Raw genomic sequence first — 68,168 nt, forward strand, 5'->3', positions numbered from 1 at the left:
CATTCCAGAAAAAGCGTCCCAAAATTGCTTTGAAGGGTGAACTAAGTCGGTACTAGAATCAGTGCAAAGCTACCCAAGGGAAGTACTTTGAAGGTGACCGTACTGATATTCAGCAGTGTAGCACTTTTCCTAGGATGAGTTCATGTACTTACTTGTCTGACCTCATATATGTGCAACATTGGGAAAGTTAAATATATTAAGCAAAAAATAACAGATCTGAAGGGAGAAATATTCAGCAATGCAATGATAATAGTGGATTTCATTACCCTACTTTAAGCAATGGAGAGATTATCCAGACAGATCATTAACAAGGAAATGTATTTGAACTATATATTAGACCAAATGGACCTAAAAGACATCTGTAGAACATTCTACCCAACAGCAGCAGAATACACATTCTTCTCAAGGCACACACAACATTCTCCAGGATAAATCATATTATGGGCCACAAAACAAGTCTTAGCAAATTTAATAATATTGAAATCATTCCAAGTATCTTTTCTGACCACAATAATATGAAATTAGAAATCAACAACAAAAAGAAATCTGGAAAAACTACAAATATGTGGAGACACGCTCTGAAATGCCTGAAAAAGAAAGAAAGAAAACGATCTTTTACAATAGCATCAAAAAAAAATAAAATACTTAAAAATAAATTTAACCAAGAAACTGAAAGATCTGTACAATGAACACTATGAAACTTTGATGAAAGAAATAGAAGACACAAACAGAATGATATTCCATGTTAACAGACTGGAAGAATTAATACTGTTAAAGTTTCATACTACCCAAGCCATCTATAGATTTAATACAATTCCTATAAAAATTCCAATGGCATTTTTCAGAAATAGAAAAAAACAATTCTAAAACTTGTATGGAACCATAAAAGACCCTGAATAGCCAAATCAATCATCACAAAAAAAGAACAAAGCTAGAGGCATCACACGTTCTGACTTTAAACTATACTACAAAGCTATAGTAATTAAAACAGTATGGCCCTACCACAAAAGACCCCAAATAGCCAAAGCAATCCTAAGAAAAAAGAACAATGCTGGAGGTATCACACTCCCCGACTTTAGCTTGTACTACAGGGCTACACTAATCAAAACAGCATGGTATTGGCGGAAAAACAGATCCATAGACCAATGGAATAGAATTAAGAACCCAGAAATAAAACCACACAAATATGGACAGAAAATTTTTGACAAAGAAGCCAAAAACATACAATGGAGAAAAGACAGCCTCTTCAATAAATAGTGCTGGGAGAATTGGGTAGCCATGTGCAAAAGAATGAAACTGGACTGCTATCTGTCACCATGTACCAAAATTAATTCAAAATGGATCAAAGACTTAAGCATAAGACCTGACACAAGAAACTGCATAGAAGAAAACATAGGTACTAAACTTATGGACCTTGGGTTCAAAGAGCATTTTATGAATTTGACTCCAAAGGCAAGGGAAGTAAAAGCTAAAATAAACGAATGGGACTATATGAAACTTAAAAGCTTCTGCACAGCAAAAGAAACCATCGACAAAACAAACAGGCAACCAACTGAATGGGAGAAGATTTTTGCAAACAGTGCCTCCGATAAGGGGCTAATATCCAAATATACCAGGAACTCATGCAACTCAACAACAAAAAAACAAACAACCCAATTGAAAAATGGGCAGACGACCTGAAGAGACATTTCTCCAAAGAGGACATACAAACGGCAAATAGACATATGAAAAAATGCTCAACATCACTAATCATCAGAGAAATGCAAATAAAAACCACAATGAGATATCACCTCACCCCAATCAGAATGGCTATCATCAACAAGACAAATAGTAACAAGTGTTGGAGAGCTTGTGGAGAAAAAGAAACCCTCATACACTGTTGGTGGGAATGTAGACTGGTGCAGCCGCTATGGAAGGCAGTGTGGAGGTTCCTCAAAAAATTACGAATAGAATTACCATATGACCCAGCAATCGCTATCCTGGGTATCTACCCAAAAAATCTGAAAGCATTTATACATAAAGACATGAGTGCTCCAATGTTCATTGCAGCTTTGTTTACGGTAGCCAAGACATGGAAACAACCAAAATGTCCTTCGATAGATGAATGGATAAAGAAGTTGTGGTATATATACACAATGGAATACTATTCGGCGGTAAGAAAAGATGATATAGGAACATTTGTGACAATGTGAATGGATCATGAGAGTATGATGCTAAGCAAAATAAGTCAGACAGAAAAAGCAGAGAACCATATGATTTCACTGATATGTGGTATATAAACCAAAAACAACAAAAGAACAAGACAAACAAATGGGAAAAATTCATAGACACAGACAATAGTTTAGTGGTTACCAGAGGGTAAAGGGGGTGGGGGGTGGAAGATGAGGGTAAGGGGGATCAAATGTATGGTGAAGGAAGGAGAACTGACTCTGGGTGGTGAACACACAGTGGGATTTATAAATGATGTAATACAGAATTGTACACCTGAAATCTATGTAATTTTACTAACAATTGTCACCCCAATAAATTTAAAAAAAAATCCATATTACAAAATAATTGGTGTCTCATGAGGTGATTTCATTCCAGTCATTTATTGAAGAAACCCAGACGCCCCAGAGATATTGTTTGCAGCTAGAAAACATTTGAAAAACTAACATTTTAATTAGTTAGTGATTATGGGAATTGACTAAAGATGAGCACTTGCCCAAAATCCTAAATTTACAGCTTTCCTGGAAACACTTAAGTTTTGAATTCAATTTGACATGGGTCAAATTTCAGCTCTGACACTTCAGAAGTGTCATCACTGGGAAGGTAGGAAATGTGCGAAATGAAAAAGTACACGAGGGCACCCTGGAAGGTGGTGAAATGACTACTTCTTTGACATGATCCTCAAAAGAAGTAATACAGGAAGGCAGTCTTACCGGGAAACTCAGGAGGATGGATTGCGAATTTTTTGTGCTTTTTTTTTTTTTAGCTTTGAAGAATATTATACCTAATAGCCAAGTTGTATTTATTCTTCATGTGATATTTAATTCTTGCTAAATATTAACACCTGATAATAACTGTTTTTTGGAGGACTAAGCACAGAGTCGGAGTCTATCCTTGGGCCAGAGTTTGCTAAAAAGCAAAAAGGGGTCCTGAAGGGGAAGCAATGATTGACGACATTCCCAAGGTTGAAGTGAGTCTTCAGAGAAAGGAATCATGGCAAAGAACTCAGCGCTTTCCCCAAGCGGTATTCTCCTTTCCCTGCCCATCTTGGAGAATAAAGATTTCATGTTTTTAAGGGAGCTGGGAAGTAGCCTCAGAAGGCATTTGGGGAGCTGACAGGTCTATGCATAAACTACAGAACCCCAAGAAGGATCATGGAAGACTAAGGTCAGGATAGTGTTCTCTGGGGAGACCACCAGAACCATCAGCCTATTTGTCAGTATTCTGGGAACACTTGAAATGGCTGGGTAGATGTTGAAACCGGAATTCAGGAAAGAAAACAAAACAAAGGCTATTTAAACTGATACATGGGACGGACACAGACTCGAGTATTTCAGCATATTATCATAAAAGGGGAGCAACGAAGAAATTTTGGAGGAGTTTGTGACTCAGAAAATTTCATGGTAACTCTGTGATGCTGTTCCCACGTTACCCAAACAGTAACGGCTTCTCTAGGATGTTGGGGAAATTGAGGAATTATTTGAAGGGAACAAGTGTTGTAAAGCATGAAAAATAATACAACTAAGCTACTGGTGGTATTACCCCAGAGCACCTCAACAATCTTGAGAAATAAGAACAAAGTGGGAGGTATAATGATACCTGACATCAAATTATACTACAAGGCTACAGTAATCAAAGCAGCATGGTACTGGCATAAAAACAGACATGTAGATCAATGGAACAGAATAGAGAGCCCAGAAATAAATCCATGCCTATATGGTCATTTAATCTATGACAATTGAAGCAAGAATTTACAATGGGGTAAAGACAATCTATTCAATAAATGGTGCTGGGAAACCTGGACAGACACATGCAAAAAAATGAAGCTGGACCACCTCCTTACATCTTATCCAAGAATAAATTCAAAATGGATTAAAGACTTAAATGTAAGCTCTGAAACCATAAAATTCCTAGAAGAAAACATAGGAAGAAACTTCACAGACATTACCTGGAGTAAGATTTTTACTGATATATCCCCTCGGGCAAGGGAAGTAAGAGAAAAAATAAACATGTGGGACTACATCAAACTAAAAATTTTTTCACAGCAAAGGAAACCATCAATAAAACAAAAAGGGATCCTACTGAATGTGAGAAGATATTTGCCAATAATATATCCGATAAGGGGTTAATAACCAAAATTTATTTAAAAACTCACTCAACTCCAAAAAAACAAACAACCCAAATTAAAAATGGGCAGAGGACATGAAGAGACATTTTTCTAAAAAGGACATACAGAAGGCAGACGTATGAAAAAATGCTCAACCTCACTAACCATCAGAGAAATGCAAATAAAAACCACAATGAGAGCTGCCCAGTTGCTCAGGTAGTTGGAGCTCCATACTCCTGACTCCGAAGGCTGCCAGTTCGATTCCCACATGGGCCAGTGGGCTCTCAACCACAAGGTTGCCAGTTCAACTCCTTGAGTCCCGCAAGGGATGGTGGGCTGTGCTTCCTGCAACTAGCAATGGCAACTGGACCTGGAGCTGAGCTGTGCCCTCCACAACTAAGATTGAAAGGACAGCAACTTGAAGTTGAATGGCACCCTCCACTACTAAGATGGAAGGGACAACAACTTCACTTGGAAAAATGTCCTGGAAGTACACACTGTTTCCCAATAAAGTCCTGATCCCTCTCCCCAATAAAATCTTAAAAAAAAAAAAAAAACCCACAGTGAGATACAACCTCACCCCAGTCAAAATGGCTATCATCAATTAATCAACAAACAACAAGTGCTGGCGAGGATGTGGAGAAAAGGGAACACTCGTGCACTGTTGGTGGGATTGCAGATTGGTGCAGCCACTATGAAAAACAGTATGGAGGTACCTCAAAAATCTGAAAATGGAACTACCTTATGATCCAGCAATTCCACTCCTAGGTATCTATCTGGAGAAATCCAAAACTCTAATTCAAAAACATTAATGTCCCCCTATGTTTATTGCAGCACTATACACAATAGCCAAGACATGGAAACCACCAAAATACCCATTGGTAGATGACTGGATTAAAAAACTGTGGTACATTTATACAATGGAGTATTACACAGCCATAAAGAAGAATGAAATCTTAACAATTTGCAACAATATGGATGGACCTAGAGAACATTATGTTAAGTAAAATAGGTCAGATAGAGAGAGACAAATACCATATGATCTCACTTATATGTGGAATCTAAAGAAAAGAATAAATGAATGAACTAATCAGAAACAATCTCAGAGACAGTGGAAATGTATTGGCTGTGTGCAATGTCAGAGGGATAGTGGATGGGGGGGGGGTTGACACAGTGTGAAGGAATAAATGATAAACGTCTAACTATTACATTGTTTTGTGCACCTAAAACTAATAAAATAAAAAAAAGAAGAAAGAAAAAGAAACAGTCTCAGAGACATAGAGGAAAAACTGAGGGTTGTTAATGGGAGGGGGAGGGGATAAAGGGGAAGGTGAAGGGATTAGAAAGCACAGTCGGTAACCACAAGATTGGCATGGGGATACGAAAGTCAATTTGGGGAATGTAATCAATAATGTTGTAAAGATTTTGGAGGGTATCCGATGGACACTTGTCTCATTAGGGAGAACACCTCAGGGAAGATGCAGATGCCTGATCACTGCACTGTACACCTGAAGCTGAAGCTGAACAATAACGAAAGTCAACTACAATTTTGTATATGTATATATATACAAGAAGCAGAGTACAGCATTAGGAATAGAGACAATGGAAATGTAATGGCTGTGTGCCATTACAGAGGGATAGTGGATGGGGGAAGGGGTTGTAACTGTGTGAGGGATATAAATGATAAATGTCTAACTATTACATTGTTTTGTGCACCTGAAACTAATAAAAAAAAGTTAAAAAAAAGAAAGAAAAAAGAAAACATAACATCTAAAAAAATAAAGAAATAAAAAGAAAGAAAAATAAAAAACCTTAAAACAAACATTTCCTCTCAAATATATACGCATATATATGCATATATATGTATCTGTATATACAAATATACATATACATATATAAGTATATATATATTTCTATATACATGTACATTTATAAATATACATATATATTTCTCTACATATATAGAAATATATATATACGTATATATGTATATATATATACACACACACATGCACATATCACCAATAAGCCTAATTCATTTTATTACCACAGTCTTTAAGTTTTCAGAGGTGAATAATATGAAACATAAGAGAATAGATTACATGATTTGTTGTCACGGAATATAAGTGAAAGAACTGAAACTAATTCCTATAGTGTAATAAGCTGTTGCAATAAAACCTAATTTATTCTCCATTCTGTCAAATAACACTTTTTAATTCACTAATATTTCTACATATTTGCAGAACAATGATAATAAAAATCATAATATTGAAAAACAAAAACTATAGTCACCATGTTATACATTATATCCTCAGATCTTATTCATCTTATAGCTAAAAGTTTGTACTCTTTTACCAACTTCTCCCTAATTTCCCTACTCCTAGTCCCTGGCAACCACTTTTCTACTCTCTGTTTCTGAGTTTTACTTTTTTTTTTTTTAGATTCCACATGTAAGTGATATCATGCAAAGTTTGTATTTCTCTGTCTGACTTATCTCACTTAACATAATGCCCCCAAGTTCCATCCATGTTGTCACAAATGGCAAGATTTCCTTCTTTCTTGTGGCTGAATAACATTCCACTGTGTGTGTGTGTGTGTGTATATATATATTTATATATATATATATATATGACACATCTTCTTTATCCATTCATATGTTGATGGCCACTTAAGTTGTTTCCATATCTTGGTTACTGTAAATAATTCTACAATGAACATAGAAATGCAGATATCTCTTTGATATCCTGTACTCATTTCCTTTGGATATATACCCCAAAGTGGTATTTTTAATTCTTTAGGAACCTCCATACTGTTTCTTCTTTTTTCAATTAAATTTATTGGGTGACAATGGTTAGTAAAATTACATAGATTTCAAGTGTACAATTCTGTAATACATCATCTATAGATCTCATTGTGTGTTCACCACCCAGAGTCAGTTCTCCTTCCATCATCATATATTTGACCAACCCTTTACCCTCTTTCACCACCCCTCCTCTCCTTTATCTTCTGGTATCCATTAAACTGTTGCCTATGTCTACGAGTTTTTGTTTCTTTGTTTGTCTTGTTCCTTTGTTGTTTTCAGTTTTATATCCTATATATAGTGAAATCATATGGTTCTCGACTTTTTCAGTGTGACTTATTTCACTCAGCATAAGAATCTCAAGATCCATCCATGTGGTCACAATCGGCAGTATATCACCTTTCCTTAGGGCAAAGTAGTATGCCTCCATACTGTTTTCCATAGAGGCTGCATCAATTTACATTCCCACCAATAATACACAAGATTAACTTTTCTCCACATACTCATCAAAACTCGTTATTCCTTTTTTTTTATGATAGCCATTTTAACAGGTATGTCTCATTATGCTTTTGATTTGTATTTTCCTGATGATTAGTGATGTTGAGCACCTTTTCATATGCCTGCTGGTTGTATGTCATCTTTAGGAAAATGTCTATTCAGCTTGTCTGCCCATTTTTTAATTACATTTATTTGGTTATTTTGCTATTGAATTGTACAAGTTCTTTATATATTTTGGATATTAACTCATTGTCAGATATGATTAGCAAATATCTTCTCCCATTCAATAGACTGTTTTTTCATTTTGTTGATGGTGTTTTTTTTATACACAGAGCATTTTAGTTTGATGTAGTCTCACTTGTTAATTTTTGCTTTGCTGCCTTTGTTTTTGGTGTCCAATATTTAAAAAGTCACTGCCAAAACCAATATTAAAGAATTTATCCTCTATGGATTCTTGTAAGAATTTTAAAGTGTCAGGACTTACATTCAAGTCTTTAACCCATTTTAAGTTGATTTTTGTGCATTGTGTAAAATAGAGATCCACTTGCATTCTTTTGCATATGACAATCCGATTTTCCCGACACCATTCATTGAAGAGACTGTACTTTCTCTGTTGTATATTCTTGGTGCTTTCGACATAAATTAATTGACCATAGTAGCATGAAAAATTCAAAAGGACATGGATTTATAGTGAATTAAATTTAAAGTCTGTTGGAGCATCAAGATATTGAACATGAATATGGTGGTACATGTTTAGAAGTTTAAGAACGTTGATGTATATAGAGAGTTATACAAATTATGTTGTTGCTTCTTTTTAAATAACACCTATAAATATATTAATAAACCTGAAAAAAAAAGTCTGGAAGTTTGATACTATAACTAAGCAGTATGGGTTATATGATTTTACATATTTTTCCTTTTTCTTGTCTAATTTCCCAAGTATAATAAATTATTCATAAAACAAACATAAATGAGAAATGTGACTTCTTTATGATCCTCCCATATGGTATGTCTCAGTTTATAATATATGACAGTAAAAAAGGAGCTAAAGTTGTGTTTTATAACCAGATTCTTTGTAGTCCTACTGGCCTTTGTCTGCTGCTGCATCCTATCTCCAAGGACCCTGTCTCCAAAGAAGCCATAGTTAGCATGTCTTTTCTACCTCAATGTTCTCACTCAGAAGATTCATTAGTGGCTTTGTTCTAGAGTCACCAGGGACTCTTTGTTTATTCACTTAGTTGCATTTTTATCAAATAAAGCAAACTGTCAAGCTAGATATAAGTAAATATGCTCACAACCCTGAGTGATCATAGTGGCAACTTCCTTAAAACTGGAGAGCATTCCTGACGTCCCACAACCCTCATACTATATTATTGTTATTTGATATTTTTCTTTTTTGGGGGGAGTTATAATAATATAACAAGGAATTCCTTGTAATTGTTTGAAGATGGATACTTCCAAGAGGTCTATGCATCTTAAAGTTGTTGTGAATATGAAAGTGGATTCATAAGCAAAGGTGACCAGAAGTCCACATGAAAGTTTTCACCCCAACTACCATTTTCAATTTAGGACTTTTAAGCTTTCATGCTTTCAACAACCAACAGAAACTATGATTGACAGTCATAATAGTAAGTGAGATAAAATTTGTCATTTTAATTTTATTTACTTTTGTGTGATTTGAGTTTTATTAAGTTCTGGAAAACATATTTTATCTACTTTTTTAATTGAAAATCTAAATGATAATTTCTATATTTGCTAAAGCATACATATTACTTACTTTTTTAGAATGAAATCTTGTTGGATATATAAATGTCATTTTCTGGGAGATTTTTATGCACAAAAATATATTGTCATTTAAAAGGATTAAAACTGGGTAGCTATCCCGAAATATATTACCTATATCTACAACCTCACATCAAAAAATAAGACATATATTCATATTATTGTGTAAGCATACTTCTTAATCTCCCAAAAGAATGACACATTGACTGAAGTTGCATCATTTCATTAGAGATCCCTGTCTTCATTTCAAACATATCTTTGATAGAATCAACAAAAGCAGTTAGTCACATTTCACTACGAGTTACTTTTTAAATCTTGTTTTATTTTACCTTGTGATACCTTAGAGGGAAAAAGGAAAAGAGAAACATGTTTTTAGAACATGAAATAATTGCCCATGGTGACAGAGCTGAGTAAGTTTACTCAGTGATATGACGCATGCAGTACCTGAGAGATTATTTAGGGTTGGACAAAGGTAGGAAATGGGCAGCAGAAATCTTTTTCCTACATACACCTCAATTTGATCTAATATAGTCATTGAATGTATCTCCAATTCCCTTAGCATGTTCCGCAGGGCAAACCATGAGCCTAGTTTACTCATCTTCCTTATGTTGGATACTGTAACCTGAAGCCTTATCTGCAGTATCTACTTAGATAATCAGAGCTGACCAAGTAAAACAACCCATTAGTTTACACAATAAAATGAGTCCACATACAAATAAATTCGGATCTCCTGAGAAAACTTTTCACAATTCACAGTTGTAGGGAAATTTCAAACCTAGAGACACTAATCTTAAAATGTATGGTGATGGAAGGAGAACTGACTCTGGATGATGAACACACAATAAAATATATAGATGATGTATTATAGAATTGTACACTTGAAATCTATATAATTTTACTAACCACTGTCACCCCAATAAATTTAATAAAAATGAATAAATAATTAAGAAATAAAAATATTTGAGTCCCTACTAATGTAATCAATTGTCAATGCCTGTGGAAGAACTATTAACACAAACTCGGAGTTAAAAAAGTCCATGTCTTCTGAATTAAATGCCTTCGGATAGAAGCTCTCAATGGCAAAAACTGCATCAACAGAATTACTGGAAAATAGAGCAAAGAGAGGGCAGTTTCTCTTTTTTACCTCCTATGAAGGTAATAAACAAAAGCAGAAAAGTTGATCCTCTTTGAAAGCAAAAGAAAAAAATTCAACCACAGATTCTAACAAAGAAAATTTAATTCAACAAAGTTCATATCAAAGTGCTTTGAATTATAAGTCCAAATAAAAAAAATAGATTCATAGGTGTCTGCAAAACATACATAGATAAATTCATTTAGAAACATTTATTGGACAGTTGACAACATATCTGAAGCTATGTTAGTTATATGGTGAAAAAGACACATATCATGCTCCCCACATATTGGTATTGTCTTAAGTGTTAAAATAGGAAAACATTGTTTTCCTTGGGAACACAGTGACAAGGATTAGATATTGCATATTCATCAGACAGGCAGGAAATTTTCCAGCAAGCTTAAAGATGAAATTAAAAACCAAAGGAAGAATAGAAGCTATTCAGGTGAGTTGAAGACAAAGAACAGATGTTTCGTGAGAAATGTGTATTAAAATATCTGTCACATGGAATGCGCTCAATAGATGTAGTCCATTATCTTTATTGATAAAAACATATTGAGAGGAGGAAGAGAAAGAGTGATAGAGAAAATCATGAGTTTTATTTGTGACCCATGTGATTTGAGGTCCATGTGAAATGTTTAAATAGATATGCTGGGTTGCATCTGAGAATCAAAAAGGACTATTACAAAAAGATACAGATTTAGTAATAATCACCTTAAAGATGATATTTCAAAATAGGAATTGATGAAAATACAAAGGAAATACTAGTATGGTGAGAGTGAAGTGATAAGAAGAAAACACTAACAGGCAGATAAAAGGGTCAGAGAGACATATCATCTGTAATATCTTTGAAGTTTTTTATCAGAGCATTTCATAAAAGTATAAATGTATACTGTGCATAAGCATATTGTGCTTTAAGACAGTCTATGTTCTGCTCACAATGAATTACAAGTGATTACTTAGGGACAAAGAAACTTTAGAAGAAGGCAGTGTCAGGAGAGGAGCTGAAACAGCTGTGTGTGTGCATTCACGCATGTGCACACACACGTACTCATGATAGAATTTAGACGTGTGATCAGGGGAAAAAAACCCATGTATGCAATAAACAAAAAATGGAAAACAAAATTCTTTAAATATAGAGCTGGAACAGAAACTTCCAGTGACTACAGAGGGTGCATAAAGAACCCAAGTTGTCTGACATATATTAACACTTTAAAAAAAAACAGTGTCAAGCAAATACATCAAACAGAATTCTTGAAAGTCAAGACATTTTGCTCCTGTGAAATGACAGACCCATGGGACTCAAAAGTAGTCTTTTACATAGTATGCATTTAAATTGTAAATATTTTTAAATAATAAATGATTAAAACTTGAATATGATAGATTTCATACTTTTAAAAACAATCTACAATAAAACGTCTCAATGTCACATGCAGATTTAACAGAAGTCAGAAGCCAACAATGAGAAACAGTACAGTAACAACATTCATTCTGCTGGGACTGACAGATGACCCTCAGCTGCAGGTTCTGATTTTTATCTTTCTCTTTCTCACCTATATGCTGAGCATAACTGGGAACCTGACTATCATCTCCCTCATCTTATTGGATTCTCACCTTAAAACAGCCATGTACTATTTCCTACAACATTTCTCTTTCTTGGAGATCTCATTCACATCCGCCTGTATTCCCAGATACTTGTATAACATAGCAACAGGTGACAAAGTCATTACCTACAATGCCTGTGTCAGCCAAGTAGTTGTTACTGACCTCTTTGGTGTAACTGAATTTTTTCTCCTGGCCACCATGTCCTATGACCGCTATGTGGCCATCTGCAAACCATTGCATTATGTGACTATCATGAGTAGCACAGTCTGCAGGAGACTTGTCTTCTGTTGTTGGGTAGCTGGTTTATTTATTATAATCCCTCCACTTAGCCTAGGCTTAAATCTGGAATTTTGTGATTCTAATACCATTGATCATTTTATCTGTGATGCATCTCCCCTCCTGAAAATCTCTTGTTCAAATACTTGGTTCATGGAACAGACTGTTATAATCTGTGCTGTGGTGACCCTCCTTATGACACTTATGTGTGTGGTACTGTCCTACATTTATATTATCAAGACAATTTTAGGATTCCCTTCTGCCCAGCAAAAGAAAAAAGCCTTTTCTACCTGTTCTTCCCACATGATTGTGGTTTCCATCACTTATGGCAGCTGCATCTTCATCTACATCAAACCTTCAGCAAAGGAATCAGTGGTTATTAACAAGGGTGTGACAGTGCTCACTACTTCCATTGCTCCAGTGCTGAACCCTTTCATTTACACACTGAGGAACAAGCAAGTCAAACAAGCCTTCCATAACTCAATCAAAAGAATTGAGGTATTTTCCAATAAGAGAATGTGAAGCTAAATAAACACATACTGTGTTTCCCCAAAAATAAGACCTAGCCAGACCATTAGCTCTTTGCGTCTTTTGGAGCAAAACTTAATATAAGAACCGGTATTATATTATATTATACTATGCTATACTATATTATATTATATTAAAGAGATAGTCTTATATTATATGAAAATAAGACCGGGTCTTATATTAATTTTTTCTCCGAAGACTCATTAGAGCTGATTGTACAGCTAGGTCTTATTTTCAGGGAAACACTGTATAAGGAACTTACCACATTCCCTACTCATGTTAAGCTATTCAAAACATTCTCATTCATCCTGATCTAGTGTCATCTATCTCACAAACCTCTTCTAAGATCCTTCCATAAGTATGCATGTTAATAGCTTTTTTAATTTAAATACTGGCTTCAGCTCCAAATTAAGAATAACAAAAAATGGCTATCATCAACAAGACAAATAGTAACCAGTGTTGGATGGGCTGTGGAGAAAAAGGAACCCTCATACACTGTTGGTGGGAATGCAGACTGGTTCAGCCGTTATGGAAGGCAGTGTGGAGGTTCCTCAAAAAATTACGAATAGAATTACCATATGACCCAGCAATCCCTCTCTTGGGTATCTACCCAAAAAATCTGAAAACATTTACACATAAAGACACGTGTGCTCCAATGTTCATTGCAGCTTTGTTTACGGTGGCCAAGACGTGGAAACAACCAAAATGTCCTTCGATAGATGAATGGATAAAGAAGTTGTGGTATATATACACAATGGAATATTATACGGCGGTAAGAAAAGATGACATAGGAACATTTGTGTCAACATGGATGGATCTTGAGAGTATAATGCTAAGCGAAACAAGTCAGACAGAAAAAGCAGAGAACCATATGATTTCACTGATATGTGGTATATAAACCAAAAAGAACAAAAGAACAAGACAAACAAATGAGAAACAAGAATTCATAGACACAGACAATAGTTTAGTGGTTACCAGAGGGTGGGGGGTGGGAGATGAGGGTAAGGGGGATCAAATATATGGTGATGGAAGGAGAACTGACTCTGGGTGGTGAATGCACAATGGGATTTATAGATGATGTAATGCAGAATTGTACACCTGAAATCTATGTAATTTTACTAACAATTGTCACCCCAATAAATTTAAAAAAAAATAACAAAAAATAAAAATACAATAGCAGTATATCTCCAAATTAGAAATATCAAAAGAGAAATGCAAATGTTTACATTTTCCAGCAAAAAATAAGTAATGGTTGCCAGTGTTTCATCCAATCCAAAGCTTTCAAAGGATTTATTCTTTGATTCACTTAACAAATATGTATTAGGCAGTTTCTTTGGGGCAGGTATGGTTTTAAGCAATGAAATAGAGGAGGGAACAAACTAGCAAAACTTACTCCCATGTACCCTCAGTGGTAAACAGAATAAATTCCATGTTAAAGAAAGCAAAATTGTAAACTCGCACTCAAATAAATATTTTTTTCATTAAAGGGAATATAAACCTCATAATTATGGAGAAACATCTAAAATATTAAAACTTGAAAATGATAATATTTGTATCAGAGCAAATTGGTAAAACTTTTAAAAGTCATAAGCTTTTCTCCAAAAAATACATGAAGCTAAAAGGAAGATGGTGAAAACAGATAATAATTATTTAGAGAAATTTAAATATTTTGGTATTGCAAAAACATCTGCCAGATGTAGACACATATACTGACAGATGTAGACACATATACTGACACATATATAGACACATATACCATCATAGAATGTCACTAAAATAAGCAAACACGTGTGAAAAACTGAAGCTGAAGAAATCCAAGAAATAAATGCAACTAGATATACAACATCTTGGAAATAGAAAAGTTTTCCAAAAGAATATGAAAAGATGTAATAAAGGTATTGCATCGCTTATAATATAAAAACTTATATATTTCAAGAACACGAACTGTTTACCACAGTTCATCATCTGTAACTATTTCCCTAATCCCACTACACTTCAGGTTCCAGAAATTTGAACCTGTTTTTCCCCTGTGCTTTCATGTGTAGTTTTCTCCATATGCTGTTTCTCTGTCAAAAATATTTTCCTCATTCTTTGTTGACTCACACATTTTCCCTTAACTTTTTAATTTAAATACTTTGGTATTGCAAAAATTAAACATAAAACTACCATATGATCCAGCAATCCTACTTCTGGGTATTTATCCAAAAAGAATTAAAATCAGGATGCCGATAGAGATGTTGGTACACTATGTTCATTGCAGCACTATTCACAATAACTAAGATGAAGAAATAACCCAAATGTCTATCAACTGACGAATGGATAAAGAAAATGTAGTACAGCTATACAGTGGAATACCATTCATTCTGTAAAAAGAAGGAAATTCTGGGTAGCCGCAGTGGCTCAGGTAGGTGGAGCACTGCGCTCCTAAGACTGAGGTTGGACAGTTAGATTCCCACATGGGCCAGTGAGCTGCGCCCTCCACAACTAGACTGAGAACAACGGCTTGACTCAGAGTTGAGGGGTGAGGGATGGGGAGGGAAAGAAGGACATTCTGCAATATGCAACAGGCATGGACCTTAAAGACATGCTAAGTGAAATAAGCCAGACACTGAAGGACAAGTATTTTAAGATTCCACTTACATGAGGTATCAAAAGTAGTCAAATTCATAAAATCAAAGGCTAGAATGGCCGAATTTAAAAAGTGATCCCCCCTGACTAGTCTAGTACCCACTTATCATTATATATAGTTATTACCATATTATTGACTATATTCCCTATGCTTTACTTTACATCGTCATGACTATTTTGTAACTACCAATTTGTACTTCTTAATCCCTTCACCTTTTCCACCCTGCCCCACAACCACCCTCCCATCTATCACCCCAAGAAATCTAGTACCAATATAACACAACACATAGTTGTTACAATATTATTGACAATCCTTTCTGCTATACTATACATCTCCATGACTGCTGCGTAACAACCAATTTATACTTCTTAATCCCATCCCCTTTTCCATGAATCCCCAACCTCACTCCTGTCTGGGAACCATCAAAATGTTTTCTGTATCTATGAGTTTGTTTCTGTTTTGTTTGTTTATTTTGTTCTTTAGATTGCATATATAAGCTAAATCACATTGCATGTGTCTTTCTCAGTCTGACACTCCACTCAGCACAATAGTCTCCAGGTCCATCCATGCCACTGAAGAAGGCAAGAACCTATTTTCCCTTCCATGGCTGAGCAATATTCCATTGTATATATGTACCACCTCTTCTTTATCCACTCATCCATCGATGGACACCCAGGCTGCTTTTCTCCTGTTGCTTTAAGATTCTCTTGTTGTCTTTAACCATTTACATTTAAAGTGAATGTTAATACAGTTATTGCCCTTTTATTATTCATATTTTTTATTGTTTTTGTTTTGGTCTTAAAGAAGTCCCTCTAACATTCCTTGAAATACTGCTTTGGTGGTGATGAACTTGTTTAGCTTGTTCTCATCTGGGAAGCTATTTATTTGTTCTTCAATTCTAAATGATAGCTTTGCTGGGTAGAATAATCTTGGTTGTAGATCTTGCTTTTCATCACTTTGAATGTTTCATGACAATTCCTTCTGGCCTACAAATTTTCTGTTAAGAAACAGGCTGACAGTCTTATGGGTGGGACAGGATCTCAGGGAATCACCAGGGTGGAGTGAACAAACTGTGTTAGCCAGGTTAATGGAGACTCAGATACAGCGGGTGCCTGCAGCTGCATGCCAGGAGGGTAGAGGGTTCAACAAAGAAACAATGGCTTCCGCCAGCTGTTTTGTCCAGAAGAAATGTGCCTTTCCAGCCCTCGCTCTGAAGCCAGACAATTCAATTCCTCCCCATATGTCCCTGGAGCTTTTCAAGCTGCTTCCCAACACTGGAGCTCAGAGCTAGTGAGCCTGTCAGCAAATAAGTCTGTGTGTGGGCCCTTTAAGAGAACCACATGGAAGTGCAGTAGCCTCCGTCTCACTCAGCTGCAATCACCGCTCGTTTCATAGTCAGAAGTTGTGGGAGTTTCTCTCCTCCGCACTGGAACCCTCCGCTTGGGATCTTGGTGTAGGACTGGGATCCCTCACTCCTCTTGGGGGCACTTCCACACCCAGGATATCCCTCCCGATTTTTAATGGTCACAAGTGAGCATGGGACCAGCTCATTCTGTGGCTCTGCCCCTCCTACCAGTGTGAGGTGGCTTCTTCTCTATGTCCTTAGTTGTAGGACTTCAGTTCAGCTATACATCAGGTGATCCTCAATGATGGTTGTTCTATAGTTTAGCTGTAATTTTGATGTGGTTTTGAAAGAAGACAAGCACGGCATTTACATACTCCACCATCTTATCTGGGAATTCGAATGAAAATATTTTTAATTAAAATTCTAAAATTTAGATTTTCTGAAAGAGATGTCTACCTATGCCAGTGAGTTGAATTACAATGTAAGATATTGGTTCCCTGTTTTACTTCAAAGCCTAAAGTATATTCTACCTCTTCAACAGATTTTTCCAGATTAAATAAAGCTATTTTCTCCATCTAAAATGTTCCTTGTTTGAATGTAATAATTATTTTGCAATAGAATGCTAAATTAAACTTTAATATTCTACTCCAGTTAATAGAGTCTTTGATTATGTAACTGGTAATGATTGCAATATAGGCTAAATATTCAGAAAGTCAGTGAAGTCAGTAGGATATTTTTTTCTATTTGTTAACCAAGTTGATTTTAATGGAAAGCATGGCTATACTTGGAACAAAAGATATGAGAAAAAGAAAGGGCAGAAACTAAACTTGTAGAATTAAACAGTGTAAATTTTTTGGCACTAATTGGTGCCCATTATTCATGTTAGATTGTAAGCAATTCTGGCAGCAGAATGTGGTTTCTAAATAGAATTTCCCACTGAAAGGAACCAGTGCTTTTTGAAGAAAGAACTGTTAGGGGTAGGAAGCATACAAACTGAGTCTGGAACATCATTGTTCCAGAAGGAAACAAAGCACAAACACACACACACACACACACACACACACAAAAAAAAAAAAAAAAAAAAAAACCATATGAGTACACAGAAACCAATTTGGATCCTAAATGCTGCCCTGAAATTTGAGCATAAAAATATAATAATGACCGTAATGGATTGAAAAATACCAAATAAATAAAAATCCATGAGTGTACAGCATTCTAAAAGGAAATTGACTAATCAATCTAAAAATTACTAAGTAGGTCAAACAGACATTATGAGGCTCATGATGTGATGCAATAGAAAGCATGCAGCCCCTCCTATCAACTATCTTTGCTAAAAAAATGAATCTAAATGTAACCAATAATTAAATCTAATTAACATTAAAAGGAAATTGGGTGATAGAGTAACAAGTTAAGTGATACCATAAAGATGCAATCAGTTAAATAATCAAGGATATTAAACACTGCACATGGCATCATTTTTCCATCAATTCATGCACAAAAAATGAAAAGACTGTAGAGGAATACAAAAAAATGTTGTAAGTAGCATTACAACAAAATATGAAACGTGGATTCTGTTTGGATTTTTATTCTAACACCTCAATTGTGAGAATAATATCATTATGTGAACCAGAGTAATATGAATACATACTGACTATGAGCATCTATAATGATTTATTGATAATATTGATATGTGGGATAATGGCATGATGGTAGATAAAAGAAAATTTTCTCATCAGTTAGAGATACCTATTGATAAAGTTGTGGGTGAAATGCAATGGATTTATGGGTGAAATGCTATAAGGTGAAATGCCAGCCAAAGAAAAACAAAAGATCGGGAGTGATAGAGAAAAATAATTTTATTATGTTGATAATTATGGAACATGGATGATAGGTACATGTCTGTTAATTATTGTATCTTGACTCCTTTTGTGGATGTTTTAAATTTTCCATTTGAGAATGGTTTAAAAACCTAGATTACTAGACAATTTTCTACAAAACTCATCTGCTTGTTGAGATTGGGATAAAATCACTACTCATGAATGGCTACATGTAAGGCAGGCATGCTGTCTTCCTCCCTCCATTTGCCTCTGAGTTAACTCCACTAATGATTTCAGAAACATTCAGCTTCTAATATGGCAAATAAATGAGGTCAAAATAAGGAAACTCTCTCATCTGAGCTGCATTCTTCAATCTACATTTATCATGAAGAAAGCAATTCTTGACACTTATCTGACACCTGTGTCTACTTCTCAAAAGGTTTAGAACTCATATCAAGGAAATATGTGATTAAATAATACAATTAGCAGCCATGTTATGATTTAGAAATGTAATATTGTTGATACCATTTGCATTTGTGACCAAGCTGTATATTAAAGGACATACCAGGCTTGTGTAGAAAACGATTTTCACTTTTGGTTAAAAAGTCAAAGAAGAGTGGTGTGACAGAAGTTATATAAATTGATATCACTAAGGAATTGATATTCAGAAGTTGAACTCTACACCCTTCACCTTAGTGGTGTAGGTAGGTTAAAGAACTAACATGTGGGGAGCCATGATTTCTTGTTATTTTAAAGCCTTGCAGACTGGCTCAGTTTATGATTAACTTGTTTCAGCTTCTAAGGCATTATCTCTGCCTGCACCTGGAGGGTGCTTGCAAGCTGCTGAGGAATGAGGTGGGAGTGACCGTCCCCGGACACTGAGGACTGAAGACTAGCAGGATAATTGGTGGGCTTTGTCATGAGATAATGACTTTGGGAAAGTTTCAAGGATTTTGTAGTTTGTATGTAAAAGTCATAAATTTACTCTTAATGAGATAATGCATACTCATGATTGTTAAGCTGCATGTACACAGATGGTATAAGTTGGTGAAGAATAGTAAACTCGGTGCTTCAGGATCACTGAAGACCGGCCGCATCATCATATGTGTGAGTGTCTTTTTTCATTCCCACTCCCCCATTCGGGTACTGTTCGATTTGTGGCGGCTGGCCCGTCACACTTGGCGCCCGAACAGGGACCGAATACGGGGGTAACAGTGAGGAACACCGCGTGGTTAGGGCCCGGCTCTTATTGAGGAGCTTATTTCATGGATGCGCGGTGAGTAAGGCACTGTCCCCTCGGTCGAATGAATGTGTGAGTGAATGATAGCTCCACGACTTCGTGTTACGGAGCTTGTTTGGGCCCTAATCTGAGGTTCCGGTTCTGTCATATGGCATAACAGCGATTGGGCTTCCGCCCACCAGTTCGGGGATTTATACCGAAACGCCTTTGTTAAGACAGATTTGGTCCCATAAGGGGCACGGCCAGACAGGCATCTGATTGTTTTTCTTTGTTTGAAAGAAGGGCCGAGTCAGGGAAAAGAGAAATAGGTCACGCCAGCAGCAAGGACCTGTGTGTTAGAGGACTTAAGAGAATGGGTCACGCCAGCAACAAGGACCTGTATGTTAGAGGACTTAAGAGATTACTTGCCGCCCGTGGCAGCAGGGTGAGCAAAGAGCAATTAGATAAATTTTTAGAATTTGTAAAGGAAGTTTGCCCATGGTTTCCAGATGAAGGTACCGTCAGCTTGGAGACTTGGGAAAAGGTTGGAGAACAATTACAAGGCTATTATAGTGTCCAAGGACCTCTGCGGGTCCCTGTAGAAACATTTGGATTGTGGACTTTAATCAGAGATTGCTTAGATCTTAAAAGGGAAGGCTGTAAGTTAGAAAGAGTAAAACAGGCAGGGAATGAAGAAACCCTTCCGTTTGCCGCTTCACTGGAAGAGCTGGGAGAAAGGGAGGGGGCTGATTATGCTGAGAAAACTTTTCCATCTGCCGCCTCTCCGGAGGAGAAAGAGGAGGGGGAAGGAGTCAGATATGCAGAGGGACTTGCTAAACATAATAAAGAGCCTGTTAGCCAGAACCTCCAGATAAACACTGGAAAGATTTAAATCCTCAAGATCAGGAAGATTTAGTAGTGGCTGCAGCTCAAAAAAGCAGACGGCTTGTAAATCCTATAGTTACACTTACAAAACAGATAAAGATGATTCAAGGACAATTAGTCGAACTCAAAGTTGCTGTGGGTAAAGAAAATTGTCCTCTGGGTCCCCAGATTTCTTTAAGAGATCAATGGGATCCTCGGGGTAAAGACCCCCCCGCCAGGATATGTTAAACCAGGGTCAGATTCTGTTGTGCGCTCCCCTCTTCAATTGGCTTGCAAAGAGACTCATAAGCAGGGAGAGTCTTTAAAACAATTTAGAGTATATCCTGTCTTTGACAGGCTTGACCAGACAAAAAATGTGTTTAGAAAAAGAAAACCTTCTGGCCTCAGGTCTTATTATTACACCTAAAAAAGTACAGAGAAGTGAGCCTTATTCTTACTTGGAATTTCAGTTGTTTGCTCAGTATTTCACTCCACAAAAAATAGAGCTTAAAAAAGATCATCTTAAATCTCTTAATGATTTTCAAAAGTTGTTGGGAGATATTAATTGGCTGCGCCCTTCTTTGGGATTAACTACTGGAGATCTTAAACCACTGTTTGAAATTTTAAAAGGAGATTCTGATCCGACCTCCCCCAGGTCTCTTACTGAGCCTACACGGAAGGCTCTCTCTAAGGTTGAGAAAGCCATTCAGCAAAAAATTCTCTTTATTTTGCCAGCAATTCTCTATCAATCATGTTACTGGCATTCCTTACAATCACCAAGGGCAAGGGATTGTCGAACGCACTCATGACACATTAAAAGTCAATTTACAAAAAATAAAAAAGGGGGAGTTATATCCCCTGACGCCCCATAATTACCTGTCTCATTCTCTCTTTATTCAAAATTTTTTGACCTTGGATGCCCATGGTAAGAGTGCTGCAGAGCGCTTTTGGCATCCTTCCACTGCCACTCAGGCTTTGGTCAAATGGAAAGACCCACTTACAGGCTTTTGGCAAGGCCCAGATCCAGTCCTCATATGGGGCCAAGGGCATGTTTATGTTTTTCCACAGGATGCAGAAGGCCCTCGGTGGCTGCCAGAACGATTGGTGCGACATGTGGACCCTCTACCTGCTGATGACATTGATGACCCTCAGCAATACAGAAGAAGACCAGACGTATTGGGCCTATGTACCTGATCCACCAATCCTCCACCCTGCTGTATGGGATGGTCCTGAAATTCCAGTCTATGTCAATGACACTCACGCCCTAGGATTGCCTTCTGATGGACACATAAAACAACATTTGGAAAGTTTTGTAAATCAGGCACTCCCTGCAGTCAGGTGACTGATTTACAAGATGGGACTAGAGACTGGTCTAAAAAATCTGTTAATGTATCTGCTTGTGTTCCTTCCCCATATACACTTTTGATTGGAAATATTAATGTACACTTTGTAGAAAATCAATTTAATGCTTCCTGTAATAATTGTTCTTTAACAAATTATATTTCTTGGGTGCCGTTAGGAACTAATGTTATGATACTTAAACAACCATCTTTTGTTATGCTTCCTGTTAATATCTCTGGACCTTGGTATACTAAAAGAAATTTGGCATGATGCTAATGTGTCTTTAGATATGTTTCGGCTTCATGATGAAATTCAAAATATGAGAGAAGCTGAACCCTTGAAATTTGATGCAGCTCAGGCTGCTTCTGAGTTTATGGATGCTCTTAGAAATGCTATGCCATCTATGCCTCATATTACCCATTCTGTTATGATTTTTCTTATATTGGGCATCTGTGTCTGTTTGGTTCTGTGCCTACTCCCCATCCTCATTAAATGTTTCATCAGCAGGATGTTAGACTTGCGAGCTGACATCCATCAGCTTGAGCTTAAGACAAGGCCTTAAGTCTCTCTCTCCCCCTTGTATGTATTGGGACGGGTTAGCCAATGACGGGTAAATCCTGGGAGGTCCTTCAACACCTAAGACAGGGCTTGTATTAAAAAATACAAGTTCCAAAGACGGGTTAATTGATGAGACGGTCCCGGGGTGCCTAAGACAGGCACCGTCACCTTATATCTCCTGTAATATGGGTTTTGCTTCTATAAAATAAAAAAGGGGGAGATGTGGGGAGCCATGATTTCTTGTTATTTTAAAGCCTTGCAGACTGGCTCAGTTTATGATTAACTTGTTTCAGCTTCTAAGGCATTATCTCTGCCTGCACCTGGAGGGTGCTTGCAAGCTGCTGAGGAATGAGGTGGGAGTGACCGTCCCCAGACACTGAGGACTGAAGACTAGCAGGATAATTGGTGGGCTTTGTCATGAGATAATGACTTTGGGAAAGTTTCAAGGATTTTGTAGTTTGTATGTAAAAGTCATAAATTTACTCTTAATGAGATAATGCATACTCATGATTGTTAAGCTGCATGTACACAGATGGTATAAATTGGTGAAGAATAGTAAACTCGGTGCTTCAGGATCACTGAAGACCGGCCGCATCATCATATGTGTGAGTGTCTTTTTTCATTCCCACTCCCCCATTCGGGTACTGTTCGATTTGTGGCGGCTGGCCCGTCACACTAACATATGGAGAAAAAAATACAAAGATTAAATCTTAACTAAAATATACATAACGCATAGATTTCATTTGATGAATTAGTAGCACAGGTTATGGCAAAATCAAAGAATCAGAGAAGCTAACTATTTTAGAAATTTGAAGTTATACCATAGTCCTAGGTTCAGGATACGTACCCCATTGCTTTAGTCTGGCTGAAATTTGGAAGGCCACTAAACATTTTTTGTCCTAGGACACTGAATTTGGAGACCCTTTCTCTCAAACACTAAGATTTTGAAGAATCCATGCAGGGTCCTCTAGTGTTTTAACGGAATCACATTAGGAGGCTCTGTCAGAGAACAGATGATTCAAAAAAACTCCTGGAGGCAGGTTTTCCTCAATGAGGTTGAAGATCCACATTATAAGGTCATTTTTTCTTTTTTCCTGTTCTCTTGCTTTTACTTCTTTTTCCATTTCCACTTGCTCTTTACTTCTATATATTGGTAATATGATTTTTTAATTAATCTAATAGATTTAGTGTATCTTATCCAATTACAATAATAAATATTATCTATTATTAACATAGTATTAATAAGGTATGTGTTTAAATGCATTAAAGTTTACATTTACATATGTAAATTGTTAGATATATACCTTGCTCAATTTTAGTATTAAAAGGTGTTTCTTGGGATGTTCCTTGAAATCAGCTTGATGCCTCTTGAGAAGCAGATATATTTACTTGAACAGTTTCTTCCAAAATCAATAAAACTAGTTTTGAATCCTAGTTCTACTACTTGCTAGTAATAGTTCACTTTTCTCAACGTTCATTTCTCCACATTTCTCCAGTGTAAACTATGACTATAACTTGTAGGGTTACTTTCAGGTTTATCAGTATAAATTTCAATAAATTTTGACTTTCCTTCTGACTATTTCATTCACAAAATAAACAATAAATATTTTAACAGGATAGTCATTCTTTTTTGTTCACAGGTTAATGTCCAATGTCACCTTTATATTTTTTTATTTTCATATACAAATTCTCATTTTGCATTATCTGAAGTATGAAATCACCATGTTGGACGATTACCTATTATGTAACTAATGTTTCTCTAAATGCCAAGCTTAAAGCATTCTAGAGTTTGCCGTACAAAATAGACATTCCCCAAGGCATTTACCATTTCGAATAAAAACAAGTAAACATGAAATTGTAGTTTGGTAAGAGATGAAAGCAGCAGATAAGTAATGGCACAAGTGTGGATGAGTAGGACTAATCCAGTCTTGGTGGTAGTGTTGGTGATGAAGTAGTAAGAAAAGTCAGCAAAAAACTTTTTGTGGGAATGTCTTTTAAACTGGAAGATGATGGGGGTTGAGTAGCTGAAAAGTGAGGCGATATTTTCTGCCTACAGAGGTCATGATATGAACAGTAGCCTGAAGTAAGAGAACAAAGATCAAAGGAAGTTTTAATATGTTGGACTACAAAAGTGGAAGTTGGTGAAAAATTTAACAACTAAATGCAGATCCTTCTTTGAGGGATATCATTAGGTACATATTTTGAATTCTTGAATGGAGTAAGGTTTTCATTTTTTAAAAGCAAGTCATTTCATTGATATTAGTATTCCTCTTCTATTCTCCTTCTTTTTTCTGCACACTCTTCTAGCCCTATTAGTTTCCTTGGACTTGCAGTCCTCTGTTTGCTCAGTTTAAATACTCTATAGTCAAGATTTAACATTTCTTTTTCTCACCCCTTCTTCTGCCTCCCCCCCACCCAATTCAGTTCAAGCCATTCTCAGTCTAGTTGTGTAGGACACATCTCCCTGGCCCACGCTGGTATTATGAGCCTTGAGTTCCCCCGGGCTGAGTCAGTAGATCGGCAGTTGTCAGTGGGTCTGCCACTCACAGCAGCTGGCTGCTGGCCACTCACACTGGCCACTGGTCGCTCATGGGAGCCCACGGCAGCTCACGGCAGCCCAGCTCCAGAGAGAACTGTTGTTGACAATCTTAGCTATAGAGGGCACACCTCACTGGCCCATATGGGAATCGAACCCTTGACCTCAGCATTAGGAGCATGGTGCTCCAACCACCTGAGCCACCAGGCCAGCCCAAGATTTAATATTTCAATTGGTACATGAGAATCAATCTGTTTCATGTAATTTCAATGCAGATTTCAATTCTTTACGAGGAATTATCAATGCATTTCTCTCTTCATTTTAACTTAATTCATGTAAAGATTCTTTCTTAGTAAGCCTTTTTTGAAATCCTAAACCTTTACACTCATTCCTTGTTTTAAAATATACAAGTTCTTTGCAATTTTGAAAATTATTCCTTGTTACACTTACCAATAATATTCATTCTTTTTAATATTATTTCTCTCCTTATTTCAGTAGTTTTGTTTTGAAACAGTTATGTGCACTATTGAACTGATATTTTATGATAAATTTCCAAACCCTTTCAGCATTGGTAAGGAGATGGTGAGAGTGAGGTCATGCTTAGATTTCCAGAAACAACTATTCTTATTTTTTCTTAATAAAAGTTATTCTCAAAGAGATTGGTTTATAAGGAGACACAAGGTGTAAATTGAACAGGGTCATTACGGAATGGAAGGCCAAATCTAGATCAGGAAGAGACAAAATAGGGCAGAAACAAGAAAATTGCTTAGGGATCCTGACTTCAACACTCCCCTAGTTCTTTGAAAGCAATATTATTCGTTTGACTAAGTCATTAAAGGCTTGTTTCACTTGTTTGTTCCTCAGAGTATAAATAAATGGGTTTAACATGGGGGAAATGGAAGTAGTAAGTATGGTTACTCCCTTATTAATGGCCATTTCATCTTTTGCTGAAGGTTTGATATACACAAAGATGCAACTCCCATAGGTGATAGAAACCACAATGATGTGGGATGAACAGGTGGAAAAGGCTTTTGTCCTTTGTTGGGCAGAGGGAAACCTTAGAATTGTTCTGATGATATACATGTAAGACAAAACCACACACACGAGAGTCATGATGAAGACCAACACAGAGCACACAATAAACATCTGCTCTAGGAACCATGTGTCTGAGCATGAGATCTTCAAGATAGGGTTAGCATCACAGACAAAGTGGTCAATGGCATTAGAGTCACAGAAATCCAGTTCCAGTCCCAAGCTAAGTGGTGGGAATATGATCAACAAAGTGGTTATCCAACAGCAGAAGATAAGCTTTTTGCAGACTCTATGGTTCATGATAGTCATGTAATGCAGTGGTTTGCAGATGGCGACATATCGATCGTAGGACATGGTGGCCAGGAGAAAAAATTCTGTTACTCCAAAAAGATATGTAAAAAATAATTGGCATGCACAAGCATTATAGGTAATAGTCCTGTCACATGTCGATATACTGTACAAGAATCTAGGAATGCAGGCAGAAGTGAATGAGATTTCTAAGAAGGAAAAATTTTGGAGAAAAAAGTACATTGCAGTTTTGAGGTGAGAATCCATTAATGTGAGGATGATGATGGTCAGGTTTCCAGTTACACTCAACATGTAGGTGATAAGTAGAAATATAAAAATCAGAATCTGCAGTTGTGCATATCTGTCAATCCCAAAAGGATAAAGCTGGTGAGTGACGTATGGTTTCTCATTTCTGGCTCCTAATTTCTGTCCAATTTTCATGTAAAACTAAGGGAGGTACGATCTGAGAAGAGAGTGGGGAAAACGTTTTACTTTTACAATGGGATTTTGTTTAGAAAGCTAAGCCATGTATTTTACATGGATATGTTTTACTTGATAATGAATATTTTTAAATAATTTATTCTCTCAGTTCTGTTGATAAATTATTTGACAGGTTAGAAACCTGGCATTCAAACATTTCTGAGTACAATATATGGCAAGGTATACATTTTAAATTGCAGTCCAGTGTATACATGTGTGTGCACGTGTGCACAAACACACACACACACAGACACACACACTTTCATATATCTGAAACAACAATGTTAATGAAATGCTAACACTTAGATGCCCGGCTCTGTAATTTTTTTCTATTCTAATTTATCTCATTTCAAATAAATATAATTAGTATTCACAAATCAGTTGCATTTGCATACACCAATAACAAACTATCAGAAGGAGAAGCTAAGAAAACAATCCCATTTACTATTGCTTCAAAAATAATAAAATACTTAGGAATAAATTTAACTAAGGGAGTAAAAGACCTGTACTCAGAAAAATATAAGACATTGAAAAGAAAATACAAATAAATGGAAACATACACCATGCTCATGGATAGGAAGAAGTAATATAGTTAAAATGTCCATACGAGTTAAGGCAATGAATGTATAGATTCAACACAATCCCTATCAAATTACCAATGACATTCTTTACAGAACTAGGACAAATAATCCTAAAATTTATATGGAACTGTAAAAGACCCCGAATAGCCACCGCAATCTTGAGAAATAAGAGCAAAGTAGGAGGTATCACACTACCTGACATCAAATCATACTACAAGCCCATAGTAATCAAAACAGCATGGTATTGGCATAAAAACAGACACATAGGTCAATGGAACAGAATAGAGAGCCCAGAAATAAATCCATGCCTATATGGTCATTTAATCTATGACAATAGAAACAAGATTTACATTGAGGTAAAAACAGTCTATTTAATAAATGGTGCTGGGAAAACTGGAGAGATACATGCAAAAAAAATGAAACTGTACCACCTTCTTACACCATATACAAGAATAAATTCAAAATGAATGAAAGACTTAAATGTAAGATCCAAAACCATAAAACTCCTAAAAGAAAATATAGGAAGTACATTTGCAGACATTACCTTTAGTAATATTTTTATTGATATATTCCCTCAGACAAGGGAAGCAAAAGAAAAAAATAAACATGTGGGACTACATCAAACTAAAAAGTTTTTTTCACGAAAAAGAGAAACCTCAATAAAACAAAAAGACATCCTACTGAATGGGAGAAGATATTTGCCAATGATACAACTGATAAGGGGTTAATATGTTAATAATAGGAGTAAAAGTGCAGGCTGTATGGGAAATCTCTGCACTATCTTTGTAAATAAAATTATTCTGATCAAAAAACAAAAATAAAACAACTAAAAAACATCCAAAATTTATTAAAAAATTCATACAGCTCAACACCAAGAAAACAAACAACCCAATTAAAAGATGGGCAGTTATCAGGGAAGATGTAGATGCCTGATCACTGCACTGTACACCTGAAGCTGAACAATAATGAACGCCAACTATAATATTATATATACATATATATATATATATGTATATATATATATATATATGTATGTATACATTTACAAGAGGCAGAGTAAAGCATTGGGAGTGGAGACAGTGGAAATGGGATGGCTCGGTGCGATGTCAGAGAGATAGTGGGTGGGGGGAGGGGGGTCCACAGTATGAGGGATATAAATGATAAATGTCTAAGTATTACTTTATCTTGTGCACCTAAAACTAATAAAATATATATATATATATATATATATATATATATATATATATATATACATATATGCAAAAAAAAAGATGGGCAGTTATAGATGATGTAATTTTACAGTTATAGATGATGTAATCTATGTAATTTTACTAACAATTGTCACCCCAATAAATTAAAAAAAAAATGGGCAGAGAATAAGAAGAGACATTTCTGTAAAGACGACATACAGATGGGCAACAGACACATGAAAAGATGCTCAACATCACTAATCATTAGAGAAATGCAAATGAAAACCACAATGAGATATTATCTTACTCCTGTCAGAATGGCTATCATCAATAAATCAACAAACAAGTGTTGGAGAGGATGTGGAGTACACTGTTGGTGGGATTGCAGATTGGTACAGCCACTCTGGTAAACAGTATGGAGGTTGTTCAAAATATTGAATACAGAACTACCTTATGACCCAGTAATTCCACTGTGTATCTATACAAAAAAAATCCAAAAAACTAATTCGAAAAAATGTATGCACCCCTATGTTTATTGCAGCACTATTCACAATAGCCAAAATAGGGAAACAACCAAAATGCCCATCAATAGACAATTGGATAAAGAACCTGTGGTACATTTATACAATGCAGTATATTATTTGGCCATAAAAAAGAATGAAATCTTACCATTTACAGCAACGTGGATGGACCTAGAGAATTTTATGCTATGTAAAATAAGTCAGACTAAAAAAGACAAATACCATTTTATCTCACTTATATGTGGGATCTAGAGAACAGAATAAATGAGCAAGCAAAACAGAAATGGACCCAGAGATACACAGAAAAAACTGATGGTTGCTAGATGGGAGGGGTTGGGGATGAGGGAGAAGGCGAAGGGATTAGAAAGTACAAATTGTCAATCACAATATAAGGATGGGGATATGAAATACAGTATGAGGAACATAATCAAGAATGTAAAGATTATGTAGGATGCAAGATGGGTACTAGACTTAACAGGCAGATCACTTCATACACTGTGTAGATGCCTGACCACTGCACTATACACTTGAAGGAAGTAAAATAATATTGAATGTCAACTATAATTAAATATATATATGTATATAGATATATATATATGTATGTAAATATACATATATATATATATATACACATAGTCATGGTATGTAAAATACAGTATAGGGAATATAGTCAATGGTATAGTAACAGCTATATATGATGTCAGAGGGGTAGTAGTTTGGGGGCGGTTATTACTTTGTGATGGGTGTAAATGTCTATTACATCACTTTCTATACCTGAAACTAATAAATAATAAATAAATATATATATATATATACATATCACAAAATTGATTTTATAGTCTGCTAAATGGTCATGATCTGTATTTGAAAAACAACAAATTTTTTAGTTTCTTTAAATAATATAGTCTAAGTAAAACATAATTTTCCATGATATTCTTTTAAATATATGCTTTTTAATTTAGTCTTTGAATAGATATGTTCATAGCACACTTGTTCCTCTGGAAGCAATGAAATCATGAACTTTAAGATATACTTATTTTCCTAAGAATTTTTCCCAAATCACTATCTAAAATTTTACTAAAATTTTCATTATCTACTTGAAGCTTTTTTTCCTGGACAAAATGAAAACATATATGGTGGTTATGACACAAGATATTTCTTTATTCATCTTTTAAAGCCATTTAGGACTCTGTCCCACTGCCATAACCAAACCTATAATTAATCTAAAAAGGACGTTTCCTATATAAAAAATCCTTTCCTTGCTCTTTCCCATGACTTTGTCAAATTGTTTATGCCTTTATCTGATTTTCACTGATTGTCCACTTTATGCAGAACACAGAGAGCATTTTGATACATACCAAATCACTAGTAAGTGAGAAAATGTTATGCACGCAGCTGAAGAATTTATTATCCTTAGTGTTTTATAGTTCAATCTGATATTTGGCTGAAACACACTCCTTGTTATCACTGATGTTCTAATCAGCTCTGTAAGTACTAAATACACTCTCCGATCTGACTTCTATCCTTAGCTTCTAATAATTTCCTCTAATTTCTGACTTCCAACCCACTCAGCTGCTTGTAATACAGCTTCTGAACACACCACTTCACTGAAATTACTCTTGGCAAGTTTAACTGTTATTTCTTTAAGTTTCAAAGAAGTGTAGCCATTTTATTTACACTTTTTGTTTTGGCATTTGGCTCTGTTGATCACTCCTTTCTTTTTATGATGTTCTAGACACATTGTTTGAAGGATATCCACACTCCTGGTTTTTGTTTCCCCCTTCTGGTTTCTCCTTTACAAGAATCTCTTCCCTTACTCATCTTTCTAACATTGATATTTCTCACATTTCCTCCCTAAATCCTCTTTTCTGCTTCTCTATGTTTTTTTCCTGGGAATTGATTAAATCCTGAGTTTAATTCAGCATTTAATATTTGACAATTTCAAAATGTGCAGTTTTGATACGATCTCTTTGAATGTTAGACATCTGCACCCAGCAATTTCACACTCCCTCTAAGTGAATTTGTTCAAAATGGAATGCATCATGTTCTGCATCTCTATTAATCGTCTTACTCCTTGTTCACTATACTAAAACCAAAAGCCAACAACTATTGCCCTATATTAACAACCGATATCTTAGTTTAACCCTATCTTGAAAGTCTATTGACATTGCACGTAGTTTCACTTAATTTTGCTGTTTCCCTGACTCTAGCAAGAAGTTTTTTGTTTGTTGGTTTGGCGGTAGTAAAGCTGTGGAGAGTGGCTCTAAAAACCCACCGTAGTGAGAGATAGGTATTGTGGTAGTCATTTCACATGGACTACCTTTCTGGAAAATGTTTTCATCTAATCATTTTTGTCCCCCCTCACCCTATTTATTCCATCCATTTGCTGATTCTGACCTATGCGTGGCTCTTATTGACTCATTTCTCTCTTTTTTGCTTAGACTCTTCAGAAGCGTCTTTCCAAATCCCCCAAACACATTAATACCTTTCTGTGTTTTTGTCACACATAGACAAATAAAGGCTACAAAAATATTGTTGGAAACAGGATTTTTTCTTGTGTGATGTAATAAGCACAGAGCTGAAGGATTCGGAGACATGGAGTTAATTCAAAAGAATATTTTCCCTCAGACCTAAACCAAGTTATTTTGCTTATTATGTATATTCAATTTTAAAACTACTCTGACACCGCCTACTTTTACCGTATCCCTGACTCTAACTTAGGGGATTCTTGTTGGCTTTTATTTTTGGAGGTGATGTTCTGAATGGTTCTTTATTAACACCATAACCTAACTACCCACTCAGCACATATATAATGCCAGCATTAAGGCAAAAAGTTTTAACTGACTGATCACTGTGTTTGGCCAACGGCTTTCATTTTATGGTTTCCGTTCATGCTTCCTCAATAGACCTGTCAGAAACATATAAACACCAGAGCTGAAGGACTCTTAAAGTCTGGATATGGACCGGCACCTGCTCTGTGGTTGTTCCTCAGCCAACACCAACTAACTACCCTAAACCTGCTGAAATAATTTCTCTCTCCAATGCTTATTTAAGGCCATCAATAAATTGGGGGGAAAACACATGAATCTTTTAGAAATTCCAATTAACTGGCTATGTGAAGGGTTCATTTGACGCTTTAAAAAATTCATTTTCTCCAGACATGGGAGATACACTCTACCCACCATCTGCCTGTTTCCCATAGTTAATCTCCCAGAGTTTAATATCTCCATTAAAGAGGTGGAAAACTGACCCGGGTTTATTATTTTATGACAAGTTGGGGGCACTCCCAACAATGTTAGCATCACACAAATAAAAATATATTAAATAAAAGTTCACATAGATTAAGTAATTAAAATAATTAAATACAATAATAGACCAGAATTATAGAAAAGGATCGCATATACAACCCACCTCTCTTTTCTTCAGTCTTGGGACACGTGGTTGGTGCCTTACACAACTCTGGAAATTTTAGACCATGTACTTGCTCCTAAATATCTTGAAAAATAAATTGACACTATCATTCAACTGTTATCTGTTTACTTCTTTAGTCTTTTAGAGAATTTAACATTTTAAAGACTGCAGGGATCTCAATTATACCAGCAGATAATTTCCAATTCAAGGATACTTCTAGAAGTCCTTCATTTCAGCTATTTTTAGGTATCCTGTTATTTATTCTTGCACAAACCCAGCCCCATCAAAGTCTTCAATCGATTCAAAATTATGAACTTTTGTTTCTTTTCACCACAATTTAATTAACTATTCACATCTCTCTAGTTTTGGTAAAACATATCAAACTGTTTCTCAGAGGAAATAATTTTCTAAGTCTCTGAAAGACCACTGACGTAGTGGTTTCAGTTGGTTATTTATCCCTGAGCACCATAAGGGTTAGAAGGGTGAAGAAGAATACATTTGCTTGTGTGTGTCCTTCTGTTCCCTAATACTCATGGACCCATCTTCATCCCAGCTCTAGGATGGCATTGACTTATCTGACCACTTCATTTCTATTATGTAGCCAAGACTTTCCTACAAGGCAATTGTGTTACTGTGAAAGGTAATTACCACTCCAAGGTCCGGGAGTATATAAGGAACTCTCTCTGGTTTAAATAGACATGATATTTGTACCTTCCAACACAAAATGAGAATTTTTTACAGTAACAAGATGATGCTTGTTTTATGTGCCAAACTTGAAGCCAAATGAATAAACACAAGTCCTAGGTGAATTAGGTTACAAAGTCTTTAATGAACCTTTCATGTAATCTTTTGGCAAAGATCTTGAGCATGTAGCAGTGGGGATGGTGTCCTCAGAGAACGGAAGATTCCCAAGACATTCAACCAGGACTTTTACTCAAAATAAAAATCAGATGAAAAAGAGCAAGCCTAACTTTTCTTCCTTTTATTCAATAACAATTACAGCTGCTAACATAATAGCTGTTAACAGAATACAATTACCCCTTTACTCCTTCTGTAACATATTTAACTTTAACTAATTGATATTTATTATAAACAAAAATTATTTTAAGATAAAATAGAAAAGTTAAATTTAAATATAATAACCACCCTGAATATTTCAAATTACACCCTTCCAAAAATTTCCTATGCAAATATATTTTATATTAATTGGTATATTCACAAATATAAATATTTTTTTACATCTTTTCAAATTACTTTGATAATTAAAAACATAAACATTTATCTCAACAATTATAAAATTGCATCATCATTTAAGGAACTATGCAATATCTCTTTTTTGGAGCATTCCATCATAATTTGAATTCAATCTGAACACCTGAAATTTTGTTTGTAATTTCTATAAAAAAATGTTTTCAATACTATAAAACATTGACTACCTCAAATTGATTTTATGGTTCTACAATTTTCATTATAAACTTATGTTGTTTCTTTTTAAATCAACTATCAGCTCTGATGTAAAATGAATTTTTGTACAAATTTCTTTGCCTACTTAGAGTATTTTCTAGAAGTGGCCATTACTGTTATTTCTATATACATTAACTAATGGATTGCTATGTGTGTTGCAAATATTTTCCCACTTATTTGTTGGTCTTTAATTGTGCTTATACTATTCTCTTGATATGCAACCTTGTGTTACAATTCAGGAAAAAAATTTATGTTTTTCTGAATAAGACATTTTTCATTTCTGTTCTTCATACTTTATACTTTTTAAATGAGTTATATTTGCTGATAATTTTGTGTATAATATTGTTACGTTAACTTTTATGTATTTAATCATTTCCATTTTTTTTTGTTTTGATTCTTACCCAGTGATTAAAATTTTATTGACCACCTGGAAAATTTTTCTCTATAATTTTTATCAAATTTCTACTTCCCACCTCTCTTCTTCTCTGTATAGCACACTGTATGACTATTAAAATAAATGATTCCATCTTAATGTCTCAACTTCTATTTCTTCTTTCCTCTACTCTCTTACTTTCCTTGCATTCAGAAAAGTTACTTATCCCAAATTTTCAGCCTAATGATCTTTCTTTACTTAATTATACTTGATTATATTATTCAATCACTATATCCAGCACTTTAAAATCCATTTATATTCATTCCATTAATATTTTCAATCCTTAAAATATTTAATTTTTTTACCATATGATTTCACTGATATGTGGTATATAAAACTGAAAACAAAAAAGGAATAAGACAAACAAATAAAGAAACAAAAATTCATAGACACAGGCTATAGTTTAGTGGTTACCAGAGGGTAAGGGGGAAGGGGGGGTAGGTAAGGGTAAAACAGATCAAATATATGGTGATGGAAGGAGAACTGACTTGGGTGGTGAACACACAACATGATATATAGATGATGTACTACAGAGTTGTACACTTGAAACCTCTGTAAATTTACTAACAATTGTGAACCCAATAAACTTGATTTTTTTTAATTTATTTTTTAAATTAAAATGAATAACAAATATCTTTTGCAAAAGTCAATACCATATAGAATAAGTTTTCCACTTAGGATCACTGCCCAAATGTGTTCCTCACTTCTGAGTGGATAATTAAATAATAATTTGGTATTTACCCCTTCTGATAATTCGTTGCATATGTGTCTGCCTGTAGAATGATACTTTTATTAATATCATTAATTGATATCTTAATTAACTATTAGTTATTAATTAATTAGATAGGTATTTCACATTATTATTATTCTGCTTCTCCTACAAATTTCAAAATTCTTTTGTCTATATATGTAAAAAAATATTGCTTGGATTTTTATATAAATTGTTTTAAACCCATACAAGGTCGGACAATTAAGTTCATGAACTTGTTGCAACGATGTTGCTAACCTTTTTTGATATCAGAGGGATTATTCATTATGACTTTATACCAACAGGACAAACAGTTAACCAAGTTTACTACTTGAAAGTGCTAAAAAGGTTGCGTGAAAAAGTTAGACAACCTGAACTTTTCACCAACAATTCATGGCTCTTGTATCATGACAATGTACCAGCTCACACGGCGCTATCTGTGCAGGAGTTTTTAGCCACTAAACAAATAACTTTATTGGAACACCCTCCCTACTCACTTGATCTGGCCTCCAGTGACTTTTCTCTTTACCCAAAGATAAAGGAAATATTGAAAGGAAGACATTTGGATGACAATCAGGACATCAAGGGTAATACAACGACAGCTCTGATGGCCATTCCAGAAAAACAGTTCCAAAATTGCTTTGAAGGGTGAATTAGGCACTAGCATCAGTGCATAGCTTCCCAAGGGAAGTACTTTGAAGGTGACCATAGTGATGTTCAGCAGTACAGCACTTTTTCTAGGATGAGTTCATGTACTTACTTGTCTGACCTCATATATGTGCAACATTGGAAAAGTTAAAAATATTAAGCAAAAAATAACAGATCTGAAGGGAGAAATATTCAGCAATGCATTAATAATAGTGGATTTCAATACCCTATTGTCAGCATTGGTGAGATTATCCAGACAGATAATTAACAAGGAAATGTTGGCTTGATCTATATGTTAGAGCAAATGGACCTAAAAGACATCTGTAGAACAGTCTACCCAACAGCAGAAGAATACACATTCTTCTCAAGTGCACACAGAACATTCTCCAGGATAAATCATATTATAGGCCACAAAACAAGTCTTAGCAAATTTAATAATATTGAAATCATTCCAAGTATCTTTCTGATCACAATAATATGAAATTAGAAATCAACAACAAGAAGAAATCTGGAAAAACTACAAATATGTGGAGATACACTCTGAAATGCCTGATAAAAAAAGGAAGAAAAAAAACTATCTCATTTACAATACCATCAAAAAAAAAATAAAACACTTAGAAATAAATTTAACCAAGAAACTGAAAGATCTGTACAATGAACTTTGATGAAAGGAATTGAAGAAGACACAAACAGAGTGATATTCCATGTTAACAAACTGGAAGAAATAATATTATTAAAGTTTCATACTACCCAAGTCATCTATAGATTTAATACAAATCCTATGGAAATTCCAATAGCATTTTTCAGAAATAGAAAAAAGCAATTCTAAAATTTGTATGGAACCATAAAAGATCCTGAATAGCCAAATCTATCATCAGAAAAAAGAACAAAGCTAGAGACATCACACATTCTGACTTCAAACTATACTCCAGAGCTATAGTAATTAAAACAGCATGGCCATAGTCCAAAAAAAAATAGACATATGGACCGATAATACAAAATACAGAAAATAGAAATAAACCCCTGCATATACAGTCAACTAGTATTTGACAAGGAAGCAAAGAACACTTAATGAGGAAAGAATAGTCTTCAATAATGGTGTTGGGAAAACTGGATAACCACATGCAGAAAGATGGATCATCAAAAAGACAAGAGATAACAAATGTTGGCAAGGATGTGAAGAAAAGAGAACCATAGTACAGTGGTGGTGGGAATGTAAATTGGTTCAGGCGTTATGGAAAACAGTACGGATATTCCCAAAAAAATTAAAAATAGAACTACCTTATGATTTAGCAATCCCACTTCTGGATATATTCAAAGAAAATGAAAACAGGATACTGAAAATATATCTGCATTCCACCCAACAGCAGCAGAATACACATTCCTTTCAGTGGCATACAACACTTTCCAGAATGGATCTCATGTGAGGCCACAAAACATATGTTAAATTTTAAAAGATTGAAATCATATCAAGTATCTTTTCTGAGCCACAATGTTATAAAACTAGAAATTTATAACAGAAGGAAAATTGGAGAATTCACAAGTATAAGGAAATTAAACAAAATGCTCTTGAACAACCAATATTGTGAACAATAGGGTAACCACTACAAGTTTTCTATATAGGTAAAATTAATAACCCCAAAGTGGAGATTATATGGAATCATAAGAAATAATCGATAAATTCTTTCTATTTCTAGTTGAATTCCTTTTTGGTCATTGAATATTCTTTTAAATTGTACAAGTATAGATATTGTTATGGTCCATAATATAGATTATGTTGGTGAATTGGTCAGGTCCACTTAAGAAGAATGTGTGTTCTGCTTCTGTTCAGTGGTGTGGTCTATAAATGTCATTTTGGACAAGGTGATTATTAGTGTTATATCAGCCTACTATGTCCTTTCCAATTCTCTCTATACGTGTTCTATCGATTCTAAAGAAAAGAGTTTTGAAATCTTCTGCATAATTATGTATTTGTCTATTTTTCCATCATTCTACTTTTCAGATATCTGTATGTTTTTATTTCAAAAAGATGCTAGTATAGCATATAGTTTGACCTTATATGTCACCCAATATGACAACCTCTGTGTGTTTGTATTTAAATTTACCATCTTCTTTCTTGTGTTCTGATTTTCCCATCTATTCACACTCCAAAGCCGAAAATGAAAAGACAGATGTCATGTGTTGCTGAGGCTCTGAAGCAACTAGAATTCTCATATACTACTAGTGTGAGAGTTAATTAGTACCATGACTTTGAAGATCTGTTTCTGGTATCTATTATTAATGTGTATTAATGCTAAACATACACCTATGATCCAATAATATCACTCCTAAATATATGATAGTGACGTAAAAGGAATATATATATCTATCAAATGAAATATGCAGAAATGTTCACAGCAGCTTTGTTTATAATATTCCCAAACTGGGATCACCCTAATGATCTTAAGTAGTCAAAAAAAATAAATAAGTTTTTATATATTCAAGGAACAAGAATGTTCAAACTATAACTATATGAAACAACATGCATAAAGTTCACAAATATAATTTTGGATGCAAGAAATCAGACACTATATGATTTCATTCATATGAAGTTCAAAAAGTTTTTAAAATTCATACAACTATAAAGATCAAGATTATTTACCTTTGGACAAACAAGGATTCTTTAGTAATAACCTACTATTGTTCTGGCTCTGGTTACATGAATGCATTCACTGTGTGAAAATTCATTAAGGAAGACTTAATACTCTAAGTAGTGGATTGGAATGGAAGACTCAATACTCTAAAAATGTAAACTGATCCCAAATTGACCCATTGATTTAAAGCAAACTCCATAAAAATCCTAGCAAATTATTTTTGTATAGACAGGCAATCTGCTTCTAAAATGTATAGGGGAATGCAGAGGACCATGACTGAAAAACACACGTGAATAAGAACAAAATCATATTGGCAATAGGATAGAAAAATAGACCAATAGGATAGAACAGGAAGTGCAAAAACAGACCCATGTGACTGTGCCCCTGCTCCATTTCTCCAAGCCATCTTCTATCGCTGTGTCCCTGCTTCCTTTGGTATCTCCTTCCCTACCTCAGCGCCTATTCCCTCCCTTTCCTTAACCCCTCTGCGCAGTTGAAGCTCCAGTATTGCTGCTGTTGAGGGCCTGCCCTCCTCTCTCAATAACTGACCCACATTTATAAAAGATCTGAAGACATTTCCACAGTGAATGTGGTTGCTGTGATGCTCTGAGGGTGTATGCAATTTTTAATATTTATCTTGGATAGGGAGAGGAGCTACAAGCCAGCACAGGCAGTTACACGCACATACTGATTCTCTGGTTCCAGTTCAGACCTCTCAGTTCCCAGCTACTGGGCTTTATGAAAAGCAGGCAATGCTGAGCATTGTGAAAGGGTGGGAGTGATCTCTGGACTTATGTGAAATGGTGGATACTGAGCAAAATACACCAGATCCTGCGTTCTTGATAAACAGAATGACACCTTTGGGTGTAGCAAGGACCCTGCATGTTTTAAGTATGAAATAGCACTGATTATTATTCATATGGATATGTGAACACTCATCAGTTCTACGTTAGTAGGGTGAGTGGATGAACTATATGATCGGTAGAGCAAAATAGATAAAAACTGATTCTCCTAATCATTGAAATAAAACATTTTAAGAGTTACCTGGGGAGGACTGATTTGAGTAGATCATATGAGTGTATCCTAGAACAGAAATCCTTAGATGACCCCCAGCATTTAGACAATTTAAGACAACCTGCAATCATTATTTTTATCATCTGACATTACTTTTTCTACAATTGATGCTATTATGGTTGCAATTATTTCTCTGTGGACACTGTCCCACAGGTGCTGGCTAATTGTTTACTTCTTTTTTTATTTTCCAAAGTTAATTTCAATGTAGATTCATTAGTGGTTTGAATAGGGCCACAAAAGACATTTTTGTTTGTTCACTCAATTGTTCCCTGTGCATTTAAGCAGATAAAACAACAAACCGCATGCCATTTCTGTTACTGAAAATTTACACAGCAACCCATTTCTCTGCACAGAGGATCACACCGTCTTCACTTCCACAGCAGGGAGATAATGAATCTTCACTTTCACAGACAGGGAGAGTTGCTAGCATGTGTTTCTCATTGTCCATTCTTTCAGTCACGGAATTCAGAAAAATAGTATTTAATAGTTAAATGAGAGACAGAAACTCGCATCAGATTACATTTTAGACTTGCTGATGACAAGAGCAAACGGTGCTATTCTCCATGCCGTTGCACATTACCTTGCCTTTGCAGGCACTCTTACTTGGAAGAGCATGTGGGGCTTAAGTATGCCACGTTAACACAAAATTACAGCCACTAGCACCCTGTTTCTCAGACTCAAGAAGAAACTTTGGGTTAAATTTCCCAAAAAGTGATGAGGAACCACCAGAAAGTAAGTATGAGATGTTTGTCATTCATGTCCCTAAAGGTTTGGGAACTGGAGCCATGGAAGTTGGGCAAAAGCAGTCCCTAGGTAAAGGCACTGGGTGATGTCTTTCTGCTAAAAAATCTGAGTCCATGAAGTACCTTCATGTTCAGAGAGGATTTGAAAAGTAATCTTTGTTCGATAATGAATCTGAACACGACTCAAGCAGCACTCTTGGAAGAGATCGGAATTAAGTATAAGACCAGCGATGTACATAACTGGAGAGTATAGTCACTGCCATGGTATAATGAGGGGAGGACCAAAAGAGGATATCAAAACATACTTCTCCCTTTTTCATAGACTCTTAAAACATGCAGCTTAGAAATAACCTCAAAGGGGCAATCACCCATTTAAAAAACTCTGCTAAATGGTTATTTAATTTATCCTTGAACATTTCTAGTCCATCCTTGGGCTGCCTCAGTCAGTCCTAAAAGAATCCATAATAATTAAAGTTATGTTTATTAGGGGAGACGACATTTTAGCATTTGGAGCTTCTGATGTTAACTGTTCTTTTACTGGTGCATTCAGTCAAATAACTCATGAAAATGTGAAATAAGTGCATGTTTATAATTCATTTAAAACATTATAAGGTCAGCAAAATATAATGATGTCATATGATTTTGTACTGAAATGGCTACTTAGAATAAAGTGGTGCACTTAACACTCTTATAAAATACCAATGAAATAATTACCAGTTAGGATTACTTTTTTAGTAAAAATTATTAAAAATCATACCCAAAATAATAATGCCCAAATCCCAAGGCTCTGGGAAACAGAGATTCTCACTTACATATAGTGGAAGTACACACTGGGATACATTTTCTAAAACACTAGTTGGGCAATAAGTATGGGAAGTTCTTTATTTCTTAATGAGCGAGTTCTTTATTTCTTAAATGTGAGAAATAATGAGAAAAATAAATGAGTTATCATTTCTCTCGAGAAATAATGAGTTCTTTATTTCTTAAATGTGAGATTAATGATTTGAACAAAAAGATTTATACACAAGAATGCCTATTAAGAGATTATTATATAACAAATTGAAGCAACCTTAACGTTCAATATTAGAACTATTACTTTTATAATTTTCTTCATTACATGATGGGATACAATGAGCAAGTAAAATTGTGTTTTGAAGAATATTTAATGAAATGAGGAAAATACATCATGAGAGCTATAAAAACAGTTGAATGGATAAAGTGAGGTTAAGTGAGGAAAACATCAAATGTTATTTACAATATGATACTAATTTTATAAAGTATAAATGACTGCATTACATAATTATATAGGTACGACCAGGTTGTAAATAAATACAATAAGATATTAATAATGATGGGTTTTGTTTAAAGTGATTGTAGGAAATTTTCCTTTCTTATACTTTTCCATTGATTCTCAATGAATGTAATAAATGAATATATATGCATTTTATTTTGGAGGATTAAAGTGATATTGTTATCTTTAAAGAGAACGGTAATAAATAACAACTCTCCTTAATTAAAAATTATATTTAATAGCAGGAAGTGAAAAAGCCATGGCCTAAAACTCCAGTTTTAAATATAATTTCTTTGTACTAATGATTTTACTGTTAATCATTCAAACAATGAAGTTATTTACAAATCTCATTACAGTCCTTCCTCTGAACTGAAGACACAATATGATATATGTTTATAATATATAATGGTGTACCACCCAGTGATATTAACTGGGGGTCGGTGTGTGGACCAACATGAAGACATAGAGTTATGCAGACAAAAGGAGCTAAAGAGAAGACCATTAGAGGCACTAAGTGGAAAGGTGTGTGGCTCTCAGGAAACCCTCATGTCTTGAACTAGAACAATCTCTGCATGAGCCTGTATTATTTAAAGGTTGCTGACATTCAGGCAAACACTGTATCCCCTTCCCTTGGTCGGCAGCCTTCTCCTAAGAAGGTATCTATAAACCCTGTCACACTGTGGCAACTCTGCTCAACAGAAAAGGAATGATGCCTTCCCAAAGTACAGAGGGAAACAGCACTTAAGGTATTTGCTGGGAAATATTTCAGTGCGTCACATAAAAACCATTCATAGTACAAAATAATTGGTGTCTCATGAGGTGATTTCATTCTAGTCATTTATTGAAGAAACCCAGACGCCCCAGAGATATTGTTTGTAGGTAGAAAACATTTGAAAAACTAACATTTTAATTAATTAGTGATTATGGGAATTGACTAAGGATGAGCACTTGCCCAAAATCCTAAATTTACAGCTTTCCTGGAAACGCTTAAGTTTTGAATTCAATTTGACATGGGTCAAATTTCAGCTCTGACACTTCAGAAGTGTCATCACTGGGAAGGTAGGGAATGTGCGAAATGAAAAAGTACACGAGGGCACCCTGGAAGGTGATGAAATGACTACTTCTTTGACATGATCCTCAAAAGAAGTAATACAGGAAGGCAGTCTTACCGGGAAACTCAGGAGGATGGATTGCGATTTTTTTGTGCTTTTTTTTTTTAGCTTTGAAGAATATTATACCTAATAGCCAAGTTGTATTTATTCTTCATGTGATATTTAATTCTTGCTAAATATTAACACCTGATAATAACTGTTTTTGGAGAACTAAGCACAGAGTCGGAGTCTATCCTTGGGCCAGAGTTTGCTAAAAAGCAAAAAGGGGTCCTGAAGGGGAAGCAATGATTGACGACATTCCCAAGGTTGAAGTGAGTCTTCAGAGAAAGGAATCATGGCAAAGAACTCAGCGCTTTCCCCAAGCGGTATTCTCCTTTCCCTGCCCATCTTGGAGAATAAAGATTTCACGTTTTTAAGGGAGCTGGGAAGTAGCCTCAGAAGGCATTTGGGGAGCTGACATGTCTATGCATAAACTACAGAACCCCAAGAAGGATCATGGAAGACTAAGGTCAGGATAGTGTTCTCTGGGGAGACCACCAGAACCATCAGCCTATTTGTCAGTATTCTGGGAACACTTGAAATGGCTGGGACATTAGACAACAGGTAGATGTTGAAACATGAATTCAGGAAAGAAAACAAAACAAAGGCTATTTAAACTGATACATGGGAGGGATACAGACTCGAGTATTTCAGCATGTTATCATAAAAGGAGAGCAATGAAGAAATTTTGGAGGAGTATGTGACTCAGAAAATTTCATGGTAACTCTGTGATGCTGTTCCCACGTTACCCAAACAGTAACGGCTTCTCTAGGATGTTGGGGAAATTGAGGAATTGTTTGAAGGGAATAAGTGTTACAAAGCATGAAATATAATACAACTAAGCTACTGGTGGTATTATATTACCACAGAGTATGAGAATGTTTTGCTGATATGCTATCTGGACAGATGGGGAAATAAATTTTTAAACAGATTTTTTTCTATCAACACATATGAATCTCCTACATTCCACCAAGCACACCATGATGGCTGCCGTAATCTCAGGAGACTCGTATTTGTATCTACTTTAAAACTGGTCCTGTAACTGAAGTGGAAATGGAACTTCACGTGCATATTCTCCATAAACCACATTCTGAAGACCGAGGTAAAGCAGAGTCCAGGGAAATGAAGCACGATGCAATCGCTTCTACATCAGATTGTTGATGATCAAGTAAAAGATAAAAAATGTGCTTCTACTGGCTGCTTGGCTACTTTTCTCTGTATAGCATATTGAAATATCATTTTTATATTCTATTCCTCAGATTCAAAGTTTATGATTTTTTAATACAGACTTATTATATATCTACATACGGTCATGAAAAATTATTCTGCAATAACAACATTCATCCTACTAGGGTTAACAGATGACCTAAAACTACAGGATTTTCTTTCAGCATTTCTGTTTCTCACCTACATTTTTACTGTTGCTGGGAATCTAATCATTATCCTCACTCTGATGGACTCTCACCTTAAAACACCCATGTACTTTTCCCTTCGGAATTTCTCCATCTTAGAAATGATACAGGACAGTTAGCATGTCCCTAGGTAGACAGGGAGGTCCCTGGTGGAATAAACAAAGACAGTCATTTCCTAAAACTTCAGGTTTTGAAATCACTCCTTCACTCCAGGACATAATGCAACAAGGCCTTGAGGTTAACTGTAAAATTCATTTTGGCCTGGCATATGGAGCTGATCTGATAGATAAAGAGTGGATTACTTTGCTAATTCCTTCAGTATGGGCAAGCAGAACAAACCTGGTAGACGAATTTCATTGAAAGGCGCCAGTTCCCTTCTTCAAACAAGTTCCCTTCTTCAAACAGCTCCCCTTCCCCAAGCAGGCAAGGGAAGGTATAAAAGTAAGAGCTTTTGCCTCTGTCATGGGGCACCCCCCATTCGGGACCCCCTCCCGCTCGGGAGCTGCAACCTCTTCTCCTGCCTCTAATAAACTATCCTCTTTTTAAAACTCTTTGCCTCTCCTGGTCCGTGTTTCTATTCTTCGGCTTCACAAGACACAATCCCGGCCCGCGCTCAGAAACTGCTAGCAGATCCAACATCACCTTCACCATTTGGGGAGTCACAGGAAAATATTCCCACATCAGAAATACTATTTACAACTGTCTGTGTTCCTCGATTCCTGTACAGCATGACAAATGGGGACAGACGCTGTTCTCTATAATGCTTGTGCCATCAATTATTTTTTGTCATCCTCATCTGGGCAACAGAATTTTTTCCTCTAACTGCCATGTCCTACAACCACTACGCGGCCATCTGCAAGCCCCTGCACTACACCATCCTCATGAATGAAGGGTAGGCACCATCCATGTCCTTTGCTGTTGACTGATTTGGATTCATTGTTATACTTCCACCGCTTAGCCTGGGAGTTCAGCTAGATTTCTGTAACTCCAATCTCATTGACCATTTGGCTGTGACTCATCTCCTCTTCTGAAACTTGTGTGCTCAACACTCAACTGGTAGAGCGACTTATTTTCATCTTGGCTGTGTTGACCCTCATAGCCACACTAGTTTGTGTAATTCGGTCCTACACATACATCCTCAAGGCATTTTAAAGCTCCCTTCAGCTCAGCAAAGAAAAAAGCCTTCTCCACCTGTTCTTCCCACATGATTGTGGTTTGCATCACCTATGGAAGTTGCATCTTTATCTACATCGAACCAGCCAAAGAAGGAGTGACCGTTAATAAGGGGGTGTCCTTGCTCAATACCTCCGTTATCTCTTTGATGAACCCTTTCATTTCTACTCTACGGAATAAGCAAGTCAGACAAGCCTTCACTGACTCCATAAAAAAGATGGCGTTTTTTCAAAGACTTAGGTAACTAAAAAGACTTTTTTAATTAAAAGCAGACACAAATCACTATTTCATCTTTTACTATGTGTTCTAATTCAAATCTACAGTACAGAACTGAAGTTACAATCTGATTAACCACAGAGGTTTCTTTTCTATTACTCGTAGAAACACAGAATGAAGTAAGCATTATGGCCCTATTTCCAACAGACCTTTCATAATGGCTCACTTTCATAAGTGACCATAAATATAGATTTTCAGAAAGTCCAAACGATACCTCACCATCCTGTCTGAAATACAAAAAAAAAAAAAAAAAAAAGCTGTAACAAAAATTTGAGTTATACTTTTGTCCATCCTTCTCTTTAAACTAATAGCTATTTCAGGGCAAAAATTCTTTATCTCAGGATTCCTTCCTGGTCTAGCATCCACTGTCTCAAGAAGAATGGGTAGATGTAATTTGTTTCTTATTTTCAATAATGCAAACCACCACACCATAGACTAAGACAGAACTGTATCATACACTAATTTGTTGTTAAAGTGGAACCTTTTTTTGGTGTTTTAAATTTTTTACTTTTGGCATTACAGTCCTTCATTTTTTCTAGTTTTGTTGAGATATAATTGACACAAAACATTGTATCAGTTAGGGCCGGCCGGTGGCTCAGGCGGTTAGAGCTCCATGCTCCTAACTCTGAAGGCTGCCAGTTCGATTCCCACATGAGCCAGTGGGCTCTCAACCACAGGGTTGCTGGTTCAATTCCTCGAGTCCCGCAAGGGATGGTGGGCTGTGCCCCCTGCAACTAGAAAACGGCAACTGGACCTGGAGCTGAGCTGCACCCTCCACAACTAAGAAAGAAAGGACAACAATTTGAAGATGAACGGCACCCTCCACAACTAAGATTGAAAGGACAATGGCTTGACTTGGAAAAAAGTCCTGGAAGTACACACTGATCCCCAATAAAGTCCTGTTCCCCTTCCCCAATAAAATCTTTAAAAAAAAAAAAAAAAAGATTGCATCAGTTGAAGGTGTACACCATAATGATTTGATATATGTATACATTCCAAAATGATTACAACAATAAGTTTAGTTAACATTCATCAACTCACAGTTATAATTTCTTTCTTGTGATGAGAACTTTTTAAGATCTACTTTCTTAGCAACTTTCAAATACACAATACAGTGCCGTTAACTATAGTCACCATGCTGTACATTACATCCCCAGACTCAATTTAGCTTCTAACTGGAAGCTTGTACCTTTTGACTATTTTTACCCATTTCCCACAGCTCCCCAGCTCCCACCTATGGCAACCACTAATCTGTTCTCTGTTTCTATGGATTTGGGTTTTTTTTAGATTCCACATATAAGTGATATCATACAGTATTTGTCTTTCTCTGGCTTATTTCACTTAGCATAATGCCTTCAAGGTCCATCTATGTTCTCAAAAGTGACAGGATTTTCTTCTTCTTATGGCTTAAATACACACACACGCATATTATATATATCACATTTCCTTCATTCATTCACCCATCAATGGACACTTACGTTATTTTCATATGTTAGCTATTGCAAGTAATGCTACAATAAACATGGGGATGCAGATACCTCTTTGAGATAGTGATTTTATTTCCTTTGAGTATATACCCAGAAGAGAGATAACTATATCACATGGTAGCTCTATTTTTAATTTTTTGAGGGATCTCCACACTGTTTTCCATAATGCTGTACCAAACTACCCATTCCCACTAACAGAGCACCAGGGTTCCCTCTCCTCCATATCCTCACCAACACTTATCATATATTTGTTTTATTATAATCATCCTGACGTGTGTGAGATGTATGTTATTGAGATTTTGATTGCATTTCTTTGATAGCAGTGATACTGAGCAGCTCTTCATGTACCTGTTGGCCATTCATATGCTTTTTTGGAAATTTTTCTATTCAGGTACTTTGCCCATTTTTAATTGGGTTTTTGAAGAGTTTTCCTATTGACAGTAGAAGCTCCTTATACATTTGGATATTAACCCCTTATCAGATACATGGTTTGTAAATATTTTCTCCCATTCCATAGGCTGCCTTTTCATTTTGTTGATTGTTTTCTTTGCTATGCAGAATCTTTTTTTTTTGTTTCTTTTTTTCTTTGAGACTTATGTCAGAAGTCTGACACATTCTCTGCTCAGGATATGGCAAAGTTGAAATCAAGATGTCAGCCAGCCAATCAAATAGAGAGCCAACTAGGGAGAGATCTCCCTCTAAGCTCCTTCAAATTGTTACAGAATTCATCTCCTTTCATTGTAAAATTTCTTGGGTCACCCAGCTAGAAAATGACAAGGCAAGATTTCAAACTTTCCAGTATCTGGATTCAAAGTCTGCACACTTTATTCCGTACTAGTGGTTCTCAAACATTAACACGCATTTGAATCAATGGGGAATTTATAAAAACATGTTAATTTCTAGACGTTCCAGATGTTGTGATTCCTGGTTTAGAAATTGTCATTTGAGGTTGTGCAAAAGCTTTTTAGTTTTAGTCTCATTTGTTTAATTTTGCTTTTGTTGCCTGAGCTTTTGGTGTTACATCACAAAAAAATCGTTGCCATGGCCACTGTCAGGGAGCTTTCCCTTATATTTTTATCTAGGCATTTTACATCTTCAAGTCTTACATTTAAATCTTAAATTCATTTTAGGTTGATTTAGGTTGTAATTAAAATTTATTGGGGTGACAACGGTTCGTAAAATTACATAGGTTTCAAGTGCACAATTCTGTAATACATCATCTATATACCACATTGTGTGTTCACCACCTAGAGTCAGTTCTTCTATCACCATATATTTGACCCCATTTACTCTTTCTACCACTCCCTTCCCCCCTTACCCTCTGGTAACCACTAAATTACTGTCTGTGTCTATGAGTTTTTGTTTATTTGTCTTGTTCCTTTGTTGCTTTCAGTTTTATATCCTAAATATCAGTGGTTTTTTGTGTGTATGGTGTAGAATAAGGGTCCAGTTTTGTTCCTTTGCATGTGGGTATCCAGTTTTTCGACACCATTTATTGAAGAGACTACCTTTCCCCATTGTGGCTGCCCATCTATATTAGTCTGAGAGATATCATGGTCATTTAGCCAATACCCGAGACCTCTGCAGATCAAATCTTTCAGTTCTGCTGGCCACTTACCTTATCTCTTGCGTTTAAGTGCTGCCACCTGACCCCTACATTCCAGGTTCCCAACATCCCATTGAATTCAGGGAGTCCTTTTCAGTAGCTCCATTTCCTATTATCTTTTCTGAACTTCAAGGAATATTCACTATAGAACCGTTCAGGAAGCCACGGCTCCCTTTCAACTTTGTGTTTCTCAAAAGCCAATGAATGGAATATCCTCTGGAATTTCCTGGGCTATTGTTAAACAACAGATGAGCAAGTCTTACATAATAATCTACTTCAGTATCCCAGTTTCCTTAAATCTTTGGATGCCCTTCTCAACAGCATAAGGAGGAAGTACTGGAATCTCAGTTTCCTGCAATGAAGGGTTCACTGGGCCAAGGAGAGCCATGCTGAGCCACTTGAGATACTGGCGTTCACATCAGTAAATCCAACCCAATCCAATGTTACTTCTCACCTTCCCCTGATTCCAAAACTCTTACGATTCATTCCCATAGATATTCCTCTGGCTTCTTTTGATACAAATTAGCTGCCTTAAAATTCTTTTGATGTATATGGTACCTCCTTCCAGGTCATACTTTGTACCCAATTCCCCAGAGTCTGTTTGAACTTGAGTCTGGTTATTAGATTACAAGCAATGAGATAACGTCGGGGTGGGCCTTGAATAATTTCAGCATTCTCCTACAAGAAACCTACCTCAGAAGAGATCATTACAGTTTCTTCAGGCAAGAAGAGATCAAACACTTGAGACGGAATATAAATATCTGCTTCTCTGGTAAAGGCAGCTAGGCAATTGTAGGGCTTCAACTGAAGCTCCCCGTATGCCCTCTAGTAACCCCTGAAAGTTGTGAATTCAACTTGCATCAAAATTAGTCATCCACAAGATTAGATTTGAGTTGGATTCCAGAAGTTTCAATCCTGTAGCAACAGGAAATACCAGTTTCTTTTAGGGAAGTCATAGTTTTCTGCCCTTTTTTCCATTCCTTAACCTGGGTGTTTAAAATCTTGAGATAATCACCTTTCTTTCTCCAAGTTCTCCAGATACTTAGAAATAACTGTCTGGGCCCACAGCAAGTCACCCCAGGATATCCCACAATGGCATATTGATTACTTGAAGTAAAATCACTTGAAAAGCACCAGGAGTGGGAGGAGCTCTCTGACTCTCTGTGTCTCTAAATTTCCATGTGATAGGTGCCCTCATGCTCCTACGGGCTGAGAGGCAACCTTATCACAAAAGTTAAAAAAAATCCAGAGTTATAAAAGCCTGTATAAACAAAGCTTGTAATGCCTTTACTAATTTATTACCTAACCCCAAACTTTGCTTAGATTCCTTTCCAATGAGCACTTTCTTTGTCCTGTCAATTGCTCACAAATTTACTGTTTTCTTTATCTAAAAAGTACAAAAATTTACCTAATTTGGTCATTTCTTTGAGTCTGATTTTACAATATGAGCATCATATTATGATTCTCCCAGGCACAAATTTTCCCTTGAAACAGCCATAGTTGGAAGACGAATATCAAAATTTGTGGGATACAGTCAAAGCAGTATTTTTGGGGAACTTATGCCTGTATAGCAATAACACTGATAAAATATTTGTGATGTGTATCATTGGCCATAATCTTAGTCACATAGCCATACCAGGGTAGGGGAGGCTGGATAGTATTTGATCTGGGCACTTTGAACCCTGTATGCAATTGGGGTTCATTTGCTACAGATAAAAGAAGAAAAATACCAGACAGGAAATTACCAGTCTCTGTCACAGCCCATCAGGATGTTCTTCAAAAATTTACTGTAAATATAGAGATAATTTCTTTCTCCCCAGCCTACTCTCCTGCCAGGGAAAATTATCAATCACTCTCTGCCAATAGTGGGATAACAGAGAGGTGTGATATGACATGGCTAGTCAGTGTAAGAAACCTCAGTAGAGCAGTAGTGAGTGGGCTGAATAGAGTGACAATGGAGGCACCTGCTTCAGTAGAGGCAGCAGGAACACACCTCTGCTCCATCATTTGACACCAGGGCCAACATAAACAGCAGAGCAAGAATGTCCAAAATTACAGCAGAGACAGTCAAAGAAAAAGTTCTCCTCAGGTTCTCTGGATGGTAATAAGCCATAGCAAAACAAGAAACATACCCTGTTACCACGTAATGTTTTATCCAGTGCTTGGGATGCAAAACTTTCCATTGCTTCAAATACCAAAAGTAGTTTCATTGCCTACCTGAAAAGTCATAAGTATAAGGAAAAAAGATGAAAACACATGCCAAGTAGCACTGGTAGAACATCAAGTTGAAATTTAAGTGCTAGTAAGCCTCTTAAATATTGGGGCAAGTAGCTAGAGTATCATGGAGAAGAAAGCAGGATCTTTGTGTTCAGGTAAGTTTTTATTCAAAACCTGCACCACCACTGTAGGACATTCTGATGGGTCACTTCTCTGCTCCCAAGTTTCCTCATCTATAAAATGAGGATAGTTTGGGTTTCTTTACTTTAAGATTTTATGTCAAAGATAAATAACATATTATATATACAGTACAAAGAGAGTGTCTAATTCTAGGGGGGAAAAGATTCAATAAAGAAATCAAAACAGAATTCAGATAACACCAGACCACTGTCCATGTCTCTGAGGACCTTGTTCCCATTGCTACGTGTGTTTTCACACAGTTGATTAGACTGCCACCAATTCATTAGGAACTTGTGAAACTGAATCACCAAGGAGTATTTTGTTGTTCACTCATATGTTCCCTGTGCACTGTTGGCAGACCAAATATATAAAAGAAATGTTGCTGTTACAGAATTTGCAGGAAAGCCTGCCACCCTGCCCAGGAAGATCAGAGGTACCCCTGTGACAAAACTAGAGAGATAACTTCCTTGTTTCTGCACCAGTCTCTTCTTCCTTTGAACTAACAGAGTAACTGGGAAATACATATCAGATGCCTGTTTAGACTTGGTAAGGGAAGAGGAACCTGAGACTGGGCTCATTATATCAGGAGGCATGAAAATCTAGGAGAGTTCTGCCAATTGTCATACTTGCCCCTAAGAGGTTGTATTTGTGTGTTTTAATTTTTTTCAGTTATAGTTGACATTCAATATTATTTTATACAATATTAATATTTATTCAATATTATTTTAAGTGTACAGCATAGTGGTTAGGCATTTATATAATTTATGCTGTGATTCCCCCTGCTTAAGTCTAGTACCCAGCTGACACTATACATAGCTGTTGCAACATTACTGACTATATTCTCTATGCTGTACTTTACATCCCCATGATTATTTTGTAACTACCAATTTGTATTTCCTAATCCCTTCACCTTTTTTACCCAGCTCTGCAAGCCTTCCTTCCCCACCTCCTCCACCCTCTTCCTGGCAACCATCAGTTTGTTCTCTGTATATATGAGTCTGTTTCTGTTTTGTTGTGTATTTGTGCATGCACACACACATATGGTTGTTTGCAGGGTGAGACTGGGGGTTGAGATAGGTGTAATATAACACAGAATGTTGATATGATTGCTGGCAAAGGCCAGCAATTTGTTTGAAATGGTTTGAATTCATTTGAAGCAGTCTTATATCCAAAGGATCTATCTACCACTATAGGCTTAATTGCATTATTAGAAGTAGTGTTTATTTAATAAGCTTCACGAGTTAAAACCCCATGTCACTGAAAATTAACATATATTAGGCATTTTAAAACATTAAACTAATGATCATTCAAATGCTATTATGATTGAGTTCACCAGTCTTTTTATCAATGTAGAAGAATAAAAGTTTTTATAAGAGAAGCGGGGGATGATTTTAGATCCTATGAACATCATAGGAGAGGGAGAGCTGGAGTTAATGTAGCTAGTACAAGGATCTTGAGATCATCACGCTAAGCAAAATAAGTCAGACAGAAAAAGTCAAGAACCATATGATTTCACTCATATGGGAATATAAAACTAAAAGCAACAAGCAAACAAGACAAACAAACAAGCAGAAACTCATAGACACAGACAATAGTTTAGTGTTTACCAGAAGGTAACAGGGATGAGGGAAGAGGCAGAAGAGGATAAACGGGGTCAAATATATGGTGACAGAAAGGAATTTGACTTTGGCTGGTAAACACACAATGCAATGTGTAGGTGATGAATTATAGAATTATATACTTGAAACCTATATAATTGTATTAATCAATGTCACCCCAATAAATGTAATAAAAATAAAACTCTTCTACAATGGACGGGAGGGAAACAGGGAGGAAATTAGACATGAAGAAATAAACCTATCATTTAGTTTGGCCTATCAGAGTCTTCCCCTGGCCAAGTACATGGCAAGACACTACCTCTCCAGTAAGTCATTTTTCCCATGAGCTAAATAAAGGAGAGGTTTCTCTGTTCCAAAATCATGTCTGTGAACTCTGAGCAATGCACCTTGCTAACTTAGTTTATGGTGAGAGATGACACAACTTTAGTAGAAAGAAAAGAACTTAGAGAAACTGAGTGAATATAGGAAAATATAAATAGCTACCAACATAACTAAGAGAGATTACCAAGAAACAAGCATGCAGGAGTTGTCCCGAATCCAAAGTTGTTATCTTATGCTACCATGTCAGTGAGTACGCACTAAAATAAAATATCATCTCCCACTTGTAGCCTGAAAGCTCCTTGAGGGAGCAACTTGTTCATGGTTGGACCTCCAGGCTCTGATATTATACTCTTTAAATAATAGGTGCTTATTAAACATTTACTTGAATGAATAAATGTAGATTATTTACCTGAGCAATAAGAAAAAACAGTACCCTAATGTATTTTTGATTCTCTATTCATATCACACACACTGGGTAGAACAGGGGCAATTGTTTAAATATATAAGAGAATAGTTCTTTTTCACACGTAGAAGTATGTAGTGTTTCTCTACAAACCTTTGATGCCTAAATTTGCTTATTTAGCAACCAATCCTCCCTAATAAAACAATGACATACTATAGGCCAATAGTTAAGTTATTATTAACTACTTATATCCCCAGGGAGACTGCATTTACCAGGTCTTCTTTTATAGATGGATACCTCAGAGTAGCTACTGAAAATATGAATCTTAATGAGGGTAAGTTCTGACATGAAGGGAGGGAAATAGCCTAAGCCTCTGTCTAACAGGATTCCTGAGAAAACGCAAATTAGAGTAAGGGAGACTTAAAACTCCTGGGAGGTACTGAAATGGACAGTGATAAATGTCAACGAGAAAGGTAAGGTACTTTATAATTTGTTTACAAAGATTGGCTCATATGTGTGTCCATTTGTTTCCAGATGTTGCTTGGGCAAGTTACGTATATCAAAATTCAGAAAACATAAACTGGTTGGTAAATTAGTGGGGAGAGGCCATTTGAGGAGGTGAACAGCAGCAACTATTCAAAGAAGAAGTCACTAAGATATAGCCTGAAACAGATTCTAAAGGCTGGGTTCTGCAAGGAGCACAGGGTTGACTAGGAGGTCAAAGGAAGCAGACACCACAGATCAGTCCCTCTGGGTTCTGTCCATGACCCAAAGCTCCAGAACAGGACAAAATCTGGTTTATATTCAGGTTCTCGAAATTTTTCAGGAAACCCTCTGCCTAAGAGTCCCAAAACTGCCTTTGAAATACTTTCATTTGCCTAAATATAGTGTGAAAAAGTGAAGATACATATTTGTATCTTAAACTTTTATCTCCCTACTGAGAAACAAATTGAAGTACAAAGAGCAGAATTAACATTTTTAAATGAATGTGTTGGTATTAAAATTCAGCACAGCAAGATCAACATAAAACACTAATTAAACATTTGTGCAAATCCACAAAAGGTACACCACCAAAAGTAAACCAAATGTACACTATGGACTTTGATGTGTCCATGTATTTTATCAATTGTCACAAATGTACCATCTTGGTGGCGGCTATTAATCATGGAAGAGGCTGTGCATGTGTGGAGGTAGGAAGTATATGGGAAATCTCTGTACCTTCCTCTCAATTTTTCTGTGATCCTAAAATTGCTCTAAAAATTTGTTTTAATTTAAAAACACAAATATACTAATAGATCTTCTCAGTTTTGAAAATGGAGCATTTCAGTATGGTGTGGAAAAGCAAAGAAAAATGAGGATGGCGGGGGGAAAACTTCAAAAATGACATAATTTCCTCCATGGTAAGGACAAATATTAATAAAATTTTAATAAATCTTAAAATATTAATTAAAAACCACAAGGCAGTTGAGAAACTGTAAAACAGACCATGATTTATGTTTTGTTTTGTTTTTATTTGACATCTTTATAAATGTGCTTTCTAATCAGAGAATCATAAGCATAAGATCTATATTATGTATTTCCTATAGATGTCTCCTAGTAAGATGTCAAAGGCCCTCTGTTAACAAACTGATTATTAAGTAAAAGACGTGCATGTGAGCTGGTTTGCGGGGGTGTTTTCATTCAAGTTCCAATATTAGCTTCTTATGACACTTCTCTCTTCAGGTGGAATCACACTTGACTTGGCATAAGGAAGTGATGAGAAATCATACAGCAATAACATTCATCCTGCTGGGATTGACAGATAACCCAAAACTACAAGTTCTGATTTTCGTATTTTTGTTGCTCACCTACATGTTGAGTGTTGCTGGGAACTCCATCATTATCACCCTCACACTTTTGGATTCCCATCTTAAAACTCCCATGTATTTTTTCCTCCGAAACTTCTCTTTCTTAGAAGTTTCATTCACCACTGTCTGTATTCCCAGATTCCTGTATACTATGATAACTGGAGATAATACTATTACTTATAATGCTTGTGCCACCCAATTATTTTTTATTGTCCTCTTTGGAGCAACAGAATTTTTTCTCCTTGCCGCCATGTCCTATGACCGCTACGTGGCCATTTGTAAGCCCCTGCACTACACAACCATCATGAACAACAGAGTCTGCACTGCACTCGTTCTCTGCTGTTGGTTTGCTGGCCTGTTGATTATCCTCCCACCTCTTGGCATGGGCCTCCAGCTGGAATTCTGTGACTCGAAAGTGATTGATCATTTTGGCTGTGATGCATCTCCTATTTTACAGATAACCTGTTCAGACACAGTGTTAATAGAGAGAATTGTTTTGAGTTTTGCCGTGCTGACACTCATTATTACCTTAGTGTGTGTAGTCCTCTCCTACACATACATCATCAAGACCATTCTAAGATTTCCTTCTGCCCAACAAAGGAAAAAGGCCTTTTCCACCTGCTCTTCCCATATGATTGTGGTTTCCATCACCTACGGAAGCTGCATCTTCATCTACATCAAACCTTCAGCAAAGGAAGGCGTGGCCATTAATAAAGTGGTATCTGTGCTCACTACCTCAGTTGCCCCTTTGCTTAATCCGTTCATTTATACACTTCGAAACAAACAAGTGAAAGATGCCTTCAAAGACACAGTAAAACGGGTTGTATTTCTCCCAAAGCAGTAAGAGATGATTGATTTTTGAGGTTATTAAATTAAATTTAAATCTGACTAACCCATGAGAGATATTCATGAGTTTGCCAAATATGGGGTTTCTTCCTATTCTGTAGAATCATCAAGCTAATCTGCCCCCAGGAACATTTGTCTCTTCTAGTCCAAAAGTCAAGATCAAGCTATTTATTTTATTTTATTCAGTATATTTTATTCAGAATAGTTTCTTCAATAAATGTATGTTCTAGATTCCCAAAATGTTCAATGTCATAAAAATAAAATGTAAACAAATAAAATTGTATTTCTGGCCACATAGCTTTCTCATGATGTAGAATATATGTGCCCATTTCTCACTTGTTGTGAATACTTCAATAGCTAGCCTCCAATCGTACAAAAGTAATTAAGTATTCTTTGTCAAAGCTTAAAAGAGGATCTAAAAGTGTGCACTCCAGAGCTCTTCTCATTTTAAAATGTCCATTTTTCAGGACTGAGTAGAAGATGCTAATAAAGCAACTTCAAAATCCATGAAAATAATTATATTCTTTCTTTTAAACCAATTTACCCACAAAAATGTTTGTACTGTCTTTTCTGGAAGTGTACTGCATCCTGAAATATAATGTGACTACAGAGAGAAAGAACAAGACTTCCAAGCGCTGGCTGTCCTCTACTGACATTGTCATTGATGGTGCTTACACACAGGCTCAGGGAGAATAAGTCTGACTCAGGGGTAGGATAGTACTCCTCAAAACTGTCAAGGTCTTCAGATATAAGGAAAGTCTGAGAAACGGTCACAATCAACAGGCGCCTAAGGTTACATGGCAACTAAATGTACTGTATTATCCTAGACAGAATTGTGGAGTAGAAAAAATGATATTAGGTGAAAACTAAGAAAATCTGAATAAACTATGGACTTTATTTAACAATAATGTATCCATTTTGGTTCAATAACAAATGCATCACACTAACGTAAGATTAAATAGGGGAAACTGGTCATGTGGTATGCAGGAACCACCTATATACTATCTCCTCAATTTTTCTGCAAATCTAAAGCTGTTCTAAAAACTAAGGTCTATTTAAAAATAAATACAATCCTCAAGTTAAATGACAACTATTTTCTCCATGCTGAGAAAAATCTATGGCTACTTAAATGATGGATGTGAAAGAAAATTTAAAGATCTCTTTTGCAGGCTGCTCAATGCAGGGATGGCACTCAACCCCATTGTTCCATCTTTCATTCTTCTCCTTAGCCTGCTGATAACCTATGTTTGATGCTCCCACTGCAGTTTCCTTAACAGTCTCTCTGGGTGACTTCTTTTAAACATCTATTTAACTTTTGTTCCTGAAGGTAACAAAGGGTCTTTATTAGTCCCTCAGAACCAGGCCCCCCAGAGAATGTACTGTTTGTCGGCACAATTGATCCCAAAGTGGCCAGCTCTGACACAGAAAAAAAATTGGTTACTTTGGATATTTAAAAACCTCCAAAACAGTAATGTGTCCCTTGCAGAGATAATCATTTCTCCTAGGAATAAAAGAGCCCTAGAAATTCTTTGGCCTTCAACATGTTTTGTTCACAATTTAACAAATATTTGAACATGTATTTGTCATTTTGCTATGCAGCATAGAAAATGCAACAAAGTTGCTCTGCCCCAGGACAACAATACAATATATAAAACATGCAACCATGAAAAGTTAACAATATGAGAAATTAGACAAGGCAACATATATTTAAGTGCCATGTGGAAAGCACAGATCATGTCTTTTTAATACAAAAGGGAGATCTCTTTGATCAAGTGAAATAATAATAGCATTTATGCTATTTACTATGTGCCAAGCATTGTTCTAAGTAATATGTATGGTAATAATAGAATCTACTTAAAATACTATATATTGTGTATTATTATCAGTGATGTAGTATTATTATTAATAATAACATGGTGCATTATCATTCTTCTATTGCAAAGAAGTGAACTGAGGCATAGAGCCTAAGACACATAACTAATAGATGGAAAAGCTGAGATTTGAACCCAGACAATCTGGATCCAGAGTTCATATAGTATATGACCAGAACATAATACTGCTTTCCATTCTGGCAGGCCTTGTAAGAAGACAGAACTCTCCTCAGACCCAGAAAAGATTTAGAAAGATGAAAAAGTAAGCAGAGAGCATTCCTTACAAGAAAACTGGATCAAACAAATGAATGAGACTGTGCTTCAATACTTTTTGAGTTAATTTTTGTACCTGGGTAAAATGTTTAGGGAAGATATAAGAGTTAGGAATTATTAATGATATTTACTGACTGATTAATATAAGAGGAAAGCAAAGTCTAAGTCACGTGTAGAGTTTAAATCTGGATGATTAGAAATATACAGCTCTTGACATAAATAGATAATTAACATGGAAAATAAGTATTTTATTAGCCCTCCAGTTTCGTTCTTATACAAAATTGTTGTGTCTATCTAGGACCTTTGCTTTTACATATAAATTTTAAAATACAGCTTGTGTACATGTGATATCTATGTAACTTTAATAACAATTGTCACCCCAATAAACTTTAATTTAAAAAAATACAGGGCCCGCCCGGTGGCTCAGGCAGTTGGAGCTCCATGCTCCTAACTCCGAAGGCTGCTGGTTCGATTCCCACATGGGCCAGTGGGCTCTCAACCACAAGGTTGTCAGTTCCACTCCTCAAGTCCCGCAAGGGATGGTGGGGTCTGCCCCCTGCAACTAAGATTGAACACGGCACCTTGAGCTGAGCTGCCGCTGAGCTCCCAGATGGCTCAGTTGGTTGGAGCGCATCCTCTCAACCACAAGGTTGCTGGTTCGACTCCCACAAGGGATGGTGGGCTGCACCACCTGCAACTAGCAACAGCAAATGGACCTGGAGCTGAGCTGCGCCCTCCACAACTAAGACTGAAAGGACAACAACTTGAAGCTGAACAGCACCCTCCACAACAAAGATTGAAAGGACAACAACTTGACTTGGAAAAAAGTCCTGGAAGTACACACTGTTCCCCAATAAAATCCTGTTCCCCTTCCCCAATAAAAAAAAAAATACGGCTTGTCAAATTCTCCTTAAAATGAGAGCCTGTGGAAATTTTGATTGGGATTGTGATAACTACATATCAATTTGGGGACAATTGTAGTCTTAACACTATTAAGTCATCTGATTCATGAACATGGTCCATCTCTCTATTTAGTTAGATCTTCTGTAATCCCACCATCAATGATTTCTAGTTTTAAGCGCTCAAAAATTGCACAACTTTTGTTAGATTTATCCCTAAGTTGTTCCCTAATTCATGTTTTTATGTAAAACTTTACTTTTTTTATTTTCAAATTCTAATTGTTCATTGTTAGTACATAGGAATGCAATTGATGTTTCTATATTGACCTTGTATCTTGTTACTACCCTAAGCTCACTTATTAGTTTTGATAGTAGCTATTTTATATTTCCCTTTATTTTCTATATTGGTGATCATGTCATCTGAAAATAAAAACTATTTTAATGCTTTATTTCCAATCCATATGGCTTTTATATTTTCCTGCCTTATTGCACTGATTGGTCCATTAATACAACGTTGAGTAGAAATGGTGAGAACAATCATGTCTTGTTCCTAATCATATGGGGGAAAGCATTCAGTCTTTCGTCTGAATGAGGGTATGGGTGTTCTTTAGATACCTTTATCAGGTTGGTGGTGGTGCTGCTATTGTTATTTATTATTGTAGTTTCAGTTTGCTTCTACTGGGCAATCTCAACAGGAGCTAGCTGCCTGTCTCCCTCTCTTCATTGTACTCTCTCTGAATGTTCTGGGAACCTTTTAACATCTGTCAGGAACTTCTCACTATTTAACTATTTATTTTTTGTTGACAACGGGAGCTGGTTTCCTAAATATGATGTATTCAATCTGTTTTCCTGTATCAGCATGTTATAAAACTCAAATATGAAAAAAATCTATTTCTAGTTTGCTGAGAGTTTGAAAATGGATGTATGTTACATTTTATCAGGTGCTGTATGTATGTATATACATATATATATATACATATATAGAGAGAGAGAGAGAATCTTTTATTTCTTAGTCTATTAATATGGTGACATTTATTGATTGATTTTTGTATGTCCAAGCAACTTTGCATAATGGGAGGCACCCCACTTAGCTACAATGTATTTTATTTACATATATTACTAGATTTGGTTTGTTTTTATTTTACAAAGATTTTTTTCATCTATATTCATAAAGAATATTGGTCTATAATATTTTTTTCTTATAATGTCTATTTGATTTGACATAACAATAATTCTGGCCTCATAAAATGAGTTGGACTGTATTCCCTCTTATTCTATTTTCTGGAAGAGTTGTGCAGAGTTGGTATTATTTCTCCCTTCAATCTTCATTAGCATTCACCATCTGAAACTGGATCTTCCTGTGTGAAATGGGCTTTGACTATGGATTTAATTTCTTTAAGAACCACAGTGCTTCATAAATGCTCCAGGTTGCAGAGGTCAGTCTAGAATCAGGTTGGTATGCCGAATTCGGAGCAGAGGCCCTGCAGGATGGCAGGTGCAAAGGGTGTGGGGGTAAGCAGGTGAGCTGGAACACACTGGCGTGCAGAGGACGTGGGGTGGGGAGGTAGGTGAGCCATGGGTAAGGAGAAGGAAGAAAAAGAATCACAGGCTCTTCAAGTTACCTATTTCTTCTTGGTTAAGCTTTGGTAAATTGTATCTTTAAAGGGATTTTTCCATTTCCTCTAAGTTGTTGAAACTATGGTGCTGTGGGGATATACACTCTTTTGATACTGATATTTTATTTACCCCCCACCCCTTTTTCCTGCTCAGTCTCACTAGAGGTTTATTAACTTTATTGGTTTTTACAAATATTCAGCTTTGGATTTTACTGATTTTCTCTATAATTTTTTTAATTAAAGTTTTTTTAACTTTTATTTATTTTAAGTGTGTTTTCCAGGACCCTTTAGCTCCAAGTCAAGTAGTTGTTTCAACCTAGTTGTGTAGGGCACAGCTCACAGTGGCCCATGTGGGGATCAAACTGGCAACCTTGTTATTAAGAGCACTACACTCTAGCCAACTGAGCTAATTGGCCACCCCAATTAAAGTTTATTGGGGTGACAATTGTTAGTAAAGTTATACAGGTTTCAGGTGTACAATTCTGCAATATATCATCTATATATCACATTGTGTATTCACCACCCAGAGTCAGTTCTCCTTCCATCACCATATATTTGATCCCTTTTACCCTCTCTATAATTTTTCTGTTCTATATTTCACAAAAATCATATGTATAAAATTATACACAAAATCCTGCACTATTTTCATCAATTTTTATTTTGGATTTCACAGCAACTGACCTTTTTTTAATAAAAACCACATATATTTAAAGTATACATGATGATTTGATATACATATACATAGTGAAACTATTACTACAGTTCAGCTAATTAACATTTTCTCCCCATAGCTACCTTTGTATGTGTGTGATGAGAGTACCTGAAATCTATTCTCTTAATAAATATCCAAAGTTTAATAATGTATTATTAACTATAGTCATCATGCTGTACATTAGGTCTCTAGATTTATTAATCCTATATAATTGCAACTTTGTACCCTTTTACCAACATGGACATCAATTGACCTTGACGCTACGTCAAACATGAGAAAACTAAACATAAATTTCCATAATTACTTGAGATGCCTCATATGAAGAATGGGCACCAGAGGAAAAGCTGCTTAGAATAGGAAGAGGGGGCTGTTTCCAATGTGACACAGGGTGACAGGACTTCATTAAAATCTGGCTTCCTTCAGAGAATTCTGAGCTGCTTCTCTCCTGAGTTCACCTGAAATATCCTTAGGCATGTGGAGAGAATCAAGTCTCTGACTTCTCATCTGACTCTTATTGCTTCGCACCTGACCTATTTTTGCATATTCCTGTCTCCAAGGACTCTTCCCACTGATATATGTATGTTTAAAGCTTTATTTGAAAGAGTTCATTCAAGTTCATTACACTGTTGATTAATTAGCGACTTTTGAACCTAGGATCCCAAAGCGTCCTTTTGTTTGTTTATTCAGGTGATCCCTGCACACCTGTTGAGGACAAAATATATATAACTTACACCATTCTTATTAATATATAATTTGCAGAGAAACCTGTCTTCCTGTACAGAGGCCAAGATATAGACTTTGCCCCAACCAAAGAGAGTTTTCCACCATCGCAACAGTCTTTAATTCTTTTAACTACACAGAATATATATGCATTTTCTCGAGAACTCAGAAAATATTCTTTATTTGGTATCCTTATAAGACGGTAGAAGGTAAAGAACATTTGGGAAAGACTCCTGGGAAACTGGGCAATGGAAACCTAAGAGACCTCTACCCACTCACAGACTTGCCAGTGAGTGCAAGTATGTGAGTGCATGAAAATATTGTAAGACAAACCATCACTAATAAACTCCTATTCTGTTCTGAGTTACCCTAAGGATCTTTGTGGTTAAACTGCCCACAGCAGCCATGAACAGCAATCTGAAAGGTGAGTATGATTTATTTAGTCATGCCAGTTGTTCACCATCCAGAACCCAAGTAGTTCAAAATCACAAGGCAAAAGGCTTTGACCTATGTTTTTCCCAGCCCAGGTTCTAAATAATTATAAACAGTGTTTCACAATAGGAATCAATGGTTATCTCCAATGTTACTCTATTCTCTAACAAGTGACATTTGAATTTTAATAAGACTTTAAAAAGGTGTCATCTGAAGAAGTTAAAAGAATAGGACAGTATATTTTTAAAGGGAAGAATATAGTCTCCCATGTAGGAGATCCTGGGCAAGTGTTCCTTTTCCCTCAATCCAGCAAAACTGCTTCCCTAATGTTGCTTTTTGCTACACAACTTGAATATCTACCATTAGCAATAATTCCTTATATTTAGTGAGCAGTACCACAAAGCATACTTGAAAGGGAAAATATTCCATTGTTAACCAGACAGCACAATAAATCAATGAACTTTCATATGCGATTCTGCACAAGTTTATCCAATATGTTCCAGATAAGGCTGAGACAATAACAGATAATGATTTTTGCAAGAGCAGAAGTTAGACTATCATGGGTGCACAGGGCTTAGGCAGGTTGCAGGGAGCTTAGTGAGTACCATACGTGGTCATTTGGAATGTGGATCAGAAGACAAGGAAGGATAATACGACATTTGGTCAAGGTGATCATTCCCTAAGTGGTTCTACAGTATGTGGAATGGAAGCAGATAATAGGCCAGTGACTTATTACACATCGAAGTCAGAATCCTGTCCAAACTCCAGAGTCAGAGGCTCTGATGTGTGGTCTGAGCACATGTTGGAAATGGACACTACACTCTCAGTATGAAGGGAAGAAATATATTTCCATAGTCTCAGAGGACACTCACCTCAAGACCATTGTGGGAAATAATGCTAAAACAGCCAGGAGAAAACAATTCGTGTTCTAAACTAATTGAGATCTCCTGAGAAGGTTGTGTTTCATCCTATTGATGAGAGAAATTGGAAACCCTAGAGACAATGACTGCAAATGGGAAACACTTCAGTTGCTCCAAGTGTAATTTATTATTATTGTTGAAGACCAACTATCTCTCTACTATAGCCCCTAACTCAGAAATAAAGAATGCTCGCCAGTGATTCATCTAGTTCCCTGAAGGTTACTTGACAGATAGCATCACAGAGAAGATGTGGATTATTTTCTCAAAAGATAAACAGGAGAAATAAATCAGTCAAATAAAGAGTTAAGAAGACATGTTTTGTAGGAATTAAGAATTGAGTTTTTGTGGTCAGACTGCTGGGATTCATTCATATTCCTGCTTTACCACATCCTAACTAAGTCATAACCTCAGGCAGGATTCTAAATCTTTCTGGATCTTAGTTTCCTCAATTGCAAAATGAGGATTAAATTACAACCAGCCTCAGAGAGTTGCTTTGAGAATTAAATGAGGTAATCTAAGCATTTAACATAGTACGTAATATTTAGTAACTGCATAAACATTACCTATAACTACCATCCTTGGAAAGGTTTATGAATTAAATAAAAACAGGCAAAAGTGAATTATTTGCCCTGGTATCTCCCATTAAAACATATTCTTATTCCAGGAAATTCTTCATTAGAATGTTTTCTCCTATTAAAAATACAAATATGGCCATTTCAGGATGACATCATAAAAATGGCGGCATGAGGTGAACCTCTTGAAATCTCCCCTGGAATTTACAACAAATTGAACAGCTATAACTCCACAAAGGACTCCCTGCACAGCAGACAGGCAAGACTAAGAAGCACACTACTGATATCATCTAAAGGTGGGCAAATGGCACAAGTGGGGGAGGAGGGAAGGGAGAAGTGCAGAGACAGGGCACCGCAGTAGCAGGACACAGACCTAGCTCAGTGCTCCAAGCTCCCTGCATTCTGGAACTACTGCAGCTGTGGAAGAGGGAAGAAGTCGGACTGCGAGGGCTCCACATATGGCCCACAGAGCTGAGGGGACAGCATATAACATGGCTGAACCCAATGCTCACAGCAGAGACCTCAGAGCAAAGACTGAGGGAAGAAGGCTGAAAACAGTGGTTTAAGTCCTCACTGCTGAGCAGAGGACGGAAGCCTTAGGCACTGAGTCTAGCTGCCCCCTCCTTACCCTCCCAGAGATTGCCCCGCCCCCACCTGCCTAGTGCTAGAAGCAGAACAGTAGCAGTGTCAGATCAAAAGAACAGAATATTTGCAATTCTGAGAACTGTGGTCCGCAGACACAGACTCACAGCCCAACTAGTTCCAGCAAAGGGGAGGGAGCAATGGAAGGAGGACTGGCTGTGGTGGTGGTCGCTGCCATTGCTCTGGGCCACCTCTCACAACCCACCCCACCCCTGTTCCCACCTATCTGAACAGATCCTTGCAGGAATAAACAGAGCTGCTGAAACACACAGGCTCTGAATCTGGTGCAGGAAGACATTTGGGACTTTTGAAGCTCTCCACATCCCCTCATGGAGGCAGTGCCCTATGACCCAAGCGAACTGTTCACAGAGGACAAGACCACCTTCCAGGGAATCACCCCATTGTGTGAGAAGCCAGAATACTGCAGGGAAAATATAACATTACAGTGTGAGAGAGAATAAAAGGCTGCAGTTGGAGAGAAAATAAAACTAGGTTCTACCAACCTAGTAGGTTCTACCAATACCTACTGGAAAACGAAAGAAAGACCTCTTCCTATCAACCTGTTGCAGAACCCACTCCTGTAGATGTCTATGAAGAGAAATAATAAATCATTAATAGCCATTAATAACCAAAGTAACAAGACAGCTCAGAAAGAAAATGAAGAGTCTCCAGAAAATGAACTTAAAGACATGGAATACGTGACTTAAATGACAGAGAATTCAAGATTGCAGTTCTGAAAAAAATCAACGAGATGCAAGAAAACACAGACAGGCAGTTTAATGAACTCAGAAACACAATCAAAGAACAACATGAACATTTAACCAAAGAGATTGAAATTCTAAAAAAAGAACCAAATAGAATTTCTGGAGATTAAGAACTCAATAAAAGAAATGTAGAATGAAATAGCCAACTTAGGTAGTAGAGTTGACCAGATGGAGGAAAGAATCAGTGACACTGAAGATAGAAATCTGAAAATGATACGGAAGAAAGAAGAAAGAGACTTGAGACTTAAAAGAAATGAAAGAACTCTACAAGAACTTTCTGACTCCATCAGAAAGAGCATTATAAGAATAATCGGCATACCAGAAGGAGTAGAAAGAGAAAAGGGAACAGAGAGTATATTCAAACAAATAGTCGATAAGAACTTCCCAAACTTGTACAAAGAACTCGATCCTCGAATCCAAGAAGCAAATAGAACACCTAATTACCTCAACGCCAACAGGCCTTCTCCAAGGCACATTGTATTGAAGCTGTTAAAAATTAACAAGAAAGAAAGAATCCTCAAGGCAGCCAGGAAAAAGAAGACCTACAAAGGAAAGCCCATTAGGTCATCATCAGATTTTTCAGCAGAAACTCTACAATCCGGGAGGGAGTGGAATCAAATATTCAAACTATTGAAAGAGAGAAATTATGAGCCAAGAATAATATATCCAGCAAAGATATCTTTTAGATATGAAGGAGGAATAAAGAACTTTCCAGACATACAAAAGCTGAGGGAATTTTCTAACACATGACCTGCACTACAAGAAATACTGAAGGAGGCTATTCAACCAGCATACATAGGGATAATTTGTGACAACCAAAGCATAAAAGGGGGGAGAGTAAAGGCCTGAACCAGAATATGGGGATGGAGAAAGTAAGCATGCTGAAAGAAAATGGAATATGGAGAAAGTAAGCATGCTGAAAGAAAATGGAATACTCTAAACATGAAACTTTCTTTTACATAAACTTAATGGTAACCACTCAAAAAAAAAAAATCCAGAACAGAAATATATTAACATAATAAAAGAAGAAACGGGGGAAATCATAGAATACCACCACACAGAAATAATAAACAACAACAAAAAGGCAAAGAAACAATGGAGACACAGTCTGACCAGAAAACTAAAGATAGAATGAAAGGAAATCCTCACATATCAATAATCACCCTAAATGTAAACGGACTGAACTCACCAATAAAAAGGCACAGAGTAGCAGACTGGATCAAAAAACTAAACCCAACCATACACTGCCTCCAAGAGACACATCTCAGCTACAAGGACATAGACTCAAAGTGAAAGGATGGAAATTGACACTCCAATCAAATGGTATCCAGAGAAAATCAAACGTAACCATACTGATATCAGATGAAACAGACTTCAGGGTAAAAAGGTAATAAAAGACAAAGATGGACATTTCATAATGATAAAGGGGACTTTACAACAAGAAGACATAACAGTCATCCATATTTATGCCCCCAATCAGGGAGCACCGAAATATACCAAACAACTACTAACAGAACTAAAGGGAGAAATTGACCAAAACACAACTATAGTAGGGGACCTAAATACATCATTGACAGCTATGGATAGATCATCCAAACAGAAAATAAACAAAGAAATAGCAGCCCTAAATGACACATTAGATGAAATGGACATAATTGACATATATAGAGCACTTCATCCTAGAACATCAGACTATACATTTTTTTTCTAGTGTACATGGAACATTCTCAAGGATAGACCACATATTGGGACATAAAACTAGCCTCAACAAATTTAAGAAGACTGAAATCATACCAAGCATATTCTCTGATCACAAGGCTTTGAAATTGGATATCAACTGCAGGAAAAAACCACAAATATGTGGAGATTAAACAATATACTTTTAAAGAATGACCAGGTCAAAGAAGAAATAAAGAGGAGAGAACAAAAGATACATAGAAACAAATGACAATGAAAATACATCCTACCAAAATTTTGGGGATGCAGCGAAAGCAGTTTTAAGAGGGAAATTTATATAATTGCAGGCCTATCTCAAGAAACAAGAAAAATCCCAGATAAATAACCTCAAGTTACACCTTGAAGAACTAGAAAAAGAAGAACAAATGAAACCCAAGGTCAGCAGAAGAAAGGAAATAATCAAAATCAGAGCAGAACTCAATGGAGTAGAGAACAAAAAGACAATAGAAAAAAATTAATGTGACTAAGAGCTGGTTCTTTGAAAAGATTAACAAAATTGACAAACCCTTGGCTAAACTCACTAAGATAAAAAGAGAAAAGACACTAATAAACAAAATCAGAAATGAAAGAGGGGAAGTTATCACAGATGCCACAGAAATACAAAGGATCATCCAAGAATACTATGAAGGACTATATGCCACCAAATTCCATAACTTAGAAGAAATGGACAAGTTCTTAGAAACACATAGC

General features: G+C 36.2%; 3 protein-coding genes and 1 pseudogene across 3 annotated transcripts; 3 read left to right on the plus strand and 1 right to left on the minus strand.

Annotated features, from left to right (window-relative positions):
- Positions 1-11,988: 11,988 nt before the first annotated feature.
- LOC117028827 (olfactory receptor 6C2-like) lies at positions 11,989-12,930 on the plus strand. Its single transcript, XM_033117687.1, has one exon. The coding sequence runs from the start codon at positions 11,989-11,991 to the stop codon at positions 12,928-12,930; it is 942 nt and encodes a 313-aa protein (XP_032973578.1).
- Positions 12,931-26,037: 13,107 nt separating this feature from the next.
- LOC117029061 (olfactory receptor 6C2-like) lies at positions 26,038-26,975 on the minus strand. Its single transcript, XM_033118042.1, is given in 2 exon segments — positions 26,038-26,924; positions 26,927-26,975. Coding segments are annotated over 2 exon segments (936 nt in total).
- Positions 26,976-43,986: 17,011 nt separating this feature from the next.
- Positions 43,987-45,762, plus strand: LOC117028828 (olfactory receptor 6C2-like; annotated as a pseudogene).
- Positions 45,763-55,382: 9,620 nt separating this feature from the next.
- LOC117028883 (olfactory receptor 6C2-like) lies at positions 55,383-56,318 on the plus strand. Its single transcript, XM_033117708.1, has one exon. It carries the CDS (start codon positions 55,383-55,385, stop codon positions 56,316-56,318), a length of 936 nt encoding a protein of 311 aa, XP_032973599.1.
- Positions 56,319-68,168: the final 11,850 nt, after the last annotated feature.

Source organism: Rhinolophus ferrumequinum, chromosome 10 (genome assembly GCF_004115265.2).
Source record: "Rhinolophus ferrumequinum isolate MPI-CBG mRhiFer1 chromosome 10, mRhiFer1_v1.p, whole genome shotgun sequence".
NCBI classification, from domain to species: domain Eukaryota; kingdom Metazoa; phylum Chordata; class Mammalia; order Chiroptera; family Rhinolophidae; genus Rhinolophus; species Rhinolophus ferrumequinum.

Excerpts from the sequence above, each read along its gene's own strand:
- LOC117028883 (XM_033117708.1), top strand. The coding sequence starts at position 55,383 with ATGAGAAATCATACAGCAATAACATTCATCCTGCTGGGATTGACAGAT.
- LOC117028827 (XM_033117687.1), top strand. The coding sequence starts at position 11,989 with ATGAGAAACAGTACAGTAACAACATTCATTCTGCTGGGACTGACAGAT.